Below are 72,089 nucleotides of genomic sequence, written 5' to 3' on the forward strand. Positions count from 1 at the left end.
GATCTTGTTCTACAGTTTGTTGAATAAATGGGATGCGTTTGTGTAAGAGAATCAGGGTGCCCCTGGAGCCCATTGTGTACCCCGCATGAAAGGCAAGGCGATAGTTGGTTCTCTGAAAGAAGACACAGTGTGATCCGGCCAGGTGGGTTTCTGTTAGGAGAGCCACATCAGGGGAATGTCTATTTAAGAATTGCATGATAAGATGCCGTTTAATTCCTGAGCCCATCCCATTCACATTCCAAGTGAGGAATTTCAGAGATTTAGTGTGTCGCATGAGTGATTTACAAGTTTGTGCGGAGGACATTTATTACGCATGATGGGGTTTTCCAGGGTATAGTGATCAGTGGAAGATGGCGGTATAACTCTTGCACGTACCAAAGGAGTGGGGGTGCATTGTGGGGTGGTACAGAGCGTCCTCAACAAAGGACAGTGGTTCGTTTGACCTATGAGCATATGACAGTCTTGAAATAACAAACAAAGTTTTGAATTTTCCCAACTCACCCCCACCCTATACTCCACCCCAACACGAAGTACCTGTCGCCCAAACATTGCTGAACCCTCAATTTAAGGTGTCAGTTCAAAAACCAGACCCTTGGATAGAGTCCAAAGAAGCAAGAAAGAGAGAAAAAGGGGGGGGAAGAGAAGAAAAAGGGGGCTTGACCAGGGGAGGGATCAGAGCTTCCCCCAGAGTTCCTCTCTTGCGCCCAATGTCAACATCTTCCGTGGTGGACAGATTATGCGTCGGGATCGGAGGCGCGGAAAGCACACGCCCACATGTCAGAGCACTGCTCCTAGGCCCCGGAGTAAGGGACAACAGTTTGTTCAGTGTCCTCCTTGTTCTGCCGCTGGCTCCAGGATCTCCTGTCCCTCCCGGTCTGGGTTTCTCCTCAGGGAGGCCCGCCTAGGTCCAGGTCGGGGTCTCCCTCTCGGTCTCCTTGGTCTTGCAGTCCAATCGCCTTCTATGTGAGCCATTGCCCATTTCCAGGCCTCTTGTGGGTCGTTAAAGTGAACAGTGGTTCCTTTATGATAAATTTTAAGTTGGGCCGGGAAGAGCAGGCCGTATTTCACATTCAGTTGAGCCAGTTGTCTCTTAAGTGGTTCAAACGATTGTCGTGCCTGTTGCACTTCTCGGGTATAGTCCGGGAAGAAGGCGATTCGGGAGCCGTTATGGGTGATCGACCCTTGCGAGCGTGACAGTTGCAGGAGGGCGTCCCTGTCCCGGTAGTTGAGCAGGCGGGCGATGATAGTACGGGGCGGAGCACCCGGGAGTGGTTTGCCCGAAGGCATCCTATGAGCCCTCTCTATTGAAAAGAACTTTGAGAAGGATTGGGCCTTGAAGATGTCCACGAGCCACTGTTCCAGGAACAGTTCCATGCATTGTCCCTCTTCCCCCTCCGGCAGGCCCAGGATGCGGACGTTGTTGCGGCGGGACCTTCCTTCTCCATCATCCATTCTTGATTCAAGGGTTTTTAAGCGGCTTTAGGCTTGGGACAGTTGACGAGTGATCCCTCCAATGTTGTCTTCCGCTTCAGAGATGCGGTGTTCCGCCTCTCCTGTTCTGGATGTCAGCTTCTGCAAATCGTGGTGCAGGAAGGAGACAACCGCCGCAATACTGTCTATTTTAGTCTCCAGGGAGGATCGGGAGTTGGCGATGGCCGCCATTACGTCATGTAAGGAGAGAGAGCCGTTCCCCGTGGGGGAGTTCGGTCCTGTTGCTGGGCCCGCCGTGGCCGGGGCAGTAGCGGCGGCAAACTGATCTATACTGCTCTGTGTGGATGGTTTCTTCTGCCTGTCTTTCCCCATATTTCCGGAAGCTGTGGGGCGCCCAGCACAATGGGTCGGATGGTTTTGTTTATGCTCGGTTGGAGTGATCGACCCTCCCAGGTGTGTGGTGTTGCAGCCCCGTAGCGAGTCAGATGGAGAGCTGTGGGTCCCCAGGGCGTCCTCCAGTAGGCTAATATGGCAACGTACTTTGAGCGCCTGGGGCTCGTTGCCCCTTATCGTGCCTTCACAGAACGTTCACAGAACGCGCGGACCTCTGGCGTTTCTAACAGTTCACCCAAGAAGTAGTGGTCCTCTAGTGGTCTCTATACGGTGTGTTATGACCTGTGTTTCGCCAGGAGCAGTTGCCAGGTGGGGCTTGCACCACAGATTATCATTAGTCCAATGCCAGCACCGTCACGAGACCCTAAGAAGGCCCTTGCCGTTACACCAGGCTCAGCCAGGCTCGGCCCTCTTCGCTGGACTGTAGGGCGCTTCCGTGCCTCACACCTCCTTCCTCGTGGGGAAGAATCACCCCTTTTCTATGTGTATTTTCTCCCCCGCAGTGGTTGGTTCGTCAGGGGGGGGTTGAGAGGGTCTAAAGGAGGAGGGGGCCCCACTCATTTGTTATGGCCTGGGGTTGTTCCCAATGCACCCTCCGGACCTCTTTTGCAAGCCGCTCTTCATGTGGTAGCGCAGGGAGGGGGAGAGGTCACGCCACGGGATCTCCTCCAGGTTCCAGCCATTCTTCAGGGGCCCGCGGCCCACAGCGTGTGCTCCTCCGCGTCCTCCGTTCCCCCTTTGAGTTGCAGAGGAACGCTTGGATCACGGCACCAATGTCCAGCGCAGGCACGCTGGGTCTGTGGAGTCTGTAAGCTGGTGTCAGCAGATGGATGTGCCAACGTGCTCCTGTGTAGATGACGGCTCCCAGCAGGGAGGGGAGGGAGCACCGGCCGATGCCGCCGTAGTTCGGTTGGGGAGCCTCGCTTACTGTTTTCCTTCACGTTCGTCGCTCCGGCTCCGGCTCTCGGGGCTGCAGTCCTCAGTATACGCGGCCAACACCGCTCTCTGGAGTCCGTTGGCGCTCGCGTTGCGCTAGGCAGCGCCGGTTCCCAGCCGGCAGATATGAGGCCGCAGCTCCCCGCTTCCCCGCCACTCCTACTGGGTGTTGCCGGAGGTCCCCGCCGGGTCCGCAGCACACCCCTCCTCAGCAGGCAGGCACGGGGGGGTTCAGTCCCTCTCCCTCGGTGCGGTCTGCCGTGTCTAGGCTGCAGCAGCTGCCCGGCCAGCTCCACTGCCACACGGTGCAGGCGTCTTCTCCCACCGCAGGTTCCTGGGCCCTCTGTCCTCTAGAGGCAATGAGTCGCGGTGGCCATCTTGGAAGCGCCTCACGCGACTTAAGCGCTGAAAGTATTTCTCAATTTACAGCCTCAAAACACAGGATTTGCAAGCTGAGACTTGCCACGGAGCCGCTACAGACATTCGCCCAGTTGTGCTTAAAATTTCGGGTCTCCGCGTCCCACCAGGCAGGATAATCTTATCAGGATGTTTTCGGCGGCAAGAGGTGCTCACGTCTTCTGAGTTTGCATGTCGGCCACGCCCCCTCCAGTTCCTATTCTTAATCTCCTGTCCAGTAGCCTACTGTCTCTTACCTGCTTTTTCTTTTCCATCGCAGCCCGGCTGTCCTTATTTTAGTTCCTAACCATTCTCAGGCCTCCTGCTCTTGCACTTACCTTCTGTGCCAACTCTTTTATTTTTAGTGCAGCTACCTCCTGACCCTCTGATACTCTTATGATCTCTTGGCAAGTCATCTGCCACTGCCACCCACACCAGCATGAAGAGAAAAACTGCAGATAAATAAATAATGAGTGAATAAAATCAAGGACGACATTTCTGAGCTGAATTAAGATTTTCCCAGCCCCTGTTGTGTCACCATTTCTACCCCTTAGAGTTTTCCTATTAGTGAGCATTTTAGATTTTCCCAATCCCATTTGGCTTTGCCATCACATGTATGATTGCGTAAACTCACCTGAGCATACACTCAATGAACTAAACTAGAAAATGCTGGCCACACAAGGTAACTGTGCGAAGGACAAAGGTACTTGTATGGTGGAATAAATCAGCCTGGACTGGTAAAAACAATGAGGTTGCTCATAAGCTGCCAGAAGTTGTAATATGCCATCATAAGTGGTAGTGGACACAAATGAAGGACTTCACATCCATGCATGGGTTTATTGTTTTGGCGGGAGACAGGATAAGTGTGCCAGAAAGCCTAGTCGTAGTTTCTCTAATGTTCCCGGGTCAGGTGACTAGTGAACTATAAAGGTAAGTGGTGTGGATGGAAGGTCAGGTTATTGCGATTAGGTCCTGAAAGGTGCAGGTTGCTGTTTTTCTTGGTTTCCAAGACAACAAATAACGTGAACAAACAATGCCTCTGTTTGTCATCACCTGAAATAGATGTGCAAGCCTAGTCTCTTCACCAAGTGTTATCACTGTTCCTACTCCATCATAGGTGACTGGAGACCAAGGAGTGGCGAGCTGGACATCTGGTATACCACTCTGCCAGGTGAGAAAACGGTGTGTGTGTGTGTGTGTGTGTGTGTGTGTGTGTGTGTGTGTGTGTGTAGCTATATATCATAGGACTGCGCCACCCCATAGTTGGGGTGCTCGCCTTAAGTTATAGGAAATCAGAAGATTCTATTGCTAATAACTTTTGACTTCCATGACGGATTTGGATGACATTTCCCAAACAAAAAGTATGTCATGAGCCCCCCCCCCTCCTAACCCCTCCTCCCCCAAGACTGATGATTTTGGGAAAGGTTTGTTAAAAAATGAAAAAGTTATTAAGAGAGCAGAAAACACTGTTTTCAGCCTACTCCTTCATTTGCCCATAGAGAAAACCTCCAAAATTGGACTAAATAACAAATTGGTCATTATGCATTGACTTAATTTCCTGGCCAGGTTTGGGGTAAATCCGTCCAGTAGTTTTTAAAATATTTGACAGTGAATGGGATGCCCCCTGCTCCCAAAAATATAGCTATATATCCCACGGTGCTTTTGGGCAGAGAAGCTTTAAAGAAATGAAAAGCCGCCATATTATTTTGGCTCGATGCGAACGATTATAGTGGTAATATCGGGGTAAAGCAAAACCAAAAAGTGCTCATGAAGGCAGGTGGAAAAAGGATGCAGTTGCATCAGGCGAGAGGTGGGGAGGGGCAAAGAGGATACAATGTGAAATTAGAGGGTAGGGGGTGGTCGGGGGAGGCAGTTACAGTTTGAATGTTTTCAGATTTTTGGGGGAATCCGGCAGCTACAATGGAAGATGCGATCGGAAAAAGAAAATGCCTCAAACGAAACAACGGATCAAAGGGGAAAAAGCAGCTGTGGGGTGTGGGGGTTCATGGAAAGAGGAGGAGGATACTTGGCGAGGACTTGAGCGGAAAAGGAAGAGTTTTTGATTTTCAAACTTTGTCGTTTTATCAAGGGAATGCCGGGGGAATACCGTGGGCACGGGTAGTTCATGAGTGTGAACATTGACATTTTTTACAACACTATTAAACATGTTTCTACTTTCATATATTATTCTTATTTTTTTGACGACTTCATCTAATTATTATATTATCTTTGAAATGCCTGAAATAGATTTAGCTGGATCAGGGACTTTGCCTGCAATTAAATATTGTAATTGCTTACTAATATATGAAATTCAAACCATTTGTATAACGTTACAAGTGTTATAAGTTGATAGGCTACAAATGAATGCTACCCACGTAAGCATATACTTGTACATGACTGTATTGTTCTTTGTCATGTTATTATTAAGTGTATTAAATTCAAATATGTATCAAAAGCGGGCAACACAAATATTCAAAATTATATAAGCCGTAATGTCATATATGATGTAATTAGTCATGTCACCAGTGATGTCACCTGTGATGTCATTATTGTTGTCTAACGCTGCACAACAGGGGGGCAAAGTAAGGTAGACTTGCTTCAAATGCAAGTGCTAAATTTCACATTTTTTGTTGCGTTACATCTGATCATTTTAACTCTCTCTTAACTAAAGTTTTTTCACAGAATATATAAATGCACATCAAGGTTGTGGCAGGTAAAGAACATGGCAGATCGCTTACTGGTTTTTATCATCTGGGTACTGCATAATCCCCTGAGAGGCTAGATTTAGGACGTTAAATTGTTTATTAATTTGAACACCATATAGTAAAACAAACAATGGGCCTCTTTACAAGTTTGCTGGTCTGGGAACTACAGTACCGGTAAGCTTGCCAGTATTGTAGTTCCCGGACCCAGTTGGACCTGGCGGGCAGAGCGGCACCCGCGAGCACAGCATGTCGGATGCACCGGCACCGTTATAAACGGTGCCGGTGCATCCGACCTCCCCATTGAGCCCTATGGGGCTCAAATGGGAATGGGGAGTAATGGATTCCTGCCCCCGGTAATAGGGACAAACAGGGTCCACCAAGGTCGGAATGGCCCTGTACTTCCCCATTGCCAGGGGCCGGAAGAAATGCAACACCGGCGGCAGCCGTGCCTGTGTGACAGGCACGGCTACCGCCAGGATTGTAATGAGGCCCTACGTTATCTAAGATGTTTTAAAACGTGCTGCAAGCTGCACATGGCAACTTCTATAAATCATACTCATTGATCAGGTGTGAGCTGTGGACAGATTTCACATCTCAATTGCTCGAAGCAAAACTATAACCTGTCAACACTTCAGAGCTGTAAAATGATGAAACCCAAACTGCAAATCTTCTCTCTGCACGACGCATCTGAGGTTCAGGGACTTGTCAGTAAAAGACTCAGAGTCTGAGCCGCACCGTCATTGGCAAGTGTCCCTTCCTCCACTCCACCCATCTAACCAGTGTACTGTACCTGGATATGTCTGGATGTATATAAGCTTGGAAGCGGGCATTGTAAGCACTTGCCACCCATCACAATAGGCGTGAGACTCCTAGGAAGGTAACTCACACTTATTGTACTTAGCTTACCCGAGATCAACTGAGTAATAATGGAGCATGGCTAGAGTAGGAAGGGGGTGAGGTGTCGTCCTTCTGCCTGTGGAGTTTGTTAATACCAGCTTCAATATGATGCTTAATTTCGGACCGGAACTGGGACCGCTGTGGGACATGGGGCTTCACCAACCATAATATGCTGCGGTGGTTGCTCTCCTTCAGATTCAGAGTGATAAAAGCATCGGCAGATCAAGTAATCCCAAGAGCCATTAGCACACTGTGCATGGGTGCCAGCCAATCAGGGAGCTCAGCACAGAGGCTCACACTACTAGTGTAAGCCCGCCATCTTCCCTCCACCCACCCTGCTCCTCCCCTCCCTCCCTGCTGCTCCCCTCCCTCCCTCATCCCACTTACCTGATTGCTGCAGTGGGGACCAGCCACTGCAGCTCCTGTCAGCTCCTGTCTCAGCGTGGCTGCCATGGAAATGGAAGAGGTGCTCCACACGGAGCCCCACCTTTCAATTCCATGATGGCCATGTTGATGTAGTATTTTCTCTCTGTGAACGGGGCGCTGCAAGGCATCCCGTTCACAGAACGAAAATACTTTTAAAAAAATTAAATAATTATCACCGGTGTAACGAACTACATGGGTGCTAGTGGAAATATGCTCCTCTGTGGTGGGCCTACCCTGCAGGTAACGGCCTACCACCCTCGTTAAAGGATCATCGCTGTGCTCAGGCCCTTAACTTGGGCAGCTGGCCATTACCTACATGGTGAACCCGCCACCTCGCAGCATATCGCCTCCATCCCTCATCTGCCAGAGTCCAAACTTTCATCATCACAAGGTCAGCCTAACAGAAAAACATTCTGAAGTTACCATAACATTAGATATAGACCTCAACCAATCACTGAGGTGTGCGACAATCTTGGACCTGATAAAATGGCAAACGGCAGCTATTTTGTTGTCAAGAAAGCTAGTTTTGTTGAAAAAACAGTGCTATTTTCTGAGCAAAATATCAACGTTATGTGGCATCTCAAGTCATTCGAGATGTTATGTATTGTTCTACTATTAAGTATCAACCCTCTTTCCTTTCTAGCAGCTGCAAATGACGCCATCATTTCTCCTGGGAGTTAGAACGCTGCGGCTGCCATCTTTGTTATTGGGAGGATCACTACGTGCTTTGCGTGCTGTGGTGCCCCAGTTTTGTGCTTTCTGCATTGCATCATTTGAGTATTACTTTACTCAGCTTCCTAAATGGCAGCCTCCCCTTGTAAGGTAGGTGGACACCTGCCTGCTGATACTAGATATTTGCCCATTAAAACAAATAAATGTCCATCTTACTCACTTTCCTATGACCATGGCACCCCCAGTGGAAAACACAGGTAACAACTATAGGTGTTGGTGAAATTACCGCTGGCAAAGCAAAATTTGTAATATTAATCTCCAAATTGTCTTGATTTGTGGAGCAGATTTTTTCACCCAATTCACCACTTTTGGGTGAAATTCGTTTTTTGGGCATTTTTGCCTGAAATTTCACACAATTAGGGGAACAAAACATTTCATTGCCCTCTATTTGGCCGAAATTTCAGGCAAAAAAACACACACTTGGAAGAAATTGAGTGAAGCAGGTGGATTTGGCCCCGAATTCACAAATTTCGCCACAGAGCAAATTCCACACGTTTCATCCACCCTCTAGTAATGATATGTTACGGGCAGGATTCCCACCTGAGGGAACTTACATTTGAATGCATATGTCTGTGCTTTGGGGGACTCGCTAGTAATTTAATTTGAATTGTTTTTGCGACTGAGCAGGCTCATGTGCCATACTGTTGAGGGCCCAAAGGTTTCTTTTGAATTTTAAGTCTGTGGCTATGTACAGTCGCTGGAGGTCATTACAACCTTGGTGCTAAGTGCACCAACTTTACCACCATGGTGTAAACTCTGTTTACACCATGGTGGATGGCGGATTTACCGCCCCATTCCAAGGTGAGTGGGGCGGTTAATCCCCATTTCCCATTTTCCCTTCCCCATTCCCATTTTTGCCCCATAGGGCATAATGGGAGTGGGGAAGGCGCTAATTACTCCGCCGTAAATTATGACGGCGTAATTAGCACCATGGCGGGTTAGCGCCATGGATTTTAACGCCTGCTAAAAGCAGGCGTTAAAATCAGAATCAGGCGTTAAGGGTTAACGGTGGCGTTAACCCTTAACGCCTGAGTTGTAATGAGGGCCGCTGTACGCTAGTCACGCAGTACACGGCAAAATTGCGTTTTGTTTTCAGCCCCAATCATTTTTGGAGTAGGATTTCTTAAAAAGAGGAGGTGGCGACGTGTCAAGCTGAAACCAGCTACTAAGTATGTTGGAAGCTTTTTTTGTTGGAAGTTTTTTTTTTTAAGGGGGTTGGGACAATGGCGATCTACTGTGCCAGGAGTGAAGGGAATCTTAATACAGCACATTGGCAAGCACATATGCCAAGCTGTCTAGCGCGCGCGCTCTCTCGCTGTGGTAATTTATTATCATCAATTCACACTGTCAATTCAGATCTTGCCTTTAATTTCTTACTTTCTCAACATCTGTCTGCGTTCATGCTGTTACCAGAGCGTCACTTCCCAAACTGCCAAATAAAGGGTACTACAGTCCGGAACTTTGGGGGCGCTGGCAGGGCCGGGTGTTATTACCTCATTGCATGAAAGATTGTGACTGAGGTCAAAAAAGGGAATCCAAAGTGCACTGCCTTCCTTCTGGTATATGATATGATATGATAGGTTATTTATAATGCGCGTAATACCCAAGGGTTTTCTAAGCACGGACCTGGGGATCGAACCTGTGGTGCTCCGTGTCGTCTTGCTTCCAAGGCGAGCACGGCTCAATGATACAGGGTAGGGTTGAGGAAGCATAGCTACAGTAGCAACTATACTCTTGGGCGATCTAAAGGGACATTGCTTAGCGAGGCGTTAATTGAACGTCCTAGCCTCTTGCCCCAAACCGTTGGTGGTAATTGAACAATAAACGCCAAATTACTGCCAAACTTGATTACTGTTACCACCACTTGGTTCTGCGGATTTACCATGGGATTTCAAGTGGAAGTAGGGCGGTGCTAATCCCCATTTTTTGGAGTCCATGGGGATTTCAGTGGAATTACCGTCGGCTGTAATTCAGCAGATTTTTGTCAGTAACGTGGAGGATTTACCGCCATCTTTTCGCTGGCGGTAAAGCCTCTACCTTATCACCACTTAATGTAATGTGGCGATAATGGAATTACTGCTGTATAACTGCCATTTTTACCTGCACCGCTGCACTTGTAATGAGGTGCAATGTCAGTTCTCCAGCCAAGGCCTACTCCGCCCCAACCCCTGCTACACCCATCCCCCGCCACACCCTCCTCATGAAATTAAACATAAGCAACCAAATCCGTACATTTTTGAAAACAGTGGCATGAATCATTTATCTAACCACAAATTGGGATTTAAATCGTCCTTGATGAAATCATCTTTTTTAAAATGCTCCCATATGGCTAAGAAATGACAGGAGGATCCTTGGATATGTAGATGATTTTCTTACTGAAGCTGTTTTTTTGGCGTCGATGCAGGAGACGCCGCTGGAAAACGGCACAAGACCTGTTGAAAAACAGAAGATAGTATTAGCCTTTAGCCCCTGACTCCTTGGAGGCAGGACACCAGTCCCAGGGAAGGAGAGAGAGAGAGCGCGAGAGAGAGAGAGAGAGAGAGAGAGGGTCAGAGGCCGGAAGTATACAATGAGAAATGAGTCACAGAGGAGATGGAACAGGCAGCCAGGAGCGGGGAGTGGAGAATGAAGGGCACAGACAGGAACAAAAGTGCACAGAGTGTGCTTTGATCCCCGGGAGTAGGGTGACATGTGGGGCGAGGGTTACAGACACCATCGGTGGGACTGGAAGGAGGGACACAGGCAGCAGGGCTACAGGGCACTGCCATCAGTGCCCGAGGGCTTCTGCTGTGCCACATCTAATCAACCAACATTATGAAATGGCACTGTGCTGGCCTCAAAAGGACAAGCCTTTGAAGGGGACACGAAAAGTAAGAGGGTTCAGCGGTCCATAGGCCATGGTCTTGTGCGAAAATCAAAAACACTGGTCCGAAGTATCGATCAAAATGGAGCTCATTTTACCTGCTGCTGTACAATGAATCCCAATGGTGTCAGTGCTGGGCTGCCTGGGCCAGTATCCCACACTGCCCCAGGCCTCTGAGCAATAGTTGTAGCAACCATTAATGGTCAAGAAAAGGTTAGTTATGAGGCACTGGAAGAGCCCAGAAACGCCTAAGGTTGACTTGGAACAAGAGATGGCGCCACTGTGGTCTGTTGGATTATATGATCTGACGTTATCCATCGTTAATGACTCTGCCATTTGACTGGGATACAATGTTGCATTTTGAGTGACATTGTGTTGAACAAGTGACCTTTACGGGGGACTATGTCCAGTCTGATATAGTGGATGAGCTTGACTACCTGAAAGATGAGAGAAACACGTTATATCATTCAAAGACAGTAGGAAAAGAATGGGGCAGCATAAGGATAAGAACTGAATTTCAAAGGATTGTAGGGGGAAAAAAAGGTTTTACGAGGTGAGGAGAGGAAGGGTGGTGAGAGGTTAGGTAGTCTAAGCCTTGCAAGTCAACCATATAAAGTTGCTTTTGTCAAAGCAAAAGATGAAGCTGATCGGCCTCTCTGGAAAGAGCTAGCGACAGTGGCATTCTACAACGATTCTCACATTTTTTGGCCCGTCGTGAAGTCTACGTTGACCGATCTAACAAATATAGCCATATGATTGCTTCAGTCTCCGAGGGCGAATGGATAACCTTGCCCCAATCTGGTATAAAGAGAGTGCTCAGTGCCATCCTGCTGCCCACCGTGGATCTGTTTGCTGACAATATTAGGTCACAGTCTGCAATGAAAGTCCCAGGGCCAGATTGGACTCCAGTGGATTTATTTAAGGAACATTTAGAGATTGGGGCCCCTTTAATAGCTAACTCATATAGCACTATGTCTAGTACAAGGACATTGCCTGTAATGTGGTCAAAGGGAATTATATGCCTCACATTTACGAAGGGTAATGGGAGCTTGTGGGCCTGCTCTATCAAGGTGATGGCAAAAGTGCTTCCAATGCATGCAGAAGGGTGTTGCATGATCAAACCGAACCTTTTGGATGTGCAATTTGGGTGCTGTCGTCTGCGCTCTTGTGCCTCCCCACACGTCCAGAAGTCCTGGGCGTTTAGCTCTGAGATACAAGAACCAGGAAGAGCTTCCTGTTTCCTGACCATGCTGCATGCTGCACGGGTGCCAGAAGGCCTTCATGGTAGGTGTTGTGAGGACCGATAAGCAGAGTCCAGACCGGTGTTAAAGGTCAGAAAACAAAGTATGAATGTTGTGTGTATGCATGTATCCCTGGGTTTATGTCTGTAAATCCATTTGTGAATGAGAACGTGTATGGTCTATGTCTGGGTGCTAAAGCAAATTAAAAAGTGTATGTTTTTTGGGTGTGTGGGTGAATGAGGAGTGAATGCTGTATGTATGCATGTGTGAATGAGTCAGGAATTCTGTAGGAATGTGTGTGGGCCTGAGGCTGCTCATTCGGGGTGGGGTGGGGCTTATTTGTCAGCCAATCTGTCCAAATGTTCCTAATGTGGCTTGGAACAGTTTACTGGACATCAATGGTAAAATAAACATGATACGTGTTATTATGTGGCTTGACTGGCCTACTTTAGTGCAACCAGTCTGGCTATACTTAACTACTGTGGCATGGCATTTTATACTGGGCCTCAATGGCAACAAAAACATAAGTGTTATTATGTGGCTAGACTGGCCTACATTGGTGCAGTTAGTCTAGATATATTTTCCTACTGCAGCATTGCATTTATTACTGCCATCAAGCATAAAGCCAGCATTATGAGTGTTTTTACATGGCAAGATTGGCCTACTTTGGCAAAGCATGTGTGGCCATGTTGTGTTACTGTGGCATGAAGGGTAAATCTAATGTTATGAGCATTCTTATGTTGCCATACTGCTCTACGTTGGTGCAGCCAGTCTGAACATGTTTTCTGATTGTGGTGTAGCATTTTTACTGATAAAGCCAGCAGGAGTATGTTCTGTGGTGATACTGGAATAATTGGCCGAAAGCTAGCGTGGACATGTTTTCTTATAGTATCATTACTGGCATTATTCATAAGCAAACATGAGTATGTTCTTATATGGGAATACTGATGAAACCAGCATGGATATGTATGCGCACAATTAGCATGAACAAGTGTTAATTCTGGCATATATTGTGTGAAAAAACACTATGAAAATGCATTGGGAAATTATCCTTTACACTGTTGCATCTATTGGATTTCTGCATGTGTTACCCAATAAAGTCGATTGTAAACTGTGTGGCATTTCACCTATTTTTCCGCAGAAAGTGTGTTGTAAAAGTCAACATTTAAAATAATTTCTGTGGGGGGGGACTCCCCCCAAGCCTGCCAGACCCCTCTTGGTTTGGGTTCCATTGATACATTCGGTCGCTGCCACTGTATACTTGTATGATAAAGCACACAGACACCAAGGAAGGAGAGATGAAGTACAGGGAAGGAGGAACAGAGCCTGTGGGAAGGGTGGAAGGAAGTGACCAGAAGAGCATCACTAAGGAGGGGGCAAAGGGCAACACCGAGATTGGGACAGGGGTACAGAGACTGGGAATGGGCAGGGGAGAGGGCGTACAGAAACAGATCAGGGAAGGGTGGTCAGCGATGGGTCATGCCTTTTATATAGACTTAATTTGGTGATGACAGGTGACTTGCCACATGGGTAGATGACTGGTGTGCAGGTGCTGGGGGCGTTTGTAATGAAGTATGAGGCATCAGGTTGATATACCTCAAAGGGCAATGGCAAGTGATATACAGGGTCTTGTTGCATCACATGAATGTTGGACACTGACAGATCCCCAAAAGGAAAAATAAATGTGAGAGGCGCGCATAGCACATTTGTGATTCATACTTTGGGTAGATTTAGCACATTGCTTATCTCACATGGAAGATTAAGATCACTGATCTGTAAATTACTCTAGGAGGGAATTAACGATGTTGTCTATGTATAAAGAAAGCTTATAAAAACAAAAATCAATGTTTCTTGGAAATTGTCTCTAAGGTGTAGAATTATCCCCATCCATGTGGCAAATTATTACCTTCGAAACAGAAATAAAAACTAAAAATGTGCTTGTTTCCCACCTATAAAATTAGGTCCTGGGTCAGGAGAAACCCAATCAATGGAATGAAAATGTTTTTCTTTAACAAAATTATAAGGGTTTATGACGGGGAGGAGCCAGGACCTTAAATGTATCTGAAGTGACCCACTGGAGTCATATACTGTTGTGCTAGCAGAGTTGGATGTTGGTAGGGTGTTTTTTTGTTCACAATATTATATTATGGCCATTTCACAGCATGTTCAAACCTTATTATATCCTATTAAGCATGGGAAACAGTGGTGCATTTAACAAGATCTTTGGCCTAGTTAATTCAACAAAAGTGTATACTAAAGAAGGAAACAATACAGTGCCAGATGCCTTAAATAACACAAGTCTGTGCGAGTAGGAAAAACACACCAGTGCCTCAGAGAAAGTGCTGTCTTATATTTTCTCTTAGTGTGCAGCTATGGAATGTTTGTGAGCACACTTTTTTTTCAGGTGTCCTTGCACCTGATGGAAGAGGGTGTTTGGGTAGAGGTTTTAGGGAAAGAGGTTCACACTACGTAAATTGTACTAGCCCATGGTGCTGCTGGGTTAGATGCGATGTTGCAACTAAATATGTGTTCATTGTAGTTAGAAGAATTGAAATGAGTGTTACTTTGTGTTTTAGTTTGATACATTTTAGAGTTAAAGTATGCAGCAATTTGAGTAGCAGTAGCATGGATACAATGTATTGTGCAATATACATTTTTAGCACTGAGAAGTATGTATTGAGGAGCTTTATGTATGCGACGGGGGTTGATTAAAGGGGACATTAACATTTGGGAATTCGACAATGGTTTAGCTTGCAGACATTTTTTTTAAAAATGTTTATTTATTTATTGTATCATGCAGTTAAATAAATAAATTTTGACACATTGCATCATAGTCAAATAATAAACACAAACCTGCCAAGAAGAACAATATCTCACAGGCACCGTAGCATCAAACATCAAAAGGAATAAAATATCAGCAGAATCCGTTTCCCAACATTTTAATAATGCAATGTATATCCCTCCACAATTTGGTAAGAAAAATAATGAGTCTCTCATGGGTGCCGGACATGAAAAGGCCCCGTATCGCAACAGGGGGAAGCAGGGATTCCATCCCTGATGCCATGAGGGCCTTTCTACGTAGCTCGACAAATGCATTGCAGTTTGACAAAAGATGTTGTACTGTCTCCACCTCATCATTACAACCGAACCGACCGCATCTGTCCCCCCTGGGGATTATGGACCAACGACCAACAATTTCAAGTGAGTTCACTGCATTAAATTTGAGGCGAAAGTAGTCCCACACAATGGAATTCCCCAGGAACTTGCAGATGGAAGGAGTAATCCACTGTCTTTCAAGAATATACAGGAAGAAACCATCAGCCATAGATTTAGCAGCCAGGGTGCCAATCATTTGCTCACGTTTAAATGAGACTAGTTTCCGCCTCATAACATTCTTGAATTAATTTGCACCTAGCATCAATAAGCCCTCCCGAACACTTCCAGCTCACTGATCAACCAAACTCAACATCTTTCCCAAAACTGAAGACTTCATGTAAACAGTCCTAGTGGCCATGGAATTAAACAAAATCCCCTTCAGGGTGTAACTCTCAGCATGTGCTAGTCTCCAATAAAGCATCAAGCTGCTCAATATGATGCGCTCATGAATCATAGTGAGATCAAATTCCAAGGTGATCATCTCTGCCGGGAAAAAAGGTGGTAATCTTAAGAGACGCCTTAGGAGCTTGATCTCGATCTTAGTAATGTCCCCCAGTGGCCCAGACCTCTGCTACATAGCTGAGGATAGGCACGACTTTTGCATTGAATCGTTTAAGTAAGGTCTCTACCGAGTAGCCTCGACACTGCAATGCAAAAGAGCATATTGCGCAACAATTTGAGCGCACCTTTAGACCGTTCAGTTGAGACATACCTCTTGGACCTGCTTCAAGGATAATGCCCAGATAGACATACTGGCTCACTTCCCCAATTGCAACACCCCTCAGGTTCCAACCCACTCTGGCTACGTGTCTATGACAGTTTCAAAATCCATGATCTCGGTTTTATCGATATTCAACTCCAGGGAGTTCAGAGCCGAGTAGGAGCAAAGGTTGTCCAAGGAGGTTTGAAGGCCACTTGGCGTCAGTTTCAAAATGATAATGTCATCTGCATCGCCCATCCATAGTACGACCATGTCACCCAGCTTTGGAGGAAGGCACCTTGGATCCGCCAAAGCTAATCCCATGTCAGAGAGGTATAGGTTAAAGAGGATCAGAGCCAGGAGGCAACCGTGCTTCAAACCTACCGCTGTTGAAATACAGGCTGAGGTTCCCCATCTCCCTTCAACCTTATTTTGACACAGGTCTCAGCATGCAGAAGCATAATCATCTTCCATAGGCCTGAGGGGATACCCCAACCATCTAGCTTCCACCACAACCTGGCATGGTCGACTGTGTTTAAGGCAGCACTATAATCCACACACGCAGCGTATATTGTTCACTTGCGGATCATCCGTGCCTGTTCTACAATAGTCAGAGGGCCAGTATGTTAACAGATGTTGAACAGCCCTTTCTGAAACCAATCCGGTTCCAGGGCATTATGTTATTATTCTCTGCCCAGGAGGTCAGCTCATCCAACAAGATGCGCACGAAGACCTTGGACTAAATAAATGTCCAACATGGCCAACAGGCGGTATTTGCGCAGATCAGTTTGTGCACCCTTCTTATACAAAGGAAACAAGGTGCTATCCAGCCAGGAGAAGGGGAGGACCTGGGTAATAGAAATACAGCGATATAGATGGTGGCAGACCCTTGCCCAAAGGTGGATGTCTGCCTTAATGATTAGATTGGAAAGCCCATCCGGCCCTGGAGCTCGGGAGGGCCTACTGGCGTCAATTAGTCTGGCAAACTCCTGCAAGATTTTCTCAAAGAGCCAATCCCCTATTCTCCTGGGGACAACCGGCCTTCTCAATTCTGGGTGACCCAAGGTGGAACTGATATAAACAATCCAATCGGACTCAGGTACACCGTTAAGGTCTAGCTTGAGAGAACCTTGGCCATTCACAATCTGCCCGAATTTGTTCGCATCACTGTTGGTAACAGTCGGCACCAGATAACGCCACATTTGGCATTCTTTCTGGTATTTGTGGGATCTAAGCCACTTTGAATAGGAGATCTTAATCTTCCTCCTTCCTGCCACAGGATCCGTCGGTGCCTTAGACAATATCTGCAACCCTTTGCAAATTGATCTTTATTTGTCTCGTATAATTTTGTCAGGAATGTCTGTGTGACTGAGAAATACCAACGGCCCTCTGATTGTTCCCCTTCTTGTCCATTGGGACACTTGTCAAAACCTGGGCAGTAAGGCCCTGAAATTGTTTGATTGCAGCCAGACCCATAGCTACGTCTGCCCCTTGATTACAGACAAAAAAGGCCTGAAAAACCCTGCATGCTGTTGCCAACGCAGCCTCAATTTGGGTGGGATTCCAAGTCACTCTAGTCATAGCTTTATTAATACTTACAGATCCTGTGTTGTGATCTTTATAACTGTGAGACGCCAAGTCCAAACATAAAATACCAGGAAAGTGATCACTATCGGCTGAATACCCATATCAATAACAACAGCAGCATCATTGGCCACAAAAGCGTAGTCAATGATGCTGGAGCGGGAACACTGCATGAACGGAGGTGGGCAGTCCGAAGGACTCGCCCCATTCACCATGACGTATCCCTGTGAGTAGAGGAGCGTTACCCAACTCAAGCCCCTAGAGCAACTATGGTCAAGTCTGGACTCACATCTAGGACAACTGGCATTTATTATGAATCCTAGAATTGAAATGCCCAACCATAATGGTGGTTATAGCGTTGGTCTCGGAATCAAGACACCCCACTAGATCTTTCATTAGGCCTCAATGTGGTGCAGCATACGGACGGCCATATGTATTGATAAGCAGAATGTCCTGTGCCCCCGACGAATTAAACCCAGTCTGCCATTTGGGATATTGGGTGAATCATAACGAATCTCAGTAAACCCAGAGGTTTTCTAGCCCCCAAAATTAGGCCCCCCTTTGGTCTACCTAGGGTCCCCTTCACTGCTAACTTGTGCAATATTGACCACCCATCAAGTACCAGAGGGTCAATCATCCAGGTTTCCGGCAACGCTAAGACACTAAAGCAGTCCACCTTCCCAAACAACCCCTGATCCTCAAACAGGTGCCTGTTCCCCATAGTGTTCCAGCTGATAAGGTACCAGGGGTGGTTTGGGATGCCTCAGATTTCTCTGCCGCACTATCCCTGCAAGCCACTCCCAGTGAGTGTCTTCGTCTCTGGTTCCAATTGCTGCCACCCCCATATTCATGTTGGCGATCCCACGACCCAGTGGGATATTCATAGGATCATTGGGAAGCTTTGATGAAACAGCTGCGGCATTCATTGGGAGGAAAGCAACTGTTTCATTGGTATGTTTTCTGGTTACGGGTTTGGGACCGACCACCAAGGCACCCCTGTGCGTTAGCAATTGAAGAATATTACTAATGCATGGGTGTGCATTCATAGCCGGCCTTAAAGAACAGCTGTGAGTGACGACAACATAATCATTGAGTCCATTGATAGATATATACGAAGGAAGAAACATACTGCGCACGCTCACATTGAAGTACAGCGCTGATTTCATTGCTACAAATTGAACGGAGCAGAATAATTGAATGGAAGAGCTCCAAAATTTGAGCACGAGTCAAATAATCGGATTGATCTCTCTGGATGAGACTCTGAATTAGCATTGCCCTTTCAGTGGAACCTGTGGAGGAACTCCCATCACATTGCACCGCTTCCAGCCTGGCAGATGTCCCCGTCACCCCCTCCACAGGTGAACACACAGGGCCAACCATGGAGCTCATGGAATTATTCGAGAGAGATGTTCATTTAGGGTCAGCAAACAGATGTTTTAGGTTGTACACAGAGTAAAATCCTTCCCCAAACATTTACTCGGTTCCCTCCCCCCATCCTTCGAGGTATTTAAAGTCCTTCCCCCTTTCTTGGTGCCCTTGGTAAGTGGAATAGGCAGAAGCTTATGAGCTGCCTTGCCAACAGGGGTAGACACCACAGAGGGGTCACACCCATGCAATTTAGCGTCGAGATACAAAAGTGAACAGCATGGTTATTCCTACCCATATGTTTTGCAGGGCATGGAATATAGTCCACATTGGTCAAGGCAGCATTATCCATAGAAGGCATGTGAGACTTACTAGCCAACCTGCCAATAATACAACTCATGTCCTGCATGTTTCCCAGCTAAGGAATACTAGATCTTTTGTTAGTGTATTTCCTTGCTTGACAAACAACATTCCTTTTATTTGAGCAGGGTCTTGGTTGGCTTTGGTATTTCTTGCAGCATCAGTAGACTCCCTGGGGCACCACAGGTGGAAATATGGCTGCAACAGCCTGGTTAGGAGACCCAGGTTCAGCAATTGAAGTTGTGGTCGGATTTACACGGTCATGCTGCTCACAGAAATCTTTTACAAGGGCACTAAGTGCTGAGAAAATATGATCCAATAATTTGAGGGCAGCAGCGTGGGCAGACATTGCAATATCATGAGACTCGAGATGGGACAAAGTTGAGTCTGGCCGTGCAAGAAGGGTAGACAGCAGATTTTGCAAGGAGATGAACATTGACGCTGAATCACAACTGCTCCTACTGCCTCTACTAATTCGTCAGGGAGTAGATTAGTGTGAGGGTTAATACGTGGATCGTGTAGATGTGTATCCTCCTGGACACCAGCAGACTCAGTGGATTCAGTAGAGTTATTCGTAGTGTCATCTGGTGGAAAAGACAGATTTAAATCCAAAAGGGTGGTAGAGGGATGGACAACCGCCGAGTCCACCACCTTGCTGTGCATGCATACATCCAGAATAGTATTCGTAGTAGTAACAGGGGTAGCAGATGCACTAGGACCACCCAGAGGAACAGAGGATAGTGCTGTTAGGGTAGTAGTCACTGCTTTTCAGAAGGGATTTTAGGCAAGTTGAAGGTTTGGCTGTTTTTTTCCTTTTGTTACCTCCAACGCGGTAGATCTTTCATGGCCTGGAATTGGTTAGGCACTCAGGCGGCTGGGGTGGAAGGACAAGCTCCGTGACAGGAGCCAACGCACTTATAAATACGCCAGTAGAAGTGCTATCAGTGGGTACATCCAGACAGAATGGAGGACCCGGCACACTGCGCTTGAACCCACCTGCTGATGTAGTCCCAGTCCCAGTTGTAACTCCAGTAGAGACTCCATAGGCTACTCCTTTCGTAGCATCTACAATTAAAAGCCCAGAACCCCCTAGATCGTGCTGAAGATCTTCAGAGCATGGCCGGGTGACGGCGACTGGGGGAAGATTGAGAAAAGAAGCACCAACAGCCACAGCTGCAGTGGTGCTACGTGTCCCCATAGTAATGGCGTGTGATCAGCAGAAAGCGAATATCTACCCAAATCTGCTTTGCCACCCACACACATGCCCACATAGCTGGGTACCAATAGCAAAAGGGAGCAATACCAGGTGGCCGTTTCAGTAAAGTGCTGTATCAAGAGATTAAGCAGGTTATACAAAAGCGGCACAAGAACAGTAGGCAGGCAGGCAGTAGACAGCCAGAAAAACTCACTGTGTCCTGGTCTGCGTGAACACAGAGTCAATGGGAGGTTCAACAAAGGCTTATTACAGATCAAGGAGTCCAGTGCATGGAGAGCGACATGCTACATGCCAAACACAGGAAACACACTCTCATCCACACTCTGTGACATGCAGAGTGTGCAGCTATGGATAAGAGAGTTTCTCAAAGTCAGCTGTTGATGAAAATGGTAGAAGGACTGCCCAATTAGCAAGGCAGCAGCTGCAAACACACTTTCCTCCACACTCCGTGACACATTTAGGGCATTGGGAAATATGGGGTTCATCATTGTGGGTACATGGAGACATCGCAGAATGCAGGTTGTACCTACTTGGAGTCTTAATTGGTTGCAGAGACCTGGATTTGCAGAGATGGTTTTTTACCTGGTTTGGAGAGCTGGATGGCAGAGGTCATGAAAGGGGATATTAAGCGAACTGCATATGGGCCATTGTCATAACATTGCAAAGTGCTGAAGGCAAGAATGGAATCGAAAGCCATTTGTTAAATTTGTATGGTTGCTTTACGTTCTTAGATACAAAGAGTAATTTCCCTGGGAGCATGAAGTCTTGTTTTTGATTAACAGAAAGGTGTGGTTACATGGGTGGTTAAATTGAGAGCTGATGGCTTATGAGCTTTCAGGGAAATGAGCAGAATGGATGCTGAAGGCGCTGTGATTTGAAGTGGCAGTCACAATTAGCTTTACATGAAAGAATGCAAGGAAAATAATATGGGCTGCCGGAGCATCTCTGAGGATAAGGATTTTACTGATGCTTCAAAGGATTACTTATTTTTTTCTCTCCCTTCCCTTACCTTGAAGTATTTATGGAAAACCTTGCACAATCAACATCTGGGTTAATTGGTTTCTGTCAGATGGTCTGAATAATATGAGCTATACCTGAATGATAAATGTAATATATGGAGTACGTCATAACTGAATATGAAAGAAGATCACACGTCAAAGGGGTTGTACTTTGTCAATGTATCCAACGGCGTATTAGAGCTAGGGGGATTAAATTACTTTGTATTTGAATTAGCCAACGGGGGTTTGAGGGATGACTCTGTAAAAACATAATTGTGATTATGTAAATTGGCTAACTGTGTATATAACAAGAAACTTTGTTGTCATTTAAAGAGAATCAGGTTCATTTTCAGCTCCAAGGAACTGACTAGCCCCTCCCTGTCGCTAGCATGGAATAAACTTGCTTTCATGACAAAGTGAATTCCTTTCTTCCTGGAAGCCGTTCTTTCGCATCGGAATCTTTGAGTCATTTTCTTACATGGGTAGCCAAAAATACGAGTGAGCATAGCAAGCACTCTTTCAGATATTTGAGACAATTGGACAAAGTATTGCATTTGAAAGTGATTCTTTCTAACTATATTGTATAACGAGCTATTGATGTGAGGGACTTATTAAAGGGTGCTCATGCAACAATTCAATACTTTGAAATGTGGTCCACAAGCTAGGAACAGTATATCTATTAAAACAGATGCTTTGTCAGATTGAGTCAATGTTTGTGCAGAAAAATTATACTTTTGTGGTATATAGCTGTACTCTACGATCAATTGGGATTGGCTAGGGCATCCATCCCTGTGAGTTTGTTTCAGAATATGAAAAGTTTTTTTGAAGTGTTTGGTAATGATATGAGGTAGGTAACAAAGTTTTGCTTTCTGGCTGCAACAATTCTTTTTTCGTACTGGGCTAGTTTTGCTTTAAAGGGACTTTGTTGAGTGGAATGAGAACAACTGGGTCTGACATTTCCTCTACAGTTTGTGAAGGGTTTTTTTGTTGTTGCCTAAAGCAGCTCAGTAATGAGTCTTTTTTGGGATGGAAACTTGAATGTATTGATTTTAAATGTATAGAGTGGGGGGTTGCATCCAACAGAGTAGTGAGGTAGATCCTACTGACTGTTGTGTAATTCTTATTTTTGTGTAGAGTGAGGTCTTATCGATTCAGTTGTGACTTGCAACCATTGTCTTCGGTCAATTGGGTGTGTGCCTCGATTGTCGATGCTAGGTTTCCTAGGTAGCAAGATGTTAAGGTACAGGCTGGCAGGAAGATGTGGTATCTGGTTTATAGTCATAATGTAGAAAAGAAAATATCGACTTACAAAAATGTAGAAAATAAAACGTAGAAAACAATAATGTCGAAAACCTATACATATAATGAAAAGAGTCAATTTTTAGAAAAAAAAATGTCAAAAAAAAATGTCAATTAGCACTATCAATAAATAAATAAACAAGAAGAGTATCATTTACTAGGGGGGGGGCAACCCCCCTCACCCAACACCCCCCTGCCACCCCCACCACCCTCTCACCCCCCATACTCAACACATTTTAATTATATATATATATATATATTTTTTTTCGAAATAATTCTAAAAAATGTAGAAAAAATTCGACATTGTTTTTCGACATTATTGTTTTCTAAAAAAAAAATTCGACATTTTGACTTTCTACATTATTGCATTCTACATTATGACTGACCACCGTGGTATCTAGTCATTCATTATAGGTGTTACGCGTGCATGGACTGCTGAGGGAACGCAAGGATGCCATGCACACAGTGCGATGAAGCAGCTAAGATGGGTCAAGGCTAGATGATGGAAGGTTGTTTTAGAGAAGTTGGTTGGGGGAGTTAAGAAAGGCAGTGTGGATTGGTGCCCTGTTGCACCTGGCTCTTTACTACTGATTGGTTACTTGCCTGAACTATTTACATGAACAATGTTAGAGGGCAGTGGGCAGGTTTTCTATAAGCGCAAAACAGCTCTATGCTCTGAGAAATTCTAGGTAGAATGGCGAGAGACTTAAAAAATGAGGGGAGTGTATTACTCCTGCATGTGCACAGAGAGTACTGAAAGTGTGACAAGGGTTTTAATTTTGTATGTGCAGAGATGTCCGGTGGATGAAGGCTGAGGATAAGTGTTGGCAGCCACTCAAATCTTTCATATGTGCCAGTTTAGTGCTAAGAAGTAGAGAGACACTGTTAAGTCTGGACATTTAAACACACAGGCATGAAGCAGGGGGGAACAAAGCATCATGAGTGCTGTTGCATGCTAATGCAGCTGCATGCCAGAAGAAACACATACATCTATTCAAAAATGGTCACTCTTTACAGATAAATACCCATAGATTGTACAATAGAGTATTAGTATTGGCAAGTTACATGCTTGGTAATTTAGGCAGTACAATATACTCATCTTTGAAGACAATACATTACATTTCGTGCGCTGAACCTTTGTAAAAGAGCAAGGATGTCTAAATACATTGCCTTGCAACATGTAAGCGCCCTACCAGAGTGTGAATGGGGGATGTTAACTGCTAGCTCCTAACATTGGCTGAGTACAGTCCTTTTCTCTGGCCTCAACTGGTGTGAGGCTCAGAACAATACAATCTCACATATTTCCTCTCTCTGCTTGGTCTAACATTTATCCTATGTCTAAGTGCTAAAAAAAAGCCTGACTGAACCAGGATGACCACACCCTTGGCCGAGTAACCAGAACCCATCAGACTCAGATTTTGTGAGAAATTCAACCATCCGCACGGTGGGTGCGCACTCGCCTCAGCTTTTTTGAAATGTTAAATTACATTACATTACATCATTTATATTGCGCGCTGTGGACCCTGAGGCATTAAGGTGCAGACGTTTGGGACTGAAACATATAACATCAACAGGCAAGCTGTATGTATAATATTATATTATACATAGTGCTCACTACGAGAGAGGAGTGGATATATGCGTACTAGAAAGTAAACTACGGATTTATTCAAACAAGAACGTTTTTAAATCTTTCTTGAAGACGGCTAAAGACTGAAGGAGTCTTAAGGAGGTCAGTAACTGATTCCACAGTTTGGAGGCCACTAGATGACAGGCTCCCTTTTTTGCTTTTGAGGTTCTACTCCTAGGAATAACCACCTGATTCTGTCCACCGGATCTCAAATATATACCATTGAATTTGTCTGAGATATATTCCTGCAAATAACTCGCCATTAATCCTTGTCTATATTTAAAGGTCATAACTAAGACCATGAACTTGAAGCGTGCTTTCATGGGAAGCCAGTGGAGCGACCTCCTAGCTTCTGTCACGTGCTCTCTACGTTTCAGTCCCAACACCACTCTTGCCACCCTGTTTTGTGTAATTTGCAGTCTTTGGGCATCGCGCTTGATAATGTCCACCAATAGGCTAACACAATAGTCCATCTTGGCGCCAATGATGGCTCTGGCGATTGTGGCCGCGCTAGCCTGTGTGATCAGTGGTCTAATGTGATAGAGCAATTTAACGTAGTAGGAGGAAGACAATACTACGCTGGTGATGTGGTGGCTCATAGATAGGGATTGATCCAGAATGACCCCCAAGATCTTAGGTTTCGAGACAGGCGTGATGTTTTCAACTCCTAATCTGAAGGATCCAAATTTACTGTCCAATTTGGTGGGGGCTGCTGGACTACCTACAATCATGAGTTTGGTTTTGCTCTTATTTAGCGCTAGGTTGTTATTTAGCATCCACATCTCAATGAGATTGAAGACTCTGTTTAGCGCTCTTTTCATCTTGTGGGTGACACCCTGATATTGGGATGACACATTGAGCATAATTAAAAAATAATAATACCCTCAGCCTCTACATCCGAGAAGAATGGAGTCATAAATATGTTATATAAGCACGGGGACATGCTAGCTCCCTGTGTGACCCCAAAGAGGACTGGAGTTGCGGAGGCCTCAGCTATCTCTGAGCATACTTTACTATGTCTGCTCTCGAGGAAGGATTCAATCCATGAGACGGCCTGGATGAAAAGTTAGCCACCTCCGTCAACTTAGATTTTAGTATTGAGTGATTGATCAAATCAAATGCTGCTGATTGATCTAAAGAAATTAACAGGGATAAGGATCCTTTATCTAGGCGATCCAACAACTTTGCCTTTAGTTCAAGAAGAGAGGTCACCATGCCAAAGTTCCGCCTGAAGCCTGATTGGTGTGCATTCAGAATGGGGTACAGATTTAGATGTTTCGCTATCTGTCCATACGCCACCATGTCTAAATATTTTTGTAGAAATTGGGTATTTGAAATCGGGCGGTAGTTCAGAGGGTTATCCGTGGCCATGCCAGGTTTTTTTAAATATTGGAGTGACCATGGTTTGTTTCAGGGTCTCTGGGACCTTGCCTTCAGACAAGGATGCATTAACAAAGTAACAGGTGTCCTTTATAAGAGGGGGGGACAGGTTTTTATTATTAAAGATGAACAAGAATCCCCTTTACATTGGGTAGATTTTAATTTTTCAATAACTTGTTGTGACTCCTCCTCAGCGATAGGATGAAAATCGAATTGAGCAACAAGGACTTGTTCCCAGAGAGTTTCTGTAGCCTCTTGATGGCCGACAAAGGTAGCTCTTTCTTGCATTCCAACATCCCTGCCCTGATGCCTAGTAGTTTATTTTGCATGCCATCCTGTATGTGCTGAAACCCGATGGTGTCTCTTATCTCTAATTGGTCAGGGGGGGAGGGACTACCTCCTGTTCCTTGAGGATTTTAAAGATTTCCTTAACGTCCGAAGTGGCGTTCGTTATTCTAATATTGTGGAAATTCTGCTTGGCATCCAAAATAGCAGTTTTGTAATCTTTGGCCAAGATTTTGTAAGATTGCAAAAGATCTGGAGAAGTAATAAATGGAATGATGGTAGACCAATCTCAGGAAAATGTGGTGTTAATCCACACACACAGGATAATGTGTGGGGCTAATCCACACACATTTTCCTATGCTCACACTACAAAAAATGCATAGACACATTTACTCTGGGTAGACGCAGCCTACAGGCACAGTACACCCTGTCATATTCAGTTGGAATATGACAGCCAGGAGTACACTATGTCCTCACCAGAACGGGGGAGGGCCAACCTCCCCCTTGCCATGGCCAGCCTGATTAACTACCAAAGGCTCCATGGATCCGATGTGCTCTTTTGTTGGGCCCTGCAGCTTTTGGCAGCGATTATCATTCTAATAGAGTGTACTTCAAACAGACCAACATGGGCCCTGGCTTCAGAGGATAACAATTGAGAACGGAAACCCCACCAACCTTTCATGTGTCAACCTAAAGCCAGCTCCCGCCCTCAGTATCAATTGACAGTGAGCTTTCATGTCTGGGACAGCGTTTATACAGTAGGCCTCCCCAGTAGGGAGACCCCATTCATCAGGTACGAGAATGTGGTTTGCAGGAGCCAGAGAGTCTGGTCTCGCTGAAGCTCCAAGGGAGACTTGCTGTTTCAATCAGGAACCACAGATAGAGCCATTAACCAGAGAGACTCTTTGATCAGCAATAGACAGGAAGATGGGTGGGACTTAGTATGGCATGTTTTCACCCCTTTACCTTTCCTGTTGCAAAGCACTCTGGTTTTGACCGCACACATACAGAAGATTGGTGGTGGGGACCCCAGGATTGGCTTATTGGGGTAGGCTTAACCTACACCAATCACAGTGGCCCACTTGGCTTTAAAAGATGGCTGAGCCCCTCATTTGGCAGATCATCTGAAGACTTTGCAAAGAGTAACAAGAAGAACTCATTATTGGACGCTGGCTGAAGGTGCAGTCTGCCTTAAATCTTCCACCAGTGAAGGAAGGCTTGGACCTCCAAAAACTGAAGCAAGATCCCTTCTCTAAACATCTCCCAGGGAACAGAGGGAGATACCAAATCCAGAGGACCCTCTAGCCACTCCTGAACCGGTACCCAGACAGCTCACAGCATGCCCTGCCACCCTCTGCAGCAAGCTTTCTAGGTAAGAAGTGCCAGAAGGTCTCTGAATCCAAAACCAAGGACAAGGCAGCTACCTGCAATACACTAGTCATCTTTGGGCCATGTGCCTTAAAGGACGACACAAACCAATTGAAGAAACTGGGAGAAGTGCCTCGACGAGCATCTGCCGATGTCAGCCTTAAAGGATATTTTCAAGCCAGTTGAGTTCCTGGAGCTGAAACAGACTGCAAAGCTAACCATTGTCAAGCTGCAGTTGCTTAAAGACATCTGAGACGTCTCAACCAGTTCTTCAGAACCACCAACCAGCACTGAGACAAAGATTCCTGACACCAAGACGCCATGTAGGCCAATCTGCAGCCATTTGTCCAGCTTTGCTCACCGAACCGTCTTGCTGTCTGATACCCGCAGCTGACTTCCATCTTTAACTCTGTCATAGAAGCCTGAAAAGTGTCTTGATACTGACTCGACCTTGTTGAGCATCAAGAAAAACTACAGTACAAGGTAAATTGTGGTTCTGTCCTCCTGGTCTTTCCTGGACGGCCCCTAGAGACATATCAAGACCCATTGCTCCCTTTGTACTGGAGCCAAGTAATCTTAAACTGTTGTGGTTATTAACCATACTGACTACCCTTCTGTCAGTATCCAGAGTGTATCCCTTTTCCTTCTTTGAAACTGTCTGTCTTCTGTATTCCTTTACAGGCTGGGTTGTATTTCCTAGTGTTGCTAGAACTGTCTGTTGTGATATAAATAAAGTAGATATTTTTGATACAAACTGTCATGATTCCTGCCCCTCATGTCCCCAGCCCTCCAAGATGTCAGGCTGGAGCCAGGCCACAATCACCTACATGGCCATCGAGGGCCTCTCCATCCCTCAAAAGACCCACTTGGAGTCTGCCTTGGTGCTTGTGGCACCAGACTCACTCACTCCCATAGGATAACATTGGGGATTGGACTTGTAGTGCTTTGATGGGGACAAAATGGATGCTGCTGCGTTGCATGTTACACCAAGCTGAAGGAAGCTGGTTCGACCTATTATGGATAGCTGAATATGCTTATAATAATTCCCTACACACCAGCACTGGGCAGGCACTCTTTTATACCATGTATGGCAGGCACCCACGTACTTCTGAGTTGGACGTTCCTACAACCTTGGAAATGCCAGCAGTCAAAACCTTGCACAGGACCATGTCTCAAACCTTTAAAGGGGCAGCTGAACACCTACTTCAAGCTAAGAATCGCCAAAAGAAGTTTGCTGATCAACACCGAGCAAAGGCCCCCAACTACCAAGTGGGAGACAAAGTCTGACTGGCGTCTAAACACGTGTCCATTAAAGGAACCTGAACTTTCCGTCCAAGATACCTGGGTCCATTCACCGTCACCTCCGTGATAAATACTGTGGCGGTCAGACTAACTTTGCCGTCAAACATGCACATTCATCCTGTGTTCCACGTGTCTCTCCTTAAACCCGTTCAGCCTGGGACCCGGGAAGCAACGCCACCGCAGCCAGTAGTAGTCGCCGGGGAGCCAGAATTCGAAGTCAAGGACATCCTGGATTCAAAATACATCAGATCCAAATTATACTACTTAGTAGACTGCAAGGGGTATGGTCCACAAGACAGGACATGGGAGCCTTGTGAGCACATCCATGCACCTCGCTTGCTTAGACGATTTCATCAAAATCATCCAAATAAACCAGGACCAGACAGAAGAGCCACCTTGAGAGGGACCTTGGCGGGGGGGGGGACTGCTGTCATGATTCCTGCCCCTCATGTCCCCAGCCCTCCAAGATGTCAGGCTGGAGCCAGGCCACGATCACCTACATGGCCCTCAAGGGCCTCTCTATCCCTCAAAAGACCCACTTGGAGTCAGGCTTGGCGCTTGTGGCACCAGACTCACTCACTCCCATAGGATAACATTGGGGATTGGACTTGTAGTGCTTTGATGGGGACAAGATGGATGCCCCCACATATTTCGGTTCCCAGAACTGCATATGCAGTCTAGTCTTTTGGGTGTGGTTCAGCCTAGAGACATCTGGGATAGCCAGAGACTATTTAAGCCACGCCCAGGCTGAGAAACATGCTTTGTGTTTTCTGCACCTGCAGCGTGACACTCACCATGTTCGGATCGGTCTTCAGTAGGCCTGCATCTTTCTTCTGCGCTCAGCTCCTGCAAGAACAAGAACACCGTTAGGAACAGCCCTACCTTGCGGCGCTTCTGCCCATCATTCATCGCTTCTTCTGTTCTGCGGGCATCTTCGGCGGTGTCATTCCCATCCCGGCATGCCGCTTCCTAAGGAAAAGGGAAAAGAACAGAAAAAAGGCATTCGTAAGCATTCAGCAAATCTTTGCTTATTTTTAAAGACTGTATGAGCTTCAAACACTTACCTGAATCCCAGCTACTCTGGGGGAACTCTGTCTCCGGAACTTCTCATCCATCTGCAAGATGGAAAAGACACTCCAGGTTAGCGTGGAAACATCTAGAGGCGCCGCATACAGCACTTACTCACTGCATTTCTTCTTCATAACCGGCATCCACGCTGAAAACGTTGCGGCACCTAAAAGACACAGAAAAAGAACTCAGTTCAATACAAATACGAAAGGGTCGCATCGCGCATCGCGCTCTCACTCACCTTCAGCGCTACTCATATCAGCAGCACGTCGCCATCCCCGGACGCCGGCCATCATCTAAGGAAGGAAAGGAACGAAGTTAGAGAACTGTTCAAAAGACTCATTATACTTACCTGTCAGACTCTTGCCAGTAAAGTAACTAGGCAGCAACGAGCCCGCATCAATCAACGCGCCTCTAGTCTCCAGTCGAGTAGACTTCAGGGAAGGGTTCGAGGACGTAAGAGGTCAGAACAGGCTGAGTGACGTCCCTGTGGATACCAGCCTCACATCAAAATCCACCTGGGCGTCATGGAAACGACAGAAACCGACCAGTTAGCCCACATGTTGGGGCAGCTACGTTCCGAAGTACATGCAGCCAGGCAGGAGACCAACACCCTCAGGAGAGAGCTGATAGTAGCCAAAGAACGCACTGATGATTTAAGCCGGCAACTTCTCCAGTCACAAGCAGGGCATGCACCATTGCCAGGAAGCGTGCCCTCGATGCCAGCACCATCAGCCAATCCTGTTCAGATAACGCTTCCTGGGGCAGTTCCCTTGGCCCCGCCCGAAAGATTTACGGGGGATCCCAAGAGGTTTGCAATGTTCATGAACCAGTGCCGCCTGCACTTCCTTTGTAGACCAGGGGCCTGTCCGAATGACCAATCACAGGTTGCTTTTGTGCTTTCCTACCTGAGTGGTAGCGCCGCGGACTGGTCTGTACCCTTTGTGGCCCAAGACGATCCTTTGCTGCATGACTTCAGGGGCTTTCAGCAGGAGATGGAAAAGCTGTTCGCCCATCATACTCATGGGCAGGCATTAGACAATGAACTTCTGTCCCTACGCCAAGGGAATCAAGACCTATTAACATACATAGCCACGTTCAATAGACTCGTAGTTGAAGCAGAATGGCCGGTGGAGAAGAGAACCATGTTATTTCATCAGGGGTTGCGGGGGGAGCTCAAGGATGTTCTCACACAAGTAGTGAACCCCCTGAAAGACTGCTCAGAATTAATTGACCTTGATGTTCAACTGGATCATAGGTTGCAGGACCGAAGAGCAGATCGAACCAGACCGGACCCTCGCCCTATGTATGTGCGTTCAAAGGACAATATTGCCCGCACAGCGGAAGGTTCAGGAGAACCAATGCAAATCGGGGGGGGTCAGATCCCCCTTGACTAAAGCGGAAAGGGATAAAAGGAGATAGCATTAGTTATGTCTGTACTGTGGAAGGTCAGGTCATTTCCTTAAAGAGTGCCCTGTGAAGCCACTGAGGAGGACTGTAGGGGCCACGGACAAGGAAGATACCATCAAGGAATCAAAAAACTTTCCAGCCCTCCAAGTGTAGGGGTCCACTTGTCGAGCGAAGAAAGTGAACTACAGACCTCCCATTTTGCACTATCTGTGTTCTTGATCAATCACCAACAACCATCTCGGATGCACGCAGTAAGAGCGTACATTGACAGTGGAGCCGTTGGGAATTACATCGACCAGGATCTTGTGGCAAAGATGGGGCTTCCGTTACGCCCTAAATCAACCACCGACACTGTTACCACTGTTGACGGCACCGAAATAGCTTCAGGTCCAGTAACCCAATGCACTGCAGCTTTAGCCCTTCTGTGCCAGGATGGACACCAAGAATCTATCGTTTTCGACCACATTAAGGCACCACATTTCAGGTTGATTTTGGGAATGCCATGGTTGGTAGCTCACAATCCTCGAATCGATTGGCGAGCAAAAGAATTGGCCTTTCCCGAGACTTGCACCCACACATGTTATCGCCAAGAGAAACAACCAATAGACACCAGAACCTCCACGCTTGCGACTGTGGCAATCGGCACCCTACCAAGTGAATACCAGGACTTTCAAGATGTCTTTCAGAAAGAACAGGCTAATACCCTGCCACCGCATAGACCATACGATTGCCAAATCGACCTGATACCCGGCGCACAAATCCCTTGTGGGTGAATTTACGCACTCACGGAACCAGAAAACCAGCATCTGAAGGCCTATCTTGACCAACACCTGGCCAACGGGTTCATCCGTCCCTCGAAGTCTCCAGCAGCCAGTCCTCTATTCTTCGTACCAAAAAAGGCGGGGGACTTGAGACCGTGCATCGACTATCGTGCACTGAACCAGATTACTGTAAAAAACCGATACCCCCTGCCACTGATCCCTGAATTGCTTGATCAAGTCAAAGATGCCTAAATCTACACAAAACTAGACATGAGGGGGGCATATCACCTTGTTCACGTAAAACAGGGGGACGAATGGAAAACCGCTTTTCACACCAAATATGGCTTGTATGAATAGCAAGTAATTCCCTTTGGCCTTTGCAACGTGCCTTCAACATTTCAATACTTCATGAACGATGTCCTACAGGAAATGATTGATGTCTGTGCTCTAGTGTACATCGATGATATTCTAGTATATTCCGCATCAAAGCAGGACCACGTTAAACACATCCGATCAGTATTGGAGAAACTCCGTCAACACCAGGTCTACGCCAAGCTCGAAAAGTGCTCATTCCACGTCTCCGAGGTGGAATTCCTGGGCTTTATTCTCAGCCCGAATGGAATCCGAATGGATGTACACAAGGTAGATGCTATCCTGAACTGGCCATCCCCAAATTCATTCAAGAGGGTTCAAAGTATGCTGGGTTTTGCAAACTTCTACCGCCGGTTCATTAGGATTTTCGCAAATCGTGCATCCCATCACGTCATTGCTAAGGAAAAGCAACAGAAAGTTCCAGTGGACAACAGAAGCCGAGGAAGCTTTCCAGGAACTCAAAGCAAGATTCACATCTGCCCCAATCTTACGCCACCCTCGCCCTGATCTCCCATACCAGGTGGAAACGGACGCCTCAAGCATGGCTATGGGAGCCGTCCTCTCACAAAAGGACCCCAAAACGGGCCAGTTACAACCTGTTGCCTTCTGGTCGCATAAATTCACAGCCCCTGAACTCAATTATGCTATCACAGACAAAGAACTCCTGGCCATTAAGTCGGCCATTAAGGCATGGCGGCACTACCTCTTGGGCGCCAGACACACAATCACTGTAATAACTGACCACCGGAACCTCCAGTACCTAAAAATGGCAAAGGCCCAATCCTCACGACAACTACGTTGGGCTCTTTTTTTTTTGCTGAATATGACTACGTGATTACATTTCGACCAGGGGTGAAAAACGGGAAGGCCAATGCCCTTTCCCGTATGGGGGTGGAAGAGAAAGAGTATCAGACCCCTGACCATTTGGCAATCATCCTGAGTGACAAGCTCCTAGGAATCACAGCAACCATAACTCAGAAAGAATTACATGAAGAAATCCAAAACATTATGAGTCCGGAGCAATTACAAGCATGGAGTGCACAAGGAGAACCTTACATGATAAAAGATCAGTTGCCCTACTTCAGGAATCGTTTATTCTTACCAGACCAAGAACTACGAGAACAAGTCATGTCCAGTTATCATGATTCCTTGATCGAGGGCCACCCCGCAATCGCTAAAACCCTAGCCAAGGGAAAACGAAATTATTGGTGGCCCACGTGGCGTAAAGACATTATCCAATTCATCCTATCTTGTGGACTGTGTGCTCAAAACAAGTCATCCAAGCAGAAACCGGCTGGGCTATTACAACCATTGGAAATCCCACCAGCACCCTGGCACACGTTGTCCCTCGATTTTATTACTGATTTACCACCCAGTCAAGGGTTTAACACTATTCTTGTGGTCGTGGACCTATTTTCAAAAATGCCACATTTCATTCCTCTTAAGGGGCTCCCAAAAGCTTCCACTTTGGCAAAGGTATTTCTTGAAGGCATCGTACGGCTCCATGGGTTTCCTTCAGTTTTAGTCTCAGACCGAGGTACTCAATTTGTATCTCACTTCTGGAGAAAATGCTGCTTTATGGCCCAGATCGACAACCGGCTATCCACCAGTCACCATCCCCAAACAGATGGTCAAACTGAGAGGACAAATCAGACGCTCAAGCAGTATCTGCGTTGCATGTTACACCAAGCTGAAGGAAGCTGGTTCGACCTATTATGGATAGCTGAATATGCTTATAATAATTTCCTACACACCAGCACTGGGCAGACACCCTTTTATACCATTTATGGCAGGCACCCACGTACTTCTGAGTTGGACGTTCCTACAACCCTGGAAATGCCAGCAGTCAAAACCTTGCACACAACCATTTCTCAAACCTTTAAAAGGGCAGCTGAACACCTACTTCAAGCTAAGAATCGCCAAAAGAAGTTTGCTGATCAACACCGAGCAAAGACCCCCAACTACCAAGTGGGAGACAAAGTCTGGCTGGCGTCTAAACACGTGTCCATTAAAGGAACCCAAACTTTCCGTCCAAGATACCTGGGTCCATTCACCGTCACCTCCGTGATAAATCCTGTGGCGGTCAGACTAGCTTTGCCGTCAAACATGCAGATTCATCCTGTGTTCCACGTATCTCTCCTTAAACCCGTTCAACCTGGGACCCGGGAAGCAACGCCACCGCAGCCAGTAGTAGTCGCCGGGGAGCCAGAATTCGAAGTCAAGGACATCCTGGATTCAAAGTACGTCAGATCCAAATTATACTACTTAGTAGACTGGAAGGGGTATGGTCCACAAGACAGGACATGGGAGCCTTGTGAGTACATCCATGCACCTCGCTTGCTTAGACGATTTCATCAAAACCATCCAAACAAACCAGGACCAGATAGAAGAGCCACCTTGAGAGGGGCCTTGGGGGGGGGGGGGAGTGCTGTCATGATTCCTGCCCCTCATGTCCCCAGCCCTCCAAGATGTCAGGCTGGAGCCAGGCCATGATCACCTCAAGGGCCTCTCCATCCCTCCAAAGACCCACTTGGAGTCAGACTTGGCGCTTGTGGCACCAGACTCACTCACTCCCATAGGATAACATTGGGGATCGGACTTGTAGTGCTTTGATGGGGACAAGATGGATGCCCCCACATATTTCGGTTCCCAGAACTGCATGTGCAGTCTAGTCTTTTGGGTGTGGTTCAGCCAAGAGACACCTGGGATACCCAGAGACTATTTAAGCCACGCCCAGGCTGAGAAACATGCTTTGTGTTTTCTGCACCTGCAGCGTGACACTCACCGTGTTCGGATCGGTCTTCAGTAGGCATGCATCTTTCTTCTGCACTCAGCTCCTGCAAGAACAAGAACACCGTTAGGAACCGCCTTACCTTGCGGTGCTTCTGCCCATCATTCATTGCTTCTTCTGTTCTGCGGGCATCTTCGGCGGTGTCCTTCCCATCCCGGCACGCCGCTTCCTAAGGAAAAGGGAAAAGAACAGAAAAAAGGCATTAGTAAGCATTCAGCAAATCTTCGCTTATTTTTAAAGACTGTACGAGCTTCAATTGCTTACCTGAATCCCTGCCGCTCTGGGGGAACTCTGTCTCCAGAACTTCTCATCCATCTGCAAGAGGGAAAAGACACTCCAAGTTAGCGTGGAAACATCTAGAGGCTCCGCATACCGCGCTTACTCAGCGCATTTCTTCTTCATAACCGGCATCCACGCTGAAAACGTTGCGGCACCTAAAAGACACAGAAAAAGAACGAGATTCAATACAAATACGAAAGGGTCACATCGTGCATCGCACTCTCACTCACCTTCAGCGCTACTCATCTCAGCAGCACGTCGCCATCCCCGGATGCTAGCCATCGTCTAATGAAGGAAAGGAACGAAGTTAGAGAACTGTTCAAAAGACTCATTATACTTACCTATCGGTCTCTTGCAAGTGAATTAACTAGGCAGCAACGAGCCTGCATCAATCAAAGCGCCCCTGCGCTGAAAGCAGGATGGAGAGCACACTTTCCAAGAAAACAAGGCCTAGTCTCCAGTCGAGTACACTGCAGGGAAGGGTTTGAGGTCGTAAGAGGTCAGAACAGGTTGAGTGACGTCCCCATGGATTCCAGGTGAGCGTTACACAAACTTGACTGGACAGTCCCCTTTATCATTGGGTAACAACTGTATTTTTGCTGTGTTGCAACTAACCAACAATCTACGACCTTTTGGAGATAAGCCTGCCGCTCTGTCCACATTGCCAAAATTGGAAAAGAGGGTTTATAATTTGCTTGTTATTCCAATCTGTGCGGATCCCTCTGGTGTATTAGAGGTGTGGGGCTGATTGAAGGTTTAGAAACCGATATTCACTACTGGACCACTCATACCCCAGAAGTTGATTTGTCACAACTTCACTGGTCGCTTTCCTTCAAATCCCAGAAAAAGTAACTCATCTTCCAATTAGGCAATCATGGTGGCTAATCAACATCAACATGACGCGGAAATGCATACCTTTGAAGTGCCATGGTGATATGTAGAGCTGTATAAGAACCATATGTAAATAAATAAAGCTGAGCAGTACTTGTTGAACTCACTTTGCCCTTGTGGATTCTGTACTGCTGCATCTACAGACATTGGACAGTTCATAGATAACGATTTAAGTTAGGAATGATTTGGGCTGGATGTCTTCTTTGGGGATCCAACAACTCTCGAGTCAGCGTGTTGCTCTTCCTTTTGCACCTGTGGGTAAGAGGTAAGAGTTTGAACTATTCTAACTTTTCCCACTAAGCACAGCAGACCTGGACTCATATGAAGGCATGATTAATTTAGTTCTGAGTTTGTCCCATTAATTCCTAGAGAAGAAACTTTTGGAAAGTTTGTAAACATCTTTCGTTTCTGGGCATAGACTTATTCCATGTCCCCACTGGGGTCCTGGAGCACCCTGAACAAAAATTTGAATTGTAGATGTTGCCAATGCTTTTATGTACATTATATTATCCCCGGGAGGGGATGTCATGGGGCCTTCCAGTCAATCAGGGAGTTAAGAAGGAGGGCTATACCTCATGGCATTGCCTGCCTTCGACTCGTCTGAGAAGTGGAGGGATGCCATCGTCCCTCCTTGGGGTAAGCCTTTGCTTCACCAGCTCCTTCCCCTACGCACTCATCACTTCCACCTCTCCACCCATTCTCAACACCATCCAGGCTCAGACTTCGCTTACCTGCAGTCTTGCCAGCTCCCAGAACTCCCGCTGTCCTGCCCCTTTCCCTCTACGGCATTGGCTACCACAGAAAGGGAAAAGGGACTACATGCAGTTCACTTCTCCCTATGTCCATATTGGCCATTTTGCTTTGTATTTTTTTTAGTTGTGAAACGGCAAACATGCCATTTCTCAACTTTCAAAAAAAGCTACTAGCACCTGGAAAGCATGCCGGGGTGCTAATAGATATAAACCCCTCCATGCGTTGGCATTACTGGTCAGCTAATGGGGCCAGGGCCCACACTAAGACTATCCCATCACTCAGGCCTCTAACTCGGGCCCCTGGCCATTATCTGACCAGAAATACCAGCCCACGTAAGGGCTCATTGCTTTAGTATAATAAATCACTGCTCTTCCTCTTTTACATTGCACATGATGGTGTTACTGTATTAACTTGTAGTGAGATATTGGACCTCATTACGAGGTTGGAGTTAGCCATGGCGCTATTAGCTATTAGCGCCTTGGCTGCCTCCAAACTCGTTCCGACTCTGCCCTGGTGAATGGAGCAATTACCGGTCCATTCCAAGGTTGGCGGGACTTGTAATTCCCCATTCACCAGGGCCATTCCCCATTCCCATTTGAGCCCGCATAGGGCTCAATGGGAATAGGGAAAGCGCTAATAACGGTACTGCAAATTGCGGTACCCTTATTAGCTCTAGAGTCCCTTTGCGGGTCCCGTCCTTAACGCCTGAAAAAACCAGGCGTTAAGGGAGGACCCGCAAAGGGAACTCGTAGTAGGGCGGTAAGGGATTACCGGCACCGGTGCCCTTACCGGTGCCGGTAATCCCTTACCGCCCACCTCGTAATGAGGCCCATTGCCTACTGGTTTTGTTAGGTGAACTGAGACCTCTTCAGGGCCGCCACCTTCAGTACTTATTTGTTTGCCTTCTTGGTCCAGTTTCCAATGTATTTACCTCCTTTTATGCTCTCCTTTGAAATACCAGTTAGGTTAGTTATACCCTATCGGGGTTGTCTGATATTTTGGGTCAGTAGGAGGAGTGGGAATCAACATTAAGCCCTTACTGTTATGTTCAACTATATGTTTATGTGTTTTCAAGTCAATTTCTATCAAAAACCTGTTTGACAGTGTTTGTAAATTTACTGCAATAAGTAATAAATGGTGAATATATTTTGACATTATATTAGGTGGTGATTATTATTGCGTCTGTGTCTTGGCCCAATTGTACTTTGAGACCAGCCCATTCCTCTGTCTAAGAGTAAATCCTTATTTAATATATTTAATAACTATTAAAAAACGATGCCTGCTGTGATTAAAGTTGAGTACTGCTGACAAAAACTCCATTATGGGAGATTTTCGTGTACTATTGAATGTTTTTTTTTAAGACATCAAAAGCCTTGAATGATTTTGTCAAGTCCTGCAATGAATTTCAGGCACTAATAAAGTGACCTCCCAAACTGGAAAACAATTATTGGTCAAATAAAAAGGAGCTTTGTAAAAAAGAACTGGTCTATAGGATTGGTCCCAAAATGCTAGCTATCTAGCCATGTTAAAAAAGTTTTCTGAATATGCCAGGCAATCCTTCAACTTCTATCGATACACAATTATGCAAACGTCGTTCGGAATATAGATCTGCCATGATTTATAGTGCAATTACGCTTTAATTGCCTGCCATCATTAGGGATAACTGTCCTGTGGCGAGATATTCCACACTATACAAGGAAGTGTAGACTCTGCCTCAGAGGTGAAGAAACAACACACCATTTGTTAACATCTTCTAGCTCTCTTAAACCTGCCCATGAAGTTCACTCTATGAAATGTGTCCATGCTATGACGTCAATCAAAGAGGACCAGTTGTGATCATATTTATTATGCGGTCAGTCAATAGTACTTTCCAACTCTTCTTCTAACATATGGAAAAGAATCTCGAGTAAATTAAGTGATTACATGTTAATAAATATTTTGTGATTATGTGTAGAATTAAATAGGTTTTTTATGCATGGAAATCAATGGTGCTATTGTTCTGTTTTAAATGTATACTATTGATTGAATTGTAAATGTGATCATTTGTGTATCAAATTTATTTAATTGTGTTTGAAGTTGAAATTTAGCCATGTATCTCTAATAATAAAAGAAGTAAAGCCTTTCTGTCCTGCCACATAATCAGTTTAGAGAGTTTGACTAACATGATGGACACACTCTTTTGACACCATTGTGTTGGGCTCCTGAAACACTGAACCAGAGGGTCTTTGAAAAATATCCCAAACAATAGAAAAGAAGAAACACTGCATCTCGGACTAAGGGAGAAGCATTTGGAGTATTTCAGACCCTGCTTAGTCTAGTAGTAAATAAAGGGAGTTGTTATAAAGGGTGATGACGAGGAGAACATGTAATCTGGGGTTCCAGTAAGCCTAGCTCATGAATGAAATAGGCCCAGCTTGAAGGACATAACTACGTACTGGTCATTATCAGTATCATGTCAATTTGAGTAGGAATTTAAGTAAAAATTATATATAGAAGGGCAGGTCATGATGTAAGGCTAAGAGCTCTAAACTGTTATGTAGAGTGTGGCTGAAGGGCAACCAAACTCTTCTTCCCATTCAAAATTGTCATGGCTCACAAAGTTAAACATTGACTTGAGTGCAGTCATTGAAGTTGTTTGTATTGTATTGTATTCGTCATGTATTTAGCGCCCTTTCCTCATTTGTATGGCCTTAATGCACTTTAGAGCGCTCCCGGTTATTGCAGTCTATGTGCAGGAAGTTCTAAGAGTTTAAATTAAATATGCTTGGGTGCATTTTGCCAGGTTAGGACTTAGGTGGGCTGGCTAGGCTCCAATAAGCATCCCAGAGGTCAGCCATGTGGGTGGATGCTGTTGGTGGTTAATTATAGAGTTCTGGTGCTGAAGATTCAATGTGTGCCTAGGTAGACCGAATTCTTTTTTGTTGCTTGTCACTGTATACTAATGGCAGAGGTGTGGAGGTACGTCAGGGGTTTCAGTGTGGATGGCTATGTGTGCTGCTAGACTGGAATAGTATAGCCATAGCTGCATTCTAGGGTGCATGGATGAGTGGCCGTGTCCACAGACGTGATATCAGTATACGTACCGTAAGCTTTGCTGGAGTTCGACTGCTATGTTCTTTTTCTTGGTCCAGTGCGATTGGCTGTCTCGCTGTTCGTGGTCTCCCTGGAATCAAAGTCTGAGCAGTGGAAAAGGACCCAGAGGAATGACGGGCCAGGGTTGAGGGGAGGACGATCGTTTGTTACAGTGTGCCTCTATAAATGCTTCCGGCATCCGTGGGGTATAGGTGTGTAGGGGTATTGTGTTTAGGAAGGAGGAGATTGTCACAGTGTGCCGCTGTGAATGCTGCCAGCATCCATGGGGTATTGGTGGGTAGGAGTGTTGTTGTGTTTCGGAAGGAATAGTTTGTCATGGTGTGCCGTTGCGAATGCTGCCGGCATCCGTGTGGTATAGGCAGATAGGATGGTTGTTGTGTATGGGTCAGCATTTCTGTGCACCTATCGAGAGCAATGTTCCCTCTAATTATTTTTCTCTATGTGCGGAACCGGTTGGCTGTTGTGCGCACATTATTTTCCATGTGCGCAACTGACTAATGTGATAAGCCACTTTGTGAGCTACCGTCGCAGAACAGAGTTTGGAAAGGAATTTCCTTTTCCCAGCCACTGCAATTCTTTAAAAATCTTACAATACTTTTTCCAAACACATGAACCAAAATCAAATGTATCATATGTGATTATACAGAAAACTCATCAACCAGTCCAAGACTTCAACATCTGCCACAGTACCTTGCAAACGTACTTCTGCACAGAGAAAAATTTCAGCCTCATTATGAGTTTGGGGCTAAGTGGTAAATTTGGCGGCAACTCCCTTGCTGCCAACTTTACCACTATGTCAAATTACGATTTCGGGCCTGGAGTGGAAGATTTGCATGCAGGAAAATCCTGGAGGTAAATCCTCCAACTCGGCACTGAAATCGTTGGAATTTCCACTGCGGTAATTCCACCAAAAAGCCAGATTTAGTCCAATGGACTCAATATGAATAGGGAATTACACCACTACCACCAGTTGTAATCCAGTGGAAATTCCTCCGGACCAAGTAGCGGTAACAGTAATTCGTTTGGGCAATATTCTGAAAGATTTACACATTGATACCGCCCCAAGTCTTAAATGAGGCCCTGTATGTTTTATGCCACTGGAAAATCACAAATTTGTATTACAAAACACAAATATCTCTTAGTAGTGTTCCCAGATATCTCTTGCAACCAATATTTATTCTTAAAGAAATGTTTCTTTGTATTCTGATTTTTCAAAAAAAAGGGATTTTTTTTCTTGATGCGATAATCTCTTGGTCAGCCGGTACACGTTTCGACCCAAAGGGTCTTCATCAAGGTTGGTGCGTTATTGTTCATTGACTGTTAGGTAGGTTAGCTCTTGGTGGTGGGTTGGGGTAGGTGGGTTCCACTCCTTGAATAGGCTGGCTTGTCAGCCTGTTACTGCTGCAAACAACATCCCTGGCGTCTGTGGCCCTCAAATATCTCTTGTCATAACTGATTTGGCTGTCAAGAAACTCACACAGAATACATTTGCCAATGGATTAATGGCAATTAAAAAGCAATGCGTCAAATTTGCTGAAAGGAGTTCAAGTGCCACTTTAATGAAGTAATTCAAGGGTCAGGACAACATGCTTCTAATAATTTGTGTAAGGATGACAATTGCATCAGAATAACTGCACCTTAGAATTTGATGAACCAAAATCCCTGTGCCTCTGCTTACGATCCACATTGCGTTCTCCTGTGGGTAGTGATAACACCAGCCTTAGAGCTAAGAGACCTATGCATCATGCATTTCTAATCCCAAAAAAAGGAAAATGTGCCTAACAAAAACGAGAAACAATGAACATATCATTGCTTCAACCCACAAAGCTCTACTCGAATTAGTGACCAGTAGAGCAGTGGCATAGGAAGGAACAAACTCTAATATTAATGCCGATCTCAAATGGAATTTTATAGGGAAAGAACATCTTTTAATAAGCAGAAAGTATCCCTATTGGCAAAGATAATTACTTTTTTTACTCCCTGAAAAATCATTTGACTCCAAGTAGGGAGCAAAATCTGATTAGAGCCCTGTTTGTACCTCTGACATAGGGAGTGAAATGACAGGGCACATAATAAAGTGTATAGTTTTGCCCAACCTGCCACACCACATCCTAGATCAAATTAAACAAGAGCCACACTGAGGTTTATTAGGGAGACCTGTTGAAGAAAATCACACATATGTGCCTTTTTAGTTATTTGCATCAATTCATCAGAGATACAAATTATTTAGTGCCTTCTTCTATAACTATGCATCTCTCTTATGTAATGTTTTGTGATTAGTTAAATAAGATGCAGGGAGATGCTAGAGACTGCACACACAGAACACATGGTTATATTGAAAAGCCCTCAGCAGTTGAGCATAGAAAGAAAAAGAAGGTGCTGTTCTCTAGATGGGTACTAGAATTTACTAGCCTTTAGCAAACACGCAACACATTTCCTTCAGTGCACTTCCGAAATGTTGGACTTCGTCTTTGAAATGTGCTGCTTTGTTCATCGCCCACAAGGAGTGATGCTTCCACCCATAATACCCTTTCCCGGCCACTGTGCACTTGCCTCCAATACTAGTTGATAGAGCACTGTAAAAAGTGAGGTATTGTAGCAGTAAACACTCACTGGGATATTTGCAGACCCACAATACTTTGCAAGCAAGGCATATTTGAATGCCTCAACATATGATGTGCATTTTAAGGATGTCATGACTCTGCATGTACACAATTCTTATGCAGTGCATACAAGATTGTTTGCAACATACCCCACCCTTATTTCATTGTGTAGGATTACACAAGCGCTCAGTGAAACTGTTTTTGTATAGAAGCGAGTTACCACATAATGTGTGAAGATCTATGACCAAAGGAACTCTGAACACTTAGAAATTATGCAGATTGTGTGAAAAGCATTCTCCTGTCTGAATATCCAGGGCCCTGATAGTATGGAAGAGTAATCCCAGGTATAGTGCATACTCATTATCCCTAGTAGGCTAAGTAAATGATATTGCAATGTTGCTCTCTACTTATAGGATAATGTTAGTAATGCTAAAGTAGGAGACGCTGAACATTAGAGGACAAATTAATATTTGAGTTTCATAATGTATTTGCTTACAAATGGTCTGCTTCAAAGCACTTGCGTGATATATGTACAAAGAGGAAGTATGGGATTTGGTTACGCATCCAAGTAGCCTGCTTACTTACAGTCAGTATCCGATATTTGAGCTGGTGGTTAGATTATATAGTGTGGGTGATGCTTTTGGTAAGGCACAATGAGTAACATAAATTCTGGCGCGTGAACGTTATTCATGTTACAATAAACATAAAATACGTGGATGTAGGTACACATCTGCTAACATTTCGCAGTGCCAAAAGAGGAAGAGTCAAGGTTGTCCGGTAGTATCTTAATGTACTCTGAGGCAGAAGTTAGTCATAAGGTGAAAGTGTGGTAGAGTCAGGTTTGGGAGCCATGTATGGGGCGGGAAACATTTTGTTTGATGTGTGCAGGCATATCTTGGTTAGATTCTTCTGCTCCTGGAGCCAGTTTTTCATATTAGTTTTTTACCTCTTCTGTTGTATTTTGCTGTTAGGAATTTTAGGTGCATATTAGTGTAATGCAAATTAGCAGAATATCACGAATAGTTGCTTATTTTAATAGAGAGACAATTTCAGGTAATTGCTGTGGTTTGTGCCTTATTAAATATTTTTGAATAGGTGAGAATTGTCTGTGTGCGCTGCTAAAAATCTTCTGAGCGGCACCCAGAAGGAAGCTGGGCAAGCGCACATGCGCACAGCTTAGAGGGAACATTGATCGAGAGTGTAGTGGGGGGCGGTTTCAGGAGAAGGGAGGTTTTGAAGGCCTTTCTAAATGCCATGTGATTGTCAATATTGCGGATGTGCAGGGGTCGGGAGTTCCAGATGATCGTCGCTTGGACAGAGTAAATGGATCCGCCAAGCCTGGAGACCCTGTGTTATGGATGGCCCGGTGGGTGATGCACATGGCTTTAAACCTAGTGCGTTAGCCAATAGGCAGCCAATGGAGCACTCTCAGTGTAGGGCTGGTGTGTTCTCTGGGAGGTAGGTTAATGAGCAGGGGATTCTTTGCAGTTTCCTTAGCTGAAACACCAGTTGTAGCAGGTAAGATTGCGAGAGCATATGAGTACGCGCAGAGAGTTTAGATAGATGTTGAAGAGCAGGGGGGATAGGGATGCTCCTTGTGGGGCCCCTTTTGTTACTCGTGGTGAGGTGGAGGTGAATGGGTGGAGGAACATGATTTGTGAACAATAAGAGATGAAAGAGGAGACCCAAAAGAGGGCTGTGTCTTTGATTCCTAATGAGTGTAACCTGTCTAGGAGGATGATGTGATCAATGGTATTGAAGACGGCAGAGTGGTCAAGAATGATGAGTACAGCGCAGCCTTTTGCATCAGCTTTTCTTTTTAGGTTGTCCCAGATGGACACTAGGAAGGATTCTGTTCATCAGAGAGGTCTGAAGCCAGCTTGTGGAGGGTCCAGGTTTTTTTTGGCTTCAGTGGAAAGGCCAAGCTGCTTGTATGCTGTGAGGTCCATGAAGCTGGTGTTGGAGCTAGGACGATAGTTCTGGGAGACAAGTGGGTCGTGTGTGGGTTTTTTGAGGAGGGGTTTGATGTAGGAGTTTTTTAGGGCTTCCAGGAAATTTCCTGATGTTAGGGAGTGGTTGAGGATTGATTGTGCTATAAGGCCAGCACAGGTTGAGGCTAGGATGTTTTTGAGGAGGGTAGGCGGGCAGGGGTCCTCATAGGAAACTGATGGGTGACTTTGTTCAAGGAGCGAGAGGAACATCTGGTGTGTGATTGGAGTGAACGAGGTGAAAGTTTGTATTGAAGGGGGTTTCAGTGGGAGTTGGGCTGTGGGTGGGCAGGGGTCGGGGCATGTGTTCCAATTTAGAGATGATGGCAGAGTGTTTATTGATTGTGACATTGTGGAAGTGTTCTGATAAGGTGTCACATAGGGATTGGGAGATGGGTGGTGGAGGGCTACAGCAGGCTAGGAGAGAATGATTCTATGCAGTTCCTTGCTCAAGTTCAGAGAGTTTAAGGTTCTGTTCCCATAGAATGCTTTGTTGGATTTCCTGATTTCTAGTCTGTGTGCTCTGGTTAGTCTTGCTAGGGAGGTTTTGTTGTGGGCTGTATGGATGGCTCTCCATGTCCATTCCAGCCAGTGTTTGGTGGTTTTAGTGATTTGAGGTTGGTGGTGTACCACCTGGGTGTGGGTCCTGATCTCTGAGATGACCGTTTGGTTGGGGTGAGGTGTGTAAGTGCTTTAGAGAGCCAGAGATCGAAGAGTTTTATGGGGGTTGCCTTTCCTGGAGGGATAGTGTTGGGAGAGAAGATATGAGGGAGTTGGCTAGATCTGGGGTGATAACGACTTTATTCCATAGTGGAATGAGAGGTGTGGGGGTTGGTGGAGGATGGGAGTGACCTTGGGTGCAAGCTGCTGTGTCAGTGGTACAGAGAAGAAGGTTGATAAGTGATCAGTCAATGATAAGGGGTGTGGGGGAAGTGTGGATATTTTTGCAGCAGTGAAGAACACATTGAGGGTGTGACCCTCCAATGTGGGTATGTGTGGAGATGCAATGTGTCAGGTTGAGTGCTACTAGGTTGTCTGTGAGAGATGGGGTCATGGGTTTTGAGGGTGAGTCAAACCAGATTTTGAAATCTTCTAGGATGTTAAGTGTTGGCTGGAGATTGAGGATGGTTGTAAAAGCATTGCAGAGTGTGTCTGTGAAGTTTTTGTTGTAGCCAGTGGGTCTGTAGATAAGTAGTGAGCTCTGCGAGGCAGAGGGTGTGAGATGGAGTTTTACCAGAAGAGATTCATAGTCTGTGGTGTTGGCTGAGTTGTCCTTCATTATTAGGGGGAATTGGTGTTTATGTAGTATTGCAAGTCCTCCACCCCTTCGCGGTCTGTTCCTAACAATAGGGTTGTACCTCAGTGGGAAGGCCTTGTGCGCAATGGGTCGTAATCATCAGAAAACCAGGTCTCTGTGATGAAAAGGACATCTGGACTTTCCTCTGTGCTTAGGTCAAAGATATGGAATTTGTTTTTGGAGACTGCCCTGGCATTGAGGAGGGTGCACGAAAGTTGATGGGGTATGTTTGCTAGGTGGGTCGGGTTGGGAATGGTAGGAGGAACGGGGTTGGAGAAGGGGGGGAGGGTGTGATCAGGGGTGGGGCGTTATGGAAAAAGGGTTGGTTGGGCTCGGAAGGGGCAAAGATGTGGAGGGTTAAAGGGGTGGGAAATTGGAGTTGGGCCATTGGGGATTGGCAAAGAGGAGAATAGGGCTAGGATCAGGTTGGGTGCCTGTGGGGAGGTTTGGGCCCTATAATGAGGTGGCAGGGTTTGTGATCTGGGTTGGAGAATGGGAGAAGCTAGGAGGGGCATGGTGTGGTCTTGGTCTGGGTCTTTCCTTTACACTTGGGTGGCCCATGGGGTGTGGGTGAGAGTGCGGGAGGGCTGTGGAGGTTGGGGATTTGGCCAGGGCTCCTCTGCTGTGCTACGAGACGGGAAGTGTGGGTTGGGAGCAGGGCAAAAAGGTTACCGGCACCCTTTGAGGTCCGGCTCACTTTGAATCGTCCAGTAAGGCCAATGAACTACCAGCAGGCCTGACCTACCAGTAGTTCAGGCCCCTACCAGCAGGTTTTTCACAGAAGCACCGGCACCATTACTAACGGTGCCAGTTTTTCAGAGTTCAGGAATGGGAACTTACCTACCGTTGCTCCGCCGATCTGATAACCTGGTAGCGCCGGAATATCAGGCAGCAGAAACGGTAAGGCAGGGTTGCCTGTAGGCAAGGGACAATCCAATGGTATCAAACAATCTGATTGGCCCTCGTCGGGTTGTTACCCGGCTGACAAACACTCACCTTCTGTGGGTCCGAGCTCTGCATCCCATGAAGTTCCTTTCCTTTCTTCGTCAGGCAGCCCTGGAAAGGGAGAAGGTACTAGGTGGGATGCAGAGTCCCTTCTCCTCGATCCCTGGGGGCCATTTTGTTTGTTTACTTTTCCCCCTACCTTTTTAATGGCCACCATGGAAAGGGAGAAGGGACTATTTGTAGTCCTTCTCCCTGATCCGTGGCAGCCATTTATTTTGCTTTTTTTTCTCGATTTGAGAAACCGTTGCGGTGCTGTGTCTCAACTCAAAAAAAGTTGCTATTTGTACCCCGTTACAATGTGCCGGGGTACTAATAGCAATAGAACCCTCAGAGGGGGGACATTTGGGGTCAGTTAATGCCCCTGAGGCTACGTTAAAGCCCTTGCTTCACTCTTTTAGCAGACATAGCACTCAGGTCTTCTTTACTGTTTCCATTTTCAAAATGCCCACTGTGCATGGTGGTCATAACCGTATCTTACGTTTTCCTAACCACAATGGACGGGCAGCTAGGAGAGGAGCTAGTCAGTGGGTAGACAATCCTTACCTCCTGAAGAGAATCCCATTGTAACTGTGGGTAACATGCCTCATGCTGTCCTTGTTATCTATTAATGGTTCATACAGTGGGTTTGGTTGGTTGCACATAAAGATGTTTGATGGTGCTCTTGTTGTTGTTACATTTCATTCTACTTTCATTAGAGAACAAATATAGGCCAAGGTTTGAAACCCCTTCAAAGCCAAGCAATCTCAAATAGAAATCTGGGCTTTCATTAGATTTTACCCTAACTCGCATTTTAATTTAAATTAATTTGCTTCTTTTCGTGGGTTTGATATTTTAGACAGGAAGCCAATGAAGCCAATGTTTGTGGGGTTCAAGAGTGTTAAGAGTCCTAAGTCTGTCTCCTCCTCAGACAGAAATTATGGTAATCCCAGTAGGTTGACAAATGGTGATGTGAATTCTGTTCAAACCCTAAGTGTATCTAATTTGATACCCATTGATAATAGATAGGATGGATTGACCTCCACAGAGGATGTAGATTGACGGTTGCCATATCTGCCTTTGAACACAAAATCTTCAAATTAATTCTGTTTGATCGGCTTGAGAACTTTGAGATGAGGAGTAATGAGAAGTGGAAGATGTTGTCGTGGAATATTGCTGAATTAGGGGCTAAATTGGAGTAATCAGATCTGGTATCCTTCCTGCAGTCCTGTGATTATAATAATGCTAGGGAAACTTAGCATACTAATACCCATATTCTTAATGGATTTTTGTCATATGAAATTCAGCTGTTGTTAAGATAAGGGGAGGTTTATGTGCATGAGTGGATGTTAAATTGAATGCCATCGTCAAGGAGAACCATACAGGTTTGCTGTATGCTTAACTCATTGAGCTTAAGAACTCCATGTATGAAAGTCTTACTATAATACACTCTTATAACTCCTCGTCTAAATCTAACACATATCCCCCAATGGCTGAGTTCCAGTGACTGGTTTCATCTTACTTACTCTGAAAATAACTACTGCTTTGCTGTTTGTGATTGGTAGGGACTTCGATGCAAAATTGGGGAATGGTCTTTGGAGAATTGGGGCATGATGATCTTTTTTAACTTAAGAACAAGATGCTATTTGGGGTATTCCTGCTGCTATCTTGATTGTTAATTGCTATAATAATATTGGCCTTAAGATCCATTTGTGTTTTGTTGAATGAGGTTTGTGGAGTGAACCCGTTCTGGTACCTCAGGAAAGCAAAATGTTCATTTTTTGTAAATTCAATTGTATTCATTTCAGAGAATATTGGAAAAGAATAGAAGTCAGCATGAGGGCACATGCCCTCTCTAAATGCTTACAACTCTAAATGTACTTATTTCCCCCCCCCACACCCCGACCCCCCCACCAGTCCTTTAAATCACAGAACAACTTGTGTATAAACCTTATGGCCTAAAACAAAGAGTCCAAGTTTGTGGTGGTCAGGTACCTTTCCCCCGCAGGGTCAACTTAAGTCCTACGATTACCTATGTCTCTGCCCGGGCCAAGTCAAAGTGTCTTTGTTATCTGGATACAACTTCACCCCACCCCACATTATTTACTAAATTGTTGCCATTCCCCTTCCACTTCTGAATTACCACCGTGAATAGCCGCCGTAATTTCTGTCATGAGATACATGTCCTTCGCTGTATCCGGCCATTCCTTTAGGCTGGGGAGTTCCCCTCTCTTCCAATGTCTGGCACAGCATGCCCTGGCCACCAATAGGAGCAAGTGAAGAGGGGAGGGGGTGCCATTGCTCCCCTTGCTTATCCAGACCAAACAACACGAGCATAGGGACCAACATCAATTCCCTCCCCCCCACATCCTTGATCAACTCCAGAACCGCCGCCCAGTACATCTGGACCTTCGGACTGCCCCACCACATGTGCCAGTAGTCAGCTCTGACTCCACAACCATGCCAGCATATGGGATTCACAGTAGGAAACATTTTAGATAACTGCACTGGGTCGTATTGCCACCGGTGTAGTAGCCATAGGCCAAAGAGTTTGTATTAGTAGGATATAGACATTTTGTAAGCCCTTCTACACATGAGTTGCCATAGGTGTCTATCCACTTCCCGGCCCATATCCCGCTCCCACTTCTGTCGGAGGCCCTCCACTGGATTCCAAATTAACAAGGGGGGTCCTGGGAGTCCCTCTGCCAGACATTAGTCCTGGTTACGAGAGACTTACCCAGAGTCTTTAGCTCACTATCTTTCACAGAGAAAAAATATCCCAAACATATCAGTCTTTGTCCTGCCCTGGGGCAGTCCAGCACCGAAATGCTAGGCAATTCTCCTCTGAACAAGAGTACCAACAGAAACCCCAGACACGTGTTTCGGTCTGGTTGGACCTCATCAGTAGGGTGGATCTGTGCCTCTCTAAGAATAGTGAGCAAAGGGTCCACGTCTGGATTCCCCTAGTAACTTAGGGTGAGACCCAAAGTTACTTGAATATGCAAATTAACAAGGGGGGTCCTGGGAGTCCCTCTGCCAGACATTAGTCCTGGTTACGAGAGACTTACCCAGAGTCTTTAGCTCACTATCTTTCACAGAGAAAAAATATCCCAAACATATCAGTCTTTGTCCTGCCCTGGGGCAGTCCAGCACCGAAATGCTAGGCAATTCTCCTCTGAACAAGAGTACCGACAGAAACCCCAGACACGTGTTTCGGTCTGGTTGGACCTCATCAGTAGGCTGGATCTGTGCCTCTCTAAGAATAGTGAGCAAGGGGTCCACGTCTGGATTCCCCTAGTAACTTAGGGTGAGACCCAATGTTACTTGAATATGCAAATTAACAAGGGGGGTCCTGGGAGTCCCTCTGCTAGACATTAGTCCTGGTTACGAGAGACTTACCCAGAGTCTTTAGCTCACTATCTTTCACAGAGAAAAAATATCCCAAACATATCAGTCTTTGTCCTGCCCTCTTCTCTGTGAAAGATAGTGAGCTAAAGACTCTGGGTAAGTCTCTCGCAACCAGGACTAATGTCTGGCAGAGGGACTCCCAGGACCCCCCTTGTTAATCTGCATATGCAAGTAACTTTGGGTCTCACCCTAAGTTACTAGGGGAATCCAGACGTGGACCCCTTGCTCACTATTCTTAGAGAGACACAGCTCCTCCCTACTGATGAGGTTCAACCAGACCGAAACACGTGTCTGGGGATGCTGTTGGTACTCTTGTTCAGAGGAGAATTGCCTAGCATTTCGGTGCTGGACTGCCCCAGGGCAGGACAAAGACTGATATGTTTAGGATATTTCTTCTCTGTGAAAGATAGTGAGCTAAAGACTCTGGGTAAGTCTCTCGCAACCAGGACTAATGTCTGGCAGAGGGACTCCCAGGACCCCCCTTGTTAATCTGCATATGCAAGTAACTTTGGGTCTCACCCTAAGTTACTAGGGGAATCCAGACGTGGACCCCTTGCTCACTATTCTTAGAGAGACACAGCTCCTCCCTACTGATGAGGTTCAACCAGACCGAAACACGTGTCTGGGGATGCTGTTGGTACTCTTGTTCAGAGGAGAATTGCCTAGCATTTCGGTGCTGGACTGCCCCAGGGCAGGACAAAGACTGATATGTTTAGGATATTTCTTCTCTGTGAAAGATAGTGAGCTAAAGACTCTGGGTAAGTCTCTCGCAACCAGGACTAATGTCTGGCAGAGGGACTCCCAGGACCCCCCTTGTTAATCTGCATATGCAAGTAACTTTGGGTCTCACCCTAAGTTACTAGGGGAATCCAGACGTGGACCCCTTGCTCACTATTCTTAGAGAGACACAGCTCCTCCCTACTGATGAGGTTCAACCAGACCGAAACACGTGTCTGGGGATGCTGTTGGTACTCTTGTTCAGAGGAGAATTGCCTAGCATTTCGGTGCTGGACTGCCCCAGGGCAGGACAAAGACTGATATGTTTAGGATATTTCTTCTCTGTGAAAGATAGTGAGCTAAAGACTCTGGGTAAGTCTCTCGCAACCAGGACTAATGTCTGGCAGAGGGACTCCCAGGACCCCCCTTGTTAATCTGCATATGCAAGTAACTTTGGGTCTCACCCTAAGTTACTAGGGGAATCCAGACGTGGACCCCTTGCTCACTATTCTTAGAGAGACACAGCTCCTCCCTACTGATGAGGTTCAACCAGACCGAAACACGTGTGTGGGGATGCTGTTGGTACTCTTGTTCAGAGGAGAATTGCCTAGCATTTCGGTGCTGGACTGCCCCAGGGCAGGACAAAGACTGATATGTTTAGGATATTTCTTCTCTGTGAAAGATAGTGAGCTAAAGACTCTGGGTAAGTCTCTCGCAACCAGGACTAATGTCTGGCAGAGGGACTCCCAGGACCCCCCTTGTTAATCTGCATATGCAAGTAACTTTGGGTCTCACCCTAAGTTACTAGGGGAATCCAGACGTGGACCCCTTGCTCACTATTCTTAGAGAGACACAGCTCCTCCCTACTGATGAGGTTCAACCAGACCGAAACACGTGTCTGGGGATGCTGTTGGTACTCTTGTTCAGAGGAGAATTGCCTAGCATTTCGGTGCTGGACTGCCCCAGGGCAGGACAAAGACTGATATGTTTAGGATATTTCTTCTCTGTGAAAGATAGTGAGCTAAAGACTCTGGGTAAGTCTCTCGCAACCAGGACTAATGTCTGGCAGAGGGACTCCCAGGACCCCCCTTGTTAATCTGCATATGCAAGTAACTTTGGGTCTCACCCTAAGTTACTAGGGGAATCCAGACGTGGACCCCTTGCTCACTATTCTTAGAGAGACACAGCTCCTCCCTACTGATGAGGTTCAACCAGACCGAAACACGTGTCTGGGGATGCTGTTGGTACTCTTGTTCAGAGGAGAATTGCCTAGCATTTCGGTGCTGGACTGCCCCAGGGCAGGACAAAGACTGATATGTTTAGGATATTTCTTCTCTGTGAAAGATAGTGAGCTAAAGACTCTGGGTAAGTCTCTCGCAACCAGGACTAATGTCTGGCAGAGGGACTCCCAGGACCCCCCTTGTTAATCTGCATATGCAAGTAACTTTGGGTCTCACCCTAAGTTACTAGGGGAATCCAGACGTGGACCCCTTGCTCACTATTCTTAGAGAGACACAGCTCCTCCCTACTGATGAGGTTCAACCAGACCGAAACACGTGTCTGGGGATGCTGTTGGTACTCTTGTTCAGAGGAGAATTGCCTAGCATTTCGGTGCTGGACTGCCCCAGGGCAGGACAAAGACTGATATGTTTAGGATATTTCTTCTCTGTGAAAGATAGTGAGCTAAAGACTCTGGGTAAGTCTCTCGCAACCAGGACTAATGTCTGGCAGAGGGACTCCCAGGACCCCCCTTGTTAATCTGCATATGCAAGTAACTTTGGGTCTCACCCTAAGTTACTAGGGGAATCCAGACGTGGACCCCTTGCTCACTATTCTTAGAGAGACACAGCTCCTCCCTACTGATGAGGTTCAACCAGACCGAAACACGTGTCTGGGGATGCTGTTGGTACTCTTGTTCAGAGGAGAATTGCCTAGCATTTCGGTGCTGGACTGCCCCAGGGCAGGACAAAGACTGATATGTTTAGGATATTTCTTCTCTGTGAAAGATAGTGAGCTAAAGACTCTGGGTAAGTCTCTCGCAACCAGGACTAATGTCTGGCAGAGGGACTCCCAGGACCCCCCTTGTTAATCTGCATATGCAAGTAACTTTGGGTCTCACCCTAAGTTACTAGGGGAATCCAGACGTGGACCCCTTGCTCACTATTCTTAGAGAGACACAGCTCCTCCCTACTGATGAGGTTCAACCAGACCGAAACACGTGTCTGGGGATGCTGTTGGTACTCTTGTTCAGAGGAGAATTGCCTAGCATTTCGGTGCTGGACTGCCCCAGGGCAGGACAAAGACTGATATGTTTAGGATATTTCTTCTCTGTGAAAGATAGTGAGCTAAAGACTCTGGGTAAGTCTCTCGCAACCAGGACTAATGTCTGGCAGAGGGACTCCCAGGACCCCCCTTGTTAATCTGCATATGCAAGTAACTTTGGGTCTCACCCTAAGTTACTAGGGGAATCCAGACGTGGACCCCTTGCTCACTATTCTTAGAGAGACACAGCTCCTCCCTACTGATGAGGTTCAACCAGACCGAAACACGTGTCTGGGGATGCTGTTGGTACTCTTGTTCAGAGGAGAATTGCCTAGCATTTCGGTGCTGGACTGCCCCAGGGCAGGACAAAGACTGATATGTTTAGGATATTTCTTCTCTGTGAAAGATAGTGAGCTAAAGACTCTGGGTAAGTCTCTCGCAACCAGGACTAATGTCTGGCAGAGGGACTCCCAGGACCCCCCTTGTTAATCTGCATATGCAAGTAACTTTGGGTCTCACCCTAAGTTACTAGGGGAATCCAGACGTGGACCCCTTGCTCACTATTCTTAGAGAGACACAGCTCCTCCCTACTGATGAGGTTCAACCAGACCGAAACACGTGTCTGGGGATGCTGTTGGTACTCTTGTTCAGAGGAGAATTGCCTAGCATTTCGGTGCTGGACTGCCCCAGGGCAGGACAAAGACTGATATGTTTAGGATATTTCTTCTCTGTGAAAGATAGTGAGCTAAAGACTCTGGGTAAGTCTCTCGCAACCAGGACTAATGTCTGGCAGAGGGACTCCCAGGACCCCCCTTGTTAATCTGCATATGCAAGTAACTTTGGGTCTCACCCTAAATTACTAGGGGAATCCAGACGTGGACCCCTTGCTCACTATTCTTAGAGAGACACAGCTCCTCCCTACTGATGAGGTTCAACCAGACCGAAACACGTGTCTGGGGATGCTGTTGGTACTCTTGTTCAGAGGAGAATTGCCTAGCATTTCGGTGCTGGACTGCCCCAGGGCAGGACAAAGACTGATATGTTTAGGATATTTCTTCTCTGTGAAAGATAGTGAGCTAAAGACTCTGGGTAAGTCTCTCGCAACCAGGACTAATGTCTGGCAGAGGGACTCCCAGGACCCCCCTTGTTAATCTGCATATGCAAGTAACTTTGGGTCTCACCCTAAGTTACTAGGGGAATCCAGACGTGGACCCCTTGCTCACTATTCTTAGAGAGACACAGCTCCTCCCTACTGATGAGGTTCAACCAGACCGAAACACGTGTCTGGGGATGCTGTTGGTACTCTTGTTCAGAGGAGAATTGCCTAGCATTTCGGTGCTGGACTGCCCCAGGGCAGGACAAAGACTGATATGTTTAGGATATTTCTTCTCTGTGAAAGATAGTGAGCTAAAGACTCTGGGTAAGTCTCTCGCAACCAGGACTAATGTCTGGCAGAGGGACTCCCAGGACCCCCCTTGTTAACCTCCACTGGATTCCAGCAGTGCGCTATACAGCAGTGAGATGAGGCCCTTCATCTGTGTGTGTCCATCCAGAACCTTTTCAACTGGGATGAGGTCTCTTTGTATCTTTTCCGTCCATTTCTTCGCAGTGAAAACTCCTTTCAATTGGAGGTATAGAAGTACAGTAAGCCTTTCTATCCCAAGACTGGTTTCCAGCTCCTGTAGGCCTATACATTTACCCCGCTCCCACATTTGTCCTGCCATAAACCATTTTTGGTAATTATTCAGCTCGGTTATCTCGTCCCGTACTGGGGGGCACAGATATGACTCATTGGTGAGGGCTTTGAGGTAATTCTCTGTGACCTAGCTCCTCGGGAGCTGACCTCTGGGGACTCAGAGCCATTCACCTACCATCGCTGGGCTCAGGTGTTGGTTCTCCAGGAAAACCCATTGTTTTTCGTGGTCCTCCCTCAGGTGTGGGACCGCTGCTCTGAGCTGAGTGCCATATAGTAAAATGTCAGGTCTGGGAGCCCCACTCCACCCTGGTCTTTCGGAAGTATCAATGTGTCATAACCCACTCTGGGTTTCTGGTTCTGCCACAGGACCTGCATCATTCAGACACTGGCTTCTTTCAGAAGTGTCTCCGGGGAACTGACAGGCAACATTTGGAAAATGTGCAGAACCCTTGGCAGCAAGTTCATTTTTAGGGCATTAAGCATCCCCATCCATGAGATCTGTCCCTGGGCCCATCCTGCCATTTCATTAAACAGGGTGTCAAATAGAGGGGGGAAATTGGCTGCCTCTGGGTCTTCACCTGCCCTAACTATGGTAACTCCCAGATGTCATATAGTTTTCCTCTGGATTTCAAACCCCAAGTGCTGGAGTGCTTCAACATCTTTTTGGTCGTCCCCTGCAAAGGGAAACACAACTGATTTGCCCTTGTTCACCTTAAAGCCTGAGCAATGTCCATATTCTTCAATTACCACAAGGGCTGCTGGGCTTGAGCTCAGGGGTTTCACCAAGTGCAACAGGACATAATTCGCATATAACCCCACCTTGAATTCTCTGTCTCCAACCCTTATCCCTTCCACCTGTGGGGCCCTTCTGAGCCATTCTGCCAGCACCTTCATCGTAAGTGCAAACATAAGTGGCGAGAGAGGGCAGCCCTGGCTTGTGCCCCTCATCAGGTTAATAGGCCTCAATAGTCTCCCAATAACTGTCACATGAGCCAAAGGGGAATCGTACAACTCCTGTATCCCCTTGAGCAAGTGGTCCCCCAAACCATACTTCTGAAAAACCACATAAAGGAAGTCACAGTCCGCCCGGTCGAAAGCTTTCTCAGCATCCAAGGAGATCAACATTGGGTTGCCCTCTTTTTTAGCTGCAGTCTCCATCAGATATACAATGATTTATGCACTGTGTCGGCCCCCGTCATCTCTGAATAAACCCCACCTGGTCAGAGTGGACCAGTCTCGGCATGAGCCTCTCCATTTTCGTGGCCATAATCCTGGAAAAGAGCTTAGCATCGATATTTAAGAGAGAGAACGGACCGTATCATTAACAGTTCTTTGGATCCATTCCAGCCTTAGGTATAACAGTTATAAGTGCTCTTCCGAATGAAGGGGGCACCTTCCCCGGGTCAGGATGCTGTTGAAAAATGTGGTCATGTGCTGGGCTAAGCCTCCCATAAATGCTTTATAGAATCCTGTTGTGTAGCCATCATCGCCAGGAGCCTTCCCCACCTTAAGTCCGCTAATAGTTCTCAGTACCTCCTCCTGTGTGATTGGTTTCTCCATGTCCGTGATCTCACTTTCCTGGAGGGTTGGGAGAGAGCCCTCCCCCAAATATCTGTCCAGTTCCCCTCTTCTAAATCCCTCTCTTTTCTGTACAATTGCTCATAGAATGTGGCAAATTCCAGGGTAACTGCGCCTGTCGTGGAGTGTGAAAGTCCCTCCGAGTCCACAACCCCAGAGACCCACCTGTCAGCTTTCAGACCCTTGAGCCCTGATGCCTACAGGGCATCCGCCTTGTCCCCCTTCTTTTAATATCTTTGTTTAAGGAACTATAGGCCCGAGACCACCTTCCCCACTTCAAGTTACTGTAACTCACTTTGTTTCTCTCTTGACATTCTCAGTTTGCCAGTTCAGGAACCCGCCTTGGTTATTTGAAAGCCACCCTGATTATTCTGAAAACCGCCTCTTCCTCTGAAACCTATTCCTCAGCCTTGTGCCGAAAACACATTCCCTTCTTGATCTGGTTGGCATTGATTATTTGTCTGTGACATAGCCACTGCTTGCTGCGTTTCCAGCCCTTCTCCGCTTGTCAATACCCCTCCATGGAGTATTTTGACAATTTCTTCTGCACTAACTTAGCCTCCTCAAGTTTCCTAGCATCCTCCTTCTTATTTTTCTCTTGCAGCAGCCTGCAATGATGCACGATACTCAACTGTATCTTTGCCCATGGCTCCACTTTCATTACCACTAGTTTCTTGAGCTGTCTCTGTACTTGCTTGGCAATCCCTGCCACAAAATGTGGTAAAATACTGGGACTGATTTTCCCTACAGCTGTTGAGTTTCCAAAGTCCACCATTCCTGAATACTTTGAATGCAAGCAAGCAGATCTTCGTCATCTTTCATCTTATGTGCCATAATTGCACCCATATCTGACGTATCAGGATACTGTACCCTAAGTGCTTTCCAAACAGCTGCCCTACAATTATTAAATGGCGCTCCGTCATGCGATGTATTCTGTGCCGTGACACTTGAGTAACCTGCTCTTGTACAAATGTCATCAGCCCTTTCCCCAAGACTGGCTGCTAGGAATCCCTTAATGTCCCCTATAGCTAGATTATTTCCTCCTGTTATTTTTTCTAGCTCATAAATCCATTTTCCAACACCTGCCGTTAAACTAGGGAGTTTACACCTTAAATTATCCTTTTCCATCTGGGCCAAGGGATGTACTGCGGTCTGGCCCCTCCTTTCTCCAATAGGGAGAATAGCGTGAACCCAAATCTGCAATCGGCTCGCATCGTCTGCCTATCCATAGTGGGGACAATGGTTCCTGATTGCCTTTTACCTGGTAATGACCCCAGTCTGTTTACATATGGTGGCGATTCCCCCCTCTCACTATGCGATCTTACTTTAGGTCACTCTGGGTGCGCTATGGGGCCTGGCGTCCTATCTTTAGGTTGATCTAAATCCAAACATCTCACTTCCTTGTCTGTCTGCAGACATCCCTCAGGACCACATGCACTTTCTCCCTCCTCCCCACTGAAGGTTTCTCTGTCTTTGTCTCACATATCTAGTCCCCCAACTAGTATGGCTTTCATCTTTCTCATCCTTATTAAAAGTCAGCCTGTCTAAAGACAAGGCTCTATGCTTGAGACTAAACGGACTTCCTTCTTTGCCTCGTAACCGGGCAACTGTAGATCGATCGTCTTTTCCCCTGTTTCCGATTCACCTTTTGCTCTCATCTCTTGATAAATTATGTCGATACTATCTCTGATGTTTCCTATCACAAAATTCTCATCTAGGTTTACCCTTGACGGTCCTGGCATTGCGACGGGAGAAATTCCTCTATTTCGTCCCATGATATTCCTGGACTCAGTTCCATCAGTTCTTTCTGAATGCGATCAATGTCGCGTGCCCTCTGGCTCCTTTTTTCTTCTCCATTTCTTCACCTAGTTCCCTTCGTTTCTTTGCTTCCCATCTAAAAAATGTCCTTTTCTTGTTTTTTCTCTTCCCTTCTTTCGTTTGCCCTATGCACCTCCGTGTCTCTTCGTCTGTGCATTCTTTTATCTCGTAATGTCTGTTCTTCTTCCTCTTCTCTCTTCTTTTCTATCCTGTCTCGTTCTTTGATGGCCCTCTGCCTGCTGTCATACTTCCTTCGCTCCTCTGCCCTTTCTTCCCTTCTTAGCTCTTCCTCCTGATTTAATTTTGCACACCTTTGTCTATCCTTCCTCTTATGTCCATCCTCTTTCAATCATTTCTCTCATTACCTGTCTTTTCTATCTTGTTGGTCTTGATCTTCCCCTTGCCTTACTTCCTTGATACTCTTCCCATCATTGAGCAATATTTGTCCACCCATCCATTCGTTCTGTACAAGCGTAACCCCGTCAGTTTTATTCTTCTCTCCTTTCCATTTCTTGATCTCTCATTCTATATCTAAGGATATGTTTGGTTGTTTGCTTTTCTCCTCTTTGTCTTGTAAGACCTTAAAGATCACCTCCTTTTCTCTAGTCCTTTTTGGGCTCTCATCACTGCTGTGGGCAGGTGGTTCATGTATCGGATTACTATATCCTGTTGCCGCTTTTAGTTCCCTTAATGGATACAATCCTACATCTTTTGCACTACGGCAATTTACTTCGGGCATGGTAGGGGAAGCAGAAGGCTAAACACTTTCCTCCCTACAATGATTAAGCATCCAATTCTCAGGAGGCGGGTCTTCCTCCTCCTCCTGGTACATTTTCCAGAGCTCTAACCTAGCTAACCTCTTTTCCAATTTCTTTCCTATGCATGCAGCGTGCAAGTATGTGGTCATGTGTTTCAAAACCGCTTTTGACAGCGAGCCCCATTGCGGCCATGGCAAGAACATTTTATCTTTGGTACCCTTAACCCATTCCGCACTATACTGTTTGAGCTTGGTTGCGGGCTTTGGCAGTTGCTTGCAAATATGCATCAATGGAGTAACATCCCCCATTATGACGAGTCTCAATTAACTGTCGATACTTACCGTTGATTTACGCAAAATATGTTTCAGAAAAATAAGAAATATGAGCGCGCACCAACAGTCACCGCTCAAAGCCTCTACTTCTCAATTTACTCCAATCTACCTGTTCACTCGGCGCCAACAATGACTAAAAAGATAGATATACATTTTTGATCTCTACTCACACAGCCTATATTTGTCGCTCTTCAACACTTCACTCTTCTAATATATAAAATACACAGACACACTAGTTGACTTCAACATATATATCCTCAGCACTCTTCACTGCTGGTATCCAGTCAAAATGTCGAAAACATTTGGTCGAATGACAAAAATGTCGAAAAAATGATGTCTAAAATTTTTTTTAGAATGCTTTCTTTTTTTATTTACATGTTTTTTTGATTCCACAAGTAAAAAAAAAGGGTTAAAAGAGAAAAAAAATTTAAAAAGGGGGGTGGGGGGAATCCCCCCATTTCGAACAAAAAACAAACAAAAAAAGACATTCGAAATTGTATTTTTCGACATAATTTTTTTGACATTTTGACTTTCGACCAAATGTTATTCGAAATAGTGACTGTAAACCTTTGCTGCTATCTCCCTCTCACAGATATTGTCCATGTGCAGCTCAAGTACCCACTTTGGGTTTTGGAATGACTCCTTCTAGATGCTCCTTGAGCGTAGGACTCTGGGTTTATATAGGCTCTCCTCGTCATACATGAACCAAATAACTCCCCATTACTTTATACTTTTACCACAATCCCCATTCGCCTTTTGCCTCCTGACACTCAGGATCATCTCCCCCCTCCAAACGGCCACATCGTCTTCAGTCCGCTCAGCACCTGTGGAAACCAGGAGAGATTTTGTGAAAAAGGGACCCGTCCCACCTGTATCAGTCTTCTTGCAAGAATTTCTATATCGGCCACTCTCCACAAGAAGCCTCACCATCCTCCATCTAAATGGCGGAGGACGCACAATGTTCCGAAATCTCTAAAAGCCTACTAATCAACGGATCTGAACCATGCTCTCTCTGCTACCAAGTGGACCTGTGTGGACCCTTTAAGACGCGGTAACTGTAACTGCGATGGATAGGGATGCAGACCTTACGCATACATCAATAATCAGACCGACTCAGAAAGTTTGGCAAAAACAGGGAGTACAACAGGCAACAACGGACGCCGCACAGCTCGCTCAATGAGTTCTCGAAAACATTTCATTAAAAAAATCCTTATATAGCAAAAATGTGTCATAAGTGACATCATACTATGTGGCAAAGTAAGAAAACCTAAGTAGGATTGTGGTTGGTGTACGGGGAACATCTACACATACTTTCTATGAGGTATGGGGTTGTGATTGGGTCTCTAAAGTCAGGTGGACAACTAAGCCCACCACAAGTGCAAGTCATCTTCCGTGTTGGACTAATACACAATGCCCTATTGGCTTCTCAAACTATAGGGCTCTTTGATACATGAGACTCTAAAATTGGTTGGTACATCTGTACCCTTCTATAATATTCCACTTGCTGGCAGCAAGCAAGCTTGTACCCCAGGTGGTGGGAGGTCAGCCTAGTCATGCCTCCCACCCAATTAGCCCAACATTCATCATCACTCCTGCGGCCTGCCATCCAATTACTATGTTTGAACTTCACCATGTGCAGGCTCTCTGCACTTGAGAAAAAAAGGGAATGAAGGCATGGCCTTATCTTCTGGTCTCGGTGAAGCTCGCCCCAAAGTCTATTTTCATCTGACCATGTGACTCGAGACCACGTTTTGCACTCCTTCGTTGCATTTTATTTTATTAAATGGAGAAAACCTGACGCTTCTAGTGTTTGTTCATTACACCTCAAACAGGAGCTCAGATCACTTCTCACATTATTGTATCCTTTCAAGTAGATAACCAGGCTCTCAGCAGCCCCTACTCTTGACACTGGGCCAGGCAAGCCTTCTTGAATCTTCCTTCGCCATCAGCTATTCTATTCTGCTGCTCCACAATTCCAAATCTTTCATTCACGTGGTCCAAGTTTATTACAATGGTCGTGGATCATCCAGGTTCTATACTTTCCTATACATATGCATTGGTGCATCACCTGCAATCTATTTACTATGTAGCCAGCCTCATGATTACTTTTTCTACTTGTGTTACTGCTTCTGTACAGTTGTAAAATGGTTTAGCATTTTCTTCAGTGCTTCTCCGCATGTGCAATCTTCATTTCGCTCCCGAAATGTTTCTTAATTCGCTGCTTCATCATCAGATTCTGTAAGGTCTATATTCTTTCTTAATCGGCATCTCTTCTGGGTGCGTCATTTTTTCTTCATGTGACATCACCAGTCTTCTTTTTCATTTTCTTTCACACTTCTTCCTGAACTTCCTTCAGAAGACCATCATTTCTCCATGGACACATATAGGGTTTTCTTAATGGATACCTTGTTTCAAGGACTCTTCGCGGTATAGGTACCATTACTGGCCTTGCGCATGTCGCAAATGTTCCAGTTGCCAATATATAGGCACGATGGGGGCGGGACTTCCGGTAGGAGTACTTGGCTTCTCCTCCACAATAGCATATCATTACATCGCCATAGTGATTCTCTAGGTCTGAGGCCCAACAACACTACCGCCATTTTGACCATGTCGTGGTCTGACCAGCTAATGGTACTGATTTCACTGGACGTTGCTCTCTGGGTATGTTAATGATACACAAACTAGTAGTCTATCCTGGTTCGGGACCCATGGCCCGGGGGAAAAAAAGTAAAGCCTCTTGTAGCCGGGTGGCATTCCCTCCAAACATCCGTTAAACTTTGGTCTGTCGTGTATCTGATGAGGCCCCCCTCCCCTTTTGTGCCCCCACCTCCGGGTGTGCCCAGACCCCCGCTGTGATCCATGACCCGATCTTCCCCCATGTTAAAGTCTCCTCCTAACAAGAGGAGACCCAACGTATGGGTGAGTACCTCTCCCATGACTCCCAGTAGGAACTGGGACTGGCCTAGGTTTGGGCAGTAAACCATGGAAATGGTCAACAGAGCTCCCTCAATAGTCCCTGACACCACCAGGGCCCTCCCATCTCCCGTCCTACAAACCTGTGGCTCCGCTATACAGATCCTCTGATTAATGAGGATACCCACTCCTCCCTTGTTGGTCTGCCCAACTTGAGCCCCTGGGATGTGCCTTTCCTCCCCTCGAATCAACCTCATCTCTTGGACCAGCAACACATCTAGACACCTGTTTTGAAACCACCTGCCCAGCAATGAGCGCTTAGTGGAGGAATTCAGGCCCTTGACATTTAAAGTCCTCATCTTAAGGGCATCAGCTCGGGCCCCTACGTCAAATTGTGCCATTCTGAAAAATACACAAGTGTCCTGACCACACTATTCTCCTCGGGCCCCAGATATGCAACCGTTCTGGACTGTCCCCCTCCCCCTCCCTACTCATCCTCTCAACCCCTTTCCCCCTCTCCCCTACCTCCTTTTCCTGCTTCTAGCCCCTTTCCCCTTCCCCCTCCCCCACCCGGTCCCCTCTAACCTGGGACCCCTTCCTACCCTGAGAGAAGTCCACCGTGGATGGTCCATCAGAGGTGACCAATGCCTCACCCACCGTCTCCTTTCTAGGCTCCCTTCTCTCTGTCTGCTCATATACCTTGCAGACCCCCTGGGGCCGGCTGTTGAAAATCTGTCTACATTTCTCTACCTGTGCCTCAGTCTTATTTGGCTGTTGGCGGAATGTTCAGCTTCTTATATTTCCTTCCCACTGGCATCATCTTCTCTTTGTGATTCCCTTCCTGGCTTTGCTCCATTGCTGTGCCACTCCTGTTCTCTCTGGATCTGCGTTTGAAGCCTCCTCTTTTAGGACATGTAGCACCTGTTGCGCCTCCTGGCGGCTCTTGATACAATAGTACATTTCTCCTCTTTCAAATGACATTGTGAAGGGGAAGGACCAGTGATATATGATTCCTTTCTCCGTCAGCCATTGTGTTAGGGAGCGGCAGTCTCATCGTCAGGATAGGGTAAGACTCGAGAGGTCCTGAAACACTTTAACCATGTCCCCCTCGAATTGAATGCCACGCAGCACTTAGCTTTCTCGAGCACTCCCTTCGTTTCCCTTTACCTCAGGAAGCAGACAACTATGGACCGCGGGCCCCTTCTGCCTCCACTGCCGCCTTTGTGGGCCCTTTCCAATTGGACCTCCTTCCCCCCGTCCGCCATGAAAATAGAGTTGATCAATTCTTGGATGTTTTGTCTTACATCTGCGGCCGTTTCTCCCTTTTGTTCTCGTATCCCGAGGATGTGTATGTCGGTGTGACGCTCCCTGTTTGTGAGGTCATCCAGATGAAGCAAGGTGCCTTCCTTCCTAGACTGTCTGTCAGTCGTGCCTCATACTTCATGTCTCGAAGGTCGACCTGCAGGTGGTTGTTTTCCATCCCCTCCATTTTATCTTCCAGATTATCATCCCTAAACCTGAGGTCACATATCAAGGCTTGGATGTCGGTCTGGATGGCCTTGATTTCCTGAAAGATATCTTTCAAATCGTCCCTGATTAGAGCCTGCGCCCTTCTGCCCCCGGCCATGGTGTCCTTTTTCGTTGGGGTGGCACCTGGGTCACACCCCAATTGCCTCCTGAACTGTTGTAGGGTTGCTATCCCTGATGCCGGGTCCTTCTGCAGTGTTGTCTGGCCTTGCTTTCTCTCCAGTGTGGCTGGATGAGTTGGAGCTGCCTTGGGGAGGGTTCCAAGCCAGGTCCTGTTCTGTTTCCCCTTATCGGGACCTGCGTTTGCTGTATGCTATGGCGTGGAGGGATTATTTGATGCCTGCCTGGGGCCTCCTCTGCTACCCCTACCATGCGTATTGGGGGTTTCCGTCTGTGTACCCGTGTGTCTGCGTTCTTGGGGGGGCACAGGCCCCCTGGAGTACTGTCAATGGGGAGTCTCCCGTGCTCCGGGGCGGGCCCACAATCCAGCCATTCTCAGAATATGCACCCCCAGTGCTGGCCGGTTCCAGTGATGTGGATCTGTTGGGCCCGTGGGCATGGGGGTAGGGAGTCAATTTATGGCTGGTTACTTGCCTGTTACCCTCCATGGGCCACTCCCAGTCCCTGGGGCAATCTGCACCTGGTCCTCACGAAGGCGGTCTGGGCGGCGCAGGGTCCACCTCAGCTCCTCTATTCACTGGCAGGTGCAGCCAGTCCCCCACCCCCTTTCACCTCCTGGGCCCGGGGGTGCTCCTCACCTCATACACCATTTAGATCCAGGGATTCTGGTTGGCTCTGTGGTCCAGATCTGTGAAATCCCAGTTTGCTGCCTCAGTGTTGCTTTGGCCTGTCCTTGCCTGCTTGTCACCACCGTGGGTGGGGGGGTCAATCAACCACCGTGGGTGGGGGCCAATCCACCCACGCCCTGCTCTGAATTTGCTCCGTTGGCTTGCACTGCTCCCATTTTGTGGGGGATCGGGTCTCCTCACATTCCACTGCGTCGGTTCTTCACCTGGTCCTGGGCGGGATTCTGGCTGGGTGTGTGCGGATCGCGCACAGCTCCTGCCCTGGCATTGCCGAGGCCGGGCCCGGCCTTCCTGCGCTAATCGCCGGGGGGAATGTGTGTGAGGCTCCTCCGTTCCGCACACTGGGTATGCCGGTCACTGCAGATCTCACTTCATGAAGAAGCCCAGCTTGTAGTAGCAGGGGAGAAGCAGTAATCTGCGCATAATGTCGGTGTGTTGCGGAGCTCCATCTTTAAGTGGCCATCATGGTCTGCGCCCCCTGGTGGTCTCTGAATACATGCTTTTAAAAATTCCCACTATTTTCAATTGTCCTAAGTTCTTGGACATGTAGCACCTTTCAGATAGGTCTAAGGGCAATCATTTACCTTTACGACTTTCAATTATGTAGCCTTGATTAATAATGTATTGACTTACAATCTTGGGCCCTAGGCCCTTTAACGATGAGTTAATTACATATAATTGGAAACCTATTTGATGGGGGTTGTTAAATAAACTTGGTGTTATGCTCTGCATAATGACATTTTCATAAAAAATAATTTTAGATGTGCACCAATGTATGAAAATAATTACCTTTTATTGTAGAAAATGTTTCTTTATTGGCTATGAAAATGCGCCCAATCTTGAATAAGTCAGTAAGAGCTGCAAAAAAATGTAGTACCCAGAATATGTTAGTGAAAGGTGGTTGGTTTCACCTCGAATGCAGGTTGGCTAAACGGGATCTTTTGACTGTCTTGAAAGCTGATACTAAATGTCCAGCTGAAATTTGTGGCACAATGAAACATTTTCAAGACATCTCTAGGAGAGCCAAAGGTAACTCTGTTCAACTGAAATGGACCGAGCTAAGGGAGGTAGCATATTTCAGAAATAGATGCTCTTTTTGTTGTTTAGTTGCCTCAGAATTATTTTAATCTGTACCGCTTAAACGTGAGATTTATATCTCCACCCGGTGCTGGAATTCTCAGTTTGCAAAGATCTCTAGCACTGTGACAAGCAAATCCTAACTCTGGGCTGATCCTTCCCCTTTGTTTGAAACAATCAGTTGGGTCTGGGAAAGAGAATTCTCTGTTGAGGAGATTGTTAGGAAATATCAAATGCCATCCTCAAATAAGAGCCCTGGCTTTTACTCTGTGCCAATGGATGTTTTTAAATCCAACATTTAGTTTTGGGCCCCTTTATTGACAGTGATTTTTAATATAATTTGACACACTAGAATAATTCCTTCATTTTAGCATGTTTCCATGATTTCCTGTCTTACAAGGGAGATAAAAATGTGCCAGCATATTATCATGCTCTTTGTGTATTGGATTCTTTTCCCAAGCTTTTTCACAAATTGCTTCACTCAAGGCTCTTGAATTGGATAACCATTAATGATATATTGCCCCCATCTTAAGGGGATTTTCCCTAAGGTTTATGAACAATGAATCAAGTTATAATTTTACACTTTATTATTGCAAACTAGTTTTTTGCTAGTTCCCCAGTATATCAGGCATGCATGGACCTTAGTGAAGCTTTTGATAAGGGTAATTGATCTAAATGTTCATCTAGAAACGCTGACTATTTCTCTCCAATTATTTTGCAGGATAGAGGTTTCACATTCAAATCCCTCAGCATGTTAGAATAGTGAGGCTGTTGAATGTAGAGAACAACTTCCTGTATTTAGTGTTGTTCGGCAATGGTGTTTATTGGCTCACCTCCTGTCCAATGTATATGTTAATTCCTTTGGGAAGACTTTAGTGAATCTTATATTAGAATTTACATCAATAGGGGTTCAGCCATTATCTATTTTAAGCTACATGAATGATACCATTTTGTTAGGTCATAATTCTTATGCAATTCAATTGTTGATAAATGGAAATTCCTCATCAAGGGATTTATTTATTAATTGCAATAAATGATAAAGCATGGTTATCAGTTCTAACAGGAGGAATGATTATTCATATTAATTGTAATAAATTAGAGTCACTTATTTTAACTATTTTGTGTCACCTTTTCAGATAACTGCAGAGGCCATCTTGCAAACAATGGGTGGGATTTTACAATCTCAAAGTGGTTTTGGTAACCAAGCATTCACACTATTTTAAGGATGTATTATGCCAAACCAATGTCTGGTGCCCTTTGACGGGCCAGAGCTTTGGGGATTTGAATCCAGTACTCAAGTTTAGGAGGTCATATTTTAAAAATAATCTTCTGTGGCTCCCAGGTTCTGTGTCTAACTTTGCATTGGATCAGGAATTAAAAATGGGTACATTAGTGATGAATTAAGTAGAAGGCCAGTTCTTATGTGGATGTGGTTATGGTCAGATCATGCGGCTTTACTATGCATAAAAGTGGTCTGTGATGTTCTGGCTAGGGAATCTGCATGTCGTGTTCTTTGATTGGAGCATGTCAGTAATGCATTGAATTCAAATAACTGTTCACAATGGTTCGATGCACCTGGGAATGTAAGCAAGAAAGATTGATTGTTAGTGCCAGAAGTGCACTTTATCATAATTTTCTTGAATAGAGAGAACACTGACAATTAACTGAAAGGGTTAATAGGACACGTTTTGCAATCTCGTCATAGGCATGCATTGAGTCTTATCTGTTATGGATACATTCTGCCTTATTAAGGACGTTGGTCATTCATTTTAGGTTTCACCTTTTACCTATTGGTAGTGTAACCTGAAAAGGGAGAGCATACAAAGATGACCCTGCTCCATGTTCTTTTGCCTGGAGTTTGAAGAGTCTGCTATGCATTTGGTTATTTTGTAGTAAATATCTTGCATTTTGTCATAACACTACTTTACCTGTTTTATTGTGTAAAGGTTTTTACTCAATGACAGCATGATTTTTTATCTTATTTATTTATTTCACAGTGGCGCATGGTGTAGAATTGTGTCTCTGTACTTCGACCAGAATCAGACTGAGATCAACTACAAAACTGTCTTTTATTCTTTGCATTTTAAATATTTCTATTCTTGTTTTGTATCTGTTTATTTTACATTTTTAAAATGTATTTTTTTCGCAACTGTATTTTATTTTTGATTTCGTCGAAATAAACAATGATTGGTTGATGACCTAATTAAAGCAATCAAGAAGACCCAGGTTCCAGAATTAAGGAGAGTGATGGTTGTCAAATTTGCTACATATTATAAACATCACCATTATTAAGAATTCTATTGCCAAAAGGATAACTTTGCTACGACAGGTGAGTGAATAGAGACATTTAAGTTTGAAGTAGAATGTGGAAGCACCAACACTTTCAATAGTTAGACCCAAGAGAAGGTACAATAATACCACAGATGTGTTTGCACAGTGTGCTGGCTTTACTCAAGCGCAAAAAGAAAGCAACGATGCACAGGCCTATGCATCAGGGAAATTAAGAAATACAGAAATTAATTGCAGTCTTAGAGAGAACAAGGCCCTAATGAATGGCATTCAGGAAATATGGGTGGGGAACTATGTTTGCAGGCTGTCCCCATTAACCAATAGGTTTTACAACCACATGTGTCTAATCGTGATTTAGAGTACATTCGAGGGTCGAAAGACATGATGGTGAAGCATCCATCAGGTTTTCCTTTGGTGAAAGCAGACCTTAAAGAAGAGCAGGATGTCATTATTTCATTGTCACAGTATTCGCACCCAGGGAAGGGCGCTAAGCCAATCGGGGAGGGGGGGGGGGCTGAAACAGCGGGCCAGAATGCAAATTCTCCACCCGCTTTTCCAGATGGTACCATCTGAGGCCCTTTACTGAGTGGCACCGTACCATCTTTTATTTTTGTAATGTGGGGAGGCAATAGGGATCTTCTCCCTGTTGCCTCCCCACCACCCCAACCACCAAAAGTAACCAAACCCTTTCCCCACACCTTCCCTTCTTACCTGCTGGACCGGAGATTTGTGCTCCGGTCCCCACGCTCCTCCCATCTCCCGGCTACTGCATAGCCACTTTTCCCTATGGCGGCAGCCATCTTGTCGTGTTTTGTTTCTCAAAAGAATCTCTTGATGGGGAAAAAAAAAGAAACCCTTTGCAACCTGGATAAACCCTGGGGTGCAAATGACTTTCACTCTTGCTGTGTGGGCAGACAGGACTTTAATGGCCCCCCGGCACTCACCGAGGCCCTCACGGCTCGGGATGTGGGCTGTTAAAGGTCATGTCCACCCCACACAGCATGTGTGAAAGCCATAACGGGGATCAGTAAAGAAAAATGACCATATGATTGATTAAGCATGGGCTATCTATGATGACGTGTCCTTACAAATACTTAAAAAGTACAATTAAGAATAAACAAAATGGGTTAATTTTGGAGAATGAGATATTGACATAGTGGATAATCAGAATCCAACTGGATTATGAGCAAGAGATGCTCCTTAAAAGTGTGAATAGTGTGATGCCAAAGAATGTGGGGTGCACGCTAACGTCCCCCCTCCCGGTTGGACTCCAGGCATACACTTGCTAACGAAAAAGTTGATAAAGGGGTATTCATGGGCTTTGGTGGATAAAAGAACGAAAGAATTGGTATGTTAGTGTGCCCTATCCCATATACGTGACACATCTAAAAAACGGTCAGCAAGCCCCTATTGTAGTGAGTTCAGTTGGAGGTGATCCATATAATAAGGGAGTTTATACATAATGGTATTGCATAGTGCTTTTGGGGTGGCCTCCAGGTCCTATCGATTGGTTTGAGCAATTTGTGTAGATTGTCAGACGGTGTGTAAGGGAATTCAGAGGTGAAGGGGTGGCTCTCATTTTTTTCAAAGCGGTGCATGTTTTTTCCAATCCACTTTACTTGTATTGCTCTATTTGCGGAGTGGAGGCAGAGATTGGGTGGGCCGAAACCTCCACGCCACCCGCTCTGCAATACAAAGCTGAGGGCATTCATGCCAGCATGACATTTTCATGCTGGCTTTTAGGCATCTGAATGGTGTGCAGCCCCCTTGCTTTTAGCATCTGCCAAAGGCAGGTGGAGTGCATAGGAATCCATGCAAATGCTGCCTGCCATGGTTGGTTACACAATTTGCAATATTAAGTGCAAAAAGAATTTGCAAGCACGATTCCCCCTGCTCTTTCACCTTTTTTTGCACTGCTAGTACAAATGACCGCAATTGCATGGATGGAACCATTGTGCATGTAAGTGCAAATGTAGCATGGTCCCTTTAGTGAAATGCGCTCATTGTTTTAAAATAAAATCCTACGCGTTTAGTAGCGAGGGTCCCACTGTAGTTTTTATTGAGGATAACAGGGTGTGGATGTAATCAATATTCACAAAGGAAAGTTGGAGGGTTGAGGAATGGGGCACCTGTGCACTTCTTTCTACAATCCAGGTGGCAATTAATTAGTGGGAAGAATGCATGGAGCTCTAAAGGAGTGTGTCCAGATCGTTTTATCGACTGGGTTTGAATGGTACGAGACGCTACAGGAGACCTGTGGCTGTCTATTAATACATCACCCCATGCAAGCACGTGGATGTAATCTTTTACACTACTTAGCAAGAGGAAACGGGGAGCTAGTCATTCATACAAATGGACGAAGATAGCAAAGATAGTTAATAGAGACAAACGTTTAGAAGAGCTAATCATCCGGAATGCAAAAGCTACATTCAAAGCATTCAAACAACAGAAATATGCAGTGAAACAAATGTGATTTTGCACATGCGATTGGGTTCAGGCAAAGTTACTCAGCAGTGTTCCACCTGCTGCCCCATCACACAGGCAGCCCCTCTGCCTGTCCGATCCACTGCCCCATCACACAAGCAGCCCCTCTGCCTGTTCCACGTGCTGCCCTCGTCACCCACACATCCACATGTGCATTTCCATTGGGACGTGCAGCACCACCACACCCCACCAGGCCGAGTCTTATGCCACAGACAACAGTGCTGGGGATGGGGCTGTTGAGCTAGGCGTAAACACCGACGAGGACACAGAGCACACCCCAGATGTTCTGGGTACATTCAGAAGTCCTGTAGGCTCGCCCAACCCATCGCTCCAGGGGCTGAATGCAAGTCTCGCATGGATGGAGGAGCACCAGGACACACTGACCACACTGGTGCAGCAGCACTTAGAGGAGTCACGCCTTCAGAGGGAGAGCAATCAGGCTTTTGGACGCAGGGTTGCCCGTGCCATTGTGCGTTCGGCCTGTGCCACTGTCCTCATGTCTCGGAGGGTTCGTGAGGGCAATAGTGTTCAATCAATCAGAGACAATGGCACAGGCTATCATACCACGTCTACCACCTAAAAACACGCCAATGCCCTCCACCACCACGCCTGCAAGCTCCCAGGCAGGCAGTCCCAGGAGAAGATCAATGCGCCTGTCTGGCTCATCTCATAGGGACAAACATTCTACCAAGCGTGGCAGGAAGTAGTGCTGAATCATTGACACTTGCTTCACATGTTAATATGTTGGGCCTGGGAGGTGGGAGGGTACATTTGGGAGGGGGGTCCATAGTTGGGATAGATAGTTGGGGCCTGGGAGGTGGCAGGGTACGCTTGGGAGGGTATTGTTGTTGGACCTGTTTTCATTTGTCTTGATTATAATACATTGGGTTGTGCATCTGAATCACTAGTTGACCACCCATGGCATCCCGCCGCGGTCGCACTGCCATGCCATCATTGTCATCCTCATCCTCCTCATCTGCAGCGTCCATGTTTGGGGGCAGTGCAATGTTACGTCGAAGACACATATTGTGCAGCATGGCACATGCCAGGACAATTTTGCCAACCTTGATGGGGCTATACATTAGTGCCCCGCCGGATCTGCTGAGGCAGCGGAACCTGGCCTTGAGCAGTCCAAAAGTCTGTTCTATGATGCCCCATGTACGGATGTGTGCCCGGTTGTAGGCCTCCTCATGACTGTTCTGAAAGGTGATTGCATGTTTGTGGTGGAAATTTCTTGTCAGTGATGATAGCGTGTACACATTTCCAGGATTTTGTTAGCATACAACATAGTACATGCCACAGATGACCCAATAAATATTTACAATTTTGCATGTGACAACTTTTCCAGTATTCCAATGTTTGGTCACTCATTCCTACTGAGACTGTTTGGCCTGCTCACTGTCTGCAGTCATGATATGGCCTTCAATGCTACTACATGTCTTATTCCTTTCAATGTAAACAAGGGTGTGTGTCTGCC

This window comes from Ambystoma mexicanum, chromosome 9 (assembly GCF_040938575.1).
Source record: "Ambystoma mexicanum isolate Mex_15411 chromosome 9, UKY_AmexF1_1, whole genome shotgun sequence".
Lineage (NCBI taxonomy): Eukaryota > Metazoa > Chordata > Amphibia > Caudata > Ambystomatidae > Ambystoma > Ambystoma mexicanum.